At 41.2% G+C, this 60,948-nt stretch overlaps 1 long non-coding RNA gene across 1 annotated transcript; it reads left to right on the top strand.

Annotated features, from left to right (window-relative positions):
- Positions 1-21,086: 21,086 nt before the first annotated feature.
- On the top strand, positions 21,087-24,941 carry LOC120324153. Its single transcript, XR_005565215.1, has 2 exons — positions 21,087-21,161; positions 24,081-24,941. It is a non-coding gene; the product is annotated as an uncharacterized LOC120324153 (long non-coding RNA).
- The last annotated feature ends 36,007 nt before the right edge of the window (positions 24,942-60,948 follow it).

The following is a 60,948-nucleotide window of genomic DNA, read 5'->3' as shown; positions in this document are numbered from 1 at the left end:
AGGTGTATCCCCACGAACTGAGAGAACAGTGTTTACAGGTAGACTGCAAATAACTACCCTGACAAATGACATGGTGATCTATGGGTAGTCTTCACAAAATAACATTCAGATATTTGGCCTCAGTGACCCTCAGGCTGATGAGTAATTTTAATAAAACATTGTCCTTGGGGGGATGAAGAAAAAAAGGTACTTGTGGCACAGCCTAGAAGTTAGATTAAGAAAAATAATAATTTTACAGGTGCTTGTTTAAAAACTCCCTAAAAATCAGTCGAAAGTCCAGTGAATTTAGGTTATACTCAGTAAGCACAATGCCTCAGTTTCATTCCCTATGAGGTAGATCCTTCTCTTACAGATTACCTTCTGAGACACTGAAAGTTGTTACATTCAGCCTCCTTATTGACTCTCATCTGCATATTGTGTAGTAGTAATTTCTGAACCATTTATATTTTTCAGTTAGCAAAACCAGCAAGTGTCCCTTGTATGACACACATAACCATCCACACAAAATTTCCAGGAACCTGAATGCCAGCAAAGGCACAGCCGGCATCCTACTGCTAGTCAGGCTTGCCATGAATGACAGCTTTAACATCTGAAGGCTGCAGGCTTAGTTCACATGCTGAGATACTGACTTGCACCTCTTAGCTTTTTGACATGATCAAGTGGAAGCTCATTGGGTAGCTATAAAAGCAGGGCTTGCTTTCTGTTGATTTCCAATATTTGAGCCAAGTGGATGTTAAAGTGAGCAAATCGAAAAGCCTGGTCTGACAAACAGGTTTTACCAGTTCTGTTGTAATTGGGGTGTGTGCAGCAGTAATTGCAAGACATGGTTTTCCGTGGGTTACTAGTGCAGCAGATTTACAGACACTGCTCAGGAGGAGAGGTTGTGGTGATAGCTGCTGTGTTGCACAACAAAAGGGAATATGAAGCTCTGAGCAGCTGTGGAATTACAGCCCCGAAGCTACAAAGATGCATGTTTTGTAGAGGTCAGTGTCTCTTCAGAGGTAATGCCTGGTTTGTTAACGTAGACACCCTGCATCTTTTTTGAGAAATACGACTTTAATATTTCCCCTCCCCTATAAAAGTATCCCAGGGTAATAATAACAATAAAAACTCCTCCCCCCAGTGTTTTCTTTTTAAACACATCAAGCATCAGAAAAGCTGTCATTTCAGACCAACTTCTGCCCATCCCTATGGCAACTAATGGAAGCATTTAATACTATATATACAAAATGTAATTTGCTCCCCCGCCATCTCTACTTATACTCTTCTTTTTATGCTAAAATTGCTGCATGACGCCTACAATGTTTGGAAAATGCTTCAGTGACATGCATCAGAGGTTCAACGTCACTGAAAAAAGCTCAAGTGACCAATTAAAAAATATTGATTTTCAAAAAGCAATTGGGGAAATTAGCAAAGGCCAAAAATATCTTGTCTGAATGGTCATATTTGTAGTCTTGGAATACCCAGTGTTAAAATTGATAATGTCTTTGTAAAAGAAGGGGGAAGAGGAGAAATCAGTCACTGATTATCAAACCAGAAAAGGTGACAGTATTTAATATCTTTGCAGGCTGCAATCCCTGTTATAGAAATAACTTTAAAAGCTATGAAGCAGTCTCTGAAAATCCTTCCTCTGCCCAGCCCCATATAGCTTTAGAAGTTGCTTAAAGTCAGCTTGAATTTGGGGCTTAAAATATTAAAATAACAATAATGAAAAGATAAAAGTAATATGGATTCCTTTAATCCCCTTTTCAGGAGGGAGAGACATATCCATTGCTTACAGTTCTGTGTTATGAACCTTCTGTAACAGAGAACACAGAGGTATTATTTGGCTGTCCAGATCATCTGCCTTGCTGTTCTTTATTCCTTATAGCTTTTATCTATACTTGTTTCAGAGCTGAGCACCATACAGTAAAATCATTATTAAATACAAGAATACTAGATAATAACTTCTTCTTTCTGTTACCCCCTTTGAAGTGGTCAGACATACACAAAAAGCAACTCAGTTTCAAGTAGGCCAGATTTTAAGAAATATGTAAAGCTATTTTTATAATATGTAAACATAGATTCACATATATGTTTCTGTATATATATATATATGTATATATATATATATATATATAAAATGAGATAAGAAGAGAGCTATTGTGTGCTAATACAACACCTCTGTCATTGTTATAACAATAACAGAAACTCCAGGTTTTCAGAATGTCTCAAGTATCTCAAGTAGTGATTTGAAGTGTGGTCCACTTCATTAAACTGAAGAGTTTAATTGCCTGAGTTCTTATATTTTTTATTAGAGTATGGTGCTCCGCAAATAAGAGGTCTTGTAATATTTACCAGCTGGCAAGGACAGATATCACCTACAGACTAGGTTGAGTAGCTTTATGGTAGATTTGGAGAAAACATTGTTATGCAGACTTTTATGATACTTCAAGATACCCAGCATGGGAAAGAAAGGGAGAAATACCAATTCACTTAATGTTTTATACCCCCAAATCTTCGTTCGCGAAGCCTAGCCATGATAATGAATGTTTTATACAGTATTTCTTTTGGAATCACAGAATCATTAAGGTTGGAAAAGGCTTCCAAGATCATCCAGTCCTACCTTTGACTAAACACCACCGTGTCAACTAAACCATAGCACTAAGTACCACATCCAGTTGTTTCTGGAACACCTCCAGGGATGGTGACTCCACCACTTACCTCTACAGACCATTCCAATGCTTAACCACCCTTTCAGTGAAGAAATTCTTTCTCATGTCCAACCTGAACCTCCCCTGGTGAAGCTTGAGGCCATTTCCTCTTGTTCTGTCTCAGGTTGCCAGGGAGAAGAGACCAACCCCCACATTTCAGGTGGTTGTAGAGAGTGGTAAGGTCTACCCTAAGTCTCCTTTTCTGCAGGCTAAACAACCCCAACTCCCTCAGAAAGAGTGTATAAAGGAAACTAAGCTTCTGCAGAGGCGGTAAATGGGCACAACACCAATATGATTGTGACTGAAGCCAGAGAATGCCTGCTGCTTCCTCTAAATCATCTTTCTTTCACCTTCCTTCTGCTAGCCCTTTAGCAGGTATAGACCATTGAAAAATACCTATAGCCTTCTAATATGGTTCAATGAAATGAAGGTCTAATCGGGTACTTTTCCAGCAAAGGAGCCACTGAGAAAACTAAAGTTAAAAGGAATTGACCATGCTTTTGCCAGGTCCATCCTTGAATGATTGTATCTGGAACTACAGGTAATGGGTAGGTGGAAATAACAATGTACCAGAAAGAGTAGGACAGAGTCTAGAGAAAGGAGGAGACAATTACTGTATGAAATGAATATTGTGGCATGCTATTAAACAGCTTTCTGTAATCCTATGATATGGAGTTTTTTTCCGTGTATTTCTTATTTGGCTTTTGTTTTTCACTTGTGTAAGTACAGAAATATAAGCAGTTGAGTACAACCTATGTAACACACACAGATAAAACCAATCTCTGTTTTAAAACAGGTCCTAAATTGAAATTCACTGACTATGGCAAGGTTTTGGTATTCAAGATGTTTTAGTATTAGGATAAAAAGGGCTTCTGCCAGCAAACCATTCAAGAAACACACTTTGTCACAGAGTTCCATTAACAACTTCCCACACAATCACTGAACAACAAACTTCCTATCAGAACTGGACCAGGGAGACAAGTGGAGCTTGAATTGGGCCACCACACCTTCTGCTCCAGGTTCTCACACTTGAGGAGGTATTTCAGCTGGGAAGCTATTCTCCCTGAGCTTTGTATGAAGTCAGCAGCCAACAAAAAACTGTTACCCCAGAGGATACTTCAGAGTAATCCCACCTCTCATTCCTCGCTGCTTTTAGGAAGAGCCTGCAGAAATGAGCTCTTGGTGAGAATCTCCTTTTCCCACTGCAAGCCCAAAGGGGCTCAACATCTGCAACTCACAGGGAGGCTTCAGTGGCTGTCATAACAAATGAAACCAAGTTGTTTGGCTGTAGAAATAAGGGAGAATCAATCATAGAAAAATAGATTGGTTTGGGTTAGAAGGAACCTTAAAGATCATCTAGTTCCTACGCCCCTGCCATGGGCAGGAACACCTTCCAGTAGACCGGGGTGCTCCATCCAGCCTCATCCAGTCTGGCCTTGAACACTTCCAGGGATGTGGCATCCACAGCTTCTATGGACAACCTGTTCCAGTGCCTCACCACCCTCACAGTAAAGACTTTTTTTCTAACGTCTAATCTAAACCTCCCCTCTCTAAATTAAAAGCCGTTGCCCCTTATCCTATCATGCCCTTGTAAAAATGCTCTGTATGTGGTTTAGCATGAAAATGGGATATGGTATATAAAGGAATTAAAGCATCCTTATGAAAGGGGATAGTTAAACAGTATCTATAGCAGCTGTCTTTCTATATGACAGGTTTCTCTGGCCAAATTCTAGCACTATTGAAATCAATCTGTGTTTTACATCCATCTTCTGCAAGCCCTCTGTTTGACCCCATGTGAATAGTGCATACTGGGAGACATTAACATTTTTTTAGTCATGTGAACTTTCATTTCTAGGCTGTAATTTTCCTCCCAATGCCTGAAACCTATGAGAAAATATAATTTGCTGGAAAAAACTGTGAAAGTCTGAGGAGGTGAGGCCTGGGATACCCAAACAGTGTCTGTTTAATAAGACAGAGATGTAGTGTGCTCTCCAGGAAAAAGATTAGTGGAGAAGGAGAAAGTCTTTGAAGGAAGTACTTAATGCAGAGTTGCAGTCTAAATGGCGAACAGCATAGTGGGATAGATCAATAAATGGACAGCAAACAACAACAAAAGCACAGATTCACAGAAATACAAGGCAGAAGGCAACCTCGAGAAATTCTCTAATTGCTGCGCACCAAGGCAAAAATAACCTCGCCAGGCTCATTCTTCACTGATGTTTCTTTAACCTACAATTTAAATCCTCCCTTGAAAGACAGAAAAACCTCCATGGTAGGCCTTCCTAGTATTACAAGACCCTTAGGATTAGAATTTCTTTTCTTAAAATCTCTCAGTTGCGCTGCTGCAAATTGTAATTTTTTTCCCTCTTTTTTCCTCTGGTGCATATCATGAATAATTGAGCAAGATGGTGTAACTAGAATGTGTCATGTAGAAATAATGTATTCAGTTACTTTGCCGAAGGGAGAATAATAGTCCTCTCTGGGTGAGTAGAAAGCCACCCCGAGACTCTGATATGTGAGAACCTTTAAGAACACATTTGACCATTTTCTCCTTAATGAAGAAACACATTTGAGATGCTCAAAATAAATATTTGTCTAGCCTCTCAAGCATTCCGCTCTTCAAGCCCTGTCTGTCTTCTGCAAAGGTTTTTCACTAAGTAATAATCCACTGGACTCCCCAATCGTCTGGAGAATTGTGACAAAGCCAGATACTGCTATTATGGGTAAAAAAAAAGCCTACTTGTCTCACAGAATCACAGAATGGTTGGGGTTGGAAAGAACCTCTGGAAACCATCTAGTCCAACCTCCCTGCTAAAGCAGGTTTGCCTAGAGCAGTTGCACAGGATTGCGTCCAGGCAGGTTTTGAATATCTTCAGAGGAAGAGATTCCACAGACTGCATGGGCAGCCTGTTCCAGTGCTTTGTCACCTTTGTCACATTTTTCCTCATACTCAAGTGAAACTTCCCATGTTTCCAGTCATACCTGTTGCCCCTTGTCCTATCACTGCACATCACTGAAGAAAGTCTGACCCCATCCACTTGACACCTGTCCTTAAAATACTTGTATGCATTGATAAGATCTCCTCAGTCATCTGTTCTCCCAGATAAACAAGCCCATCTCTCTCAGCATTTCTTCATAGCAGAGCTGCTTCAGTCCCCTAATCATCTTCATAGCTATCCACTGGACTCAATCCATGAGTTCCATGTCTTTCTTGTCCTGGGGAACCCAGAACTGGGCACAGTACTCCAGACGTGGCCTCACTAAGTGCAGTAGATGGGTAGGATCACCTGTTGGCTATAATCTTCCTAATGCACCCCACGATACCGTTGGTCTTCGTGGCCTCAAGAGCACGCTGCTGGCTCATGGACTGTGTTTTCCACCAGGCCCCCCAGGTCTTTCTCTGCAGAGCTGCTTTTGAGCAGGTCAATCATTAATCCTTAACCTGTACTAGTGAATGGGATTATTCCCCCTGGGTGCAGGACAGCACTATTGTGATTACTATGCCAATAAAGTGTCCTACCATTTTCACATCCATGACTTCTTTACTCTTACTACTCATACATGTTTCTATTAAATTCCTGTCATCTAGTCATTCTTATCATCTTCTTTCTCTGATGGTGTCTGTCATCATCACTTGGATTTGTCTCTTTAAGTTATATTCACCAAGTGAAGCAATAGTGAGTCCAAGATTCAGCAGCTGACTCCAAAGGGATAAGACAGGAGGGCTCAGAGAGGACAGGCTATCACAGCAGAAAGATCCACCTTTGCCCCCTAGAAAAAGTTGATTTATTCAAGAGTAACCACAGAAATGTCTGTTAAGATTGGACTAGCTAATAAATACTCTGAGCAGGTTAAAAGCTAAAACTTGGCAAGTGAAAAAGAAAGTGGCTTGAGTTTCCTCCTTGCAAGGCAACAGCAAATGCTACTGCTCCCAGGAGTTGCAAGGGTCGTCTTCTGCCACCCATGTCTTCTGCTGGGTTTGTGTCACTGCTGCTATTGGGGGAATTAGAGGGACTGGGGTAGCAAGTGCTGCTTCTGGGAGGGACTGTAACTCTCTGGCAGTAACTGCTTGGCAAAGCAAACAACCAAAACAGCTCTGTGACCACTGCCATTATACAGTCTCACTTCCTCTCCAGCAGTCTGCCTCACTGTGAAACTCTGCCTTGCCTAAATCTAGAGCTGACTATGAGAAGGAGCCCAGTAATGACCTGAGGTCAAGAAAATCATATATCCTAGATGTCATTAACTGAATGGATTCCTTCTGCTGTGAATACAAGGGACAGCTCCATCCGATCTGCATTTTGTTCCTCTATTCCTTGCAGATCTGGATTTTGCTGAGAGATTTCACTAAGTACTTTGTACATCTGCTTTAAACAATCTTCAGGAAATAAATAATTTACAGTTTGTGCTATTCCACTACTATTCTTCGTCGTAATTTGCCTTTCTGAGTCCCTAATGGCTGTAGTCATAACTCAAAAGTCCCACTGTAGCAGGCAATGAAGAAATAATCCCTACCTGAAAGAATTTACCATCTAAATATTTTCTCATTGCAATCAGTAGCAAAAGGTGCTGGGAGAAGAGCCTCCTTGCTCTATGGAATAAAACAGAGGAATAACATAGAAAGCATGAGGAAAGGACAGACCACTACCATTAGTGGGACACCAGGGCAGACCTCCTGTGTCTTGCCATTGTTTCAACTCACTGGCACAATACACAAGTGATCCATACATTTCAGTAAGATAACCATACCATATTTCTTCCTTAGGTGATCATGTGTGTTAGAACAGCTGGGACCAGCTCATCACTGTGTGGGTGTAACCCAAAACTGTGTATTCTATAGCCTTCCATACCATGTCCCAGAAACTGTTAACAATAGACCATTTACAGCAGCTGCCCAGAGCACGCCTGACCTCTCAGGCTGGGTGTTAAGAGGCCTGTGAGATAGAAGGATGCTCCTGTCCTCACACCCATTGTGGAACTCCCTGCCCTGAGGGAGGTACTGGGCTTTCCTACCTGAACCTGAGGATATATAATCTTGTGGTCTTAGGACTTCTGTACCACTCGTGGGATCCAGAGAAGGACCGGAACTTGGACTGGACTGCGACCACCTCTCTCAACCAGACTGAGACCACCGCTCTGAGACCACCACTCTTGACCGGACTGCGACTACCACTCTCAGCCAGACTGCAACCACTACTCTCGACCAGACTGCAACAGCACTCCCAACCAGACTGTGATCACAACCCTCAACTGGACTGCAACCAGCACTCTCACCAACAAGTTTTCCCTTTCCTTTTACGTTTTGGACTCAGGGGGACCACGTGGGGCTCAGCACGGAGAGGGCGGCCCAACGAACACCGCTCTGTTCATGCCCCACGGTGCTGGGTTATACATCTGGGTTTTGTGGGTTAAAACCAACTGTTTGTCAGTTTAATTGTATTTATTGTATTATTTTTATTAAATTGTTATTCTGACTTATAATCTCTTTTGCATTGGGTTCATTTCCCTGCTGGTTTACCTTTAAACCAGCACAATGTGTCATTTCACCCCCTTCTCAAAACTTCCTTCAATTGCCACTGCTCTTCTGAGATTTATTTTTTTCACATTTCATCCTTTTTGCCATTTTTCAGTTTCTATTGCTCCTTCATGCACAAAGGCCCAACCAGATGAGATTCAGGATGCTAACTTGTGATGATGGTTAGGGGAAAAAACAAACAAACGAAAACCATCAAGCTAAAGGTAAGAGGCATAAACAGCACAGAGAGCTATTTCCTGCAGGACATAGCTGTTCTGGCTCCAGCACAGAGAATGGAATCCCAATTACAGGCAGGACAATGTCTTTGAAGTCTTGATCTCTGCCACACATCCACCTCTGCATTAGAGAAGGGATTGGCAGCTATAATGTGAGTGCAATGGCACTGAGAGAGGCATCATTAGGAGGCAGCCAACATCAGCTTCTGGCTCCCAAACCAGATGCTGTTGATGTTCTATACAGCATTTAAATTTCATGGATTTCCACTAGCACATACACAATCGAACTTGGAAAAGAAAACTAGGAACAAGATAGTCCTCTGTCTGATCTATGTCTTATAGGTCACTGAATAAGGTTAGGAAATATTAGGAGAGATCCTGAAATACAGAGAGCTTATACATGAAATAAAGTAGAACTGTTCCTATCTGAAATATTTGTAACAAAGAACTTCAGTAAGGAGAAAACACATACACAGAGGTGCACGCACATGTAGAAGAGTATGCAAAACAAATTTAGATGATAGGTTAAAAATGTTTATCCTGTCTGCACAGTTTGTTCATCAAATTTAGATCCCCTATGAAACAGTGAAATAGCTGCTCTGACACACATGGTCTTGCTAAAGCTGCAAAAGTGGGTTTTTACCCACCAGCTTAGGAAAAACATACTCTTTTTCTCTAGTCATTCTCTGGCAAAGTGAAGTATATCTAATTTTGTTAAATTCCAAAACGTACTGTACACCAAAGTACTTGTAGGTGTTAAAGGAGAATGTCAAGGATGAGTCAAAGATTAATAACTAAATTATAAAGTGTGAAATGGGAATCACAGTCTTAAATATCATGTTAAGAACTAGGAAGTATTTACCTAGTCTAAAGCACTATTGCATTGTAATAGGCAAAACGCTATTCCTTTTAGTTATAGGGGATTCTTTAATAGTTCCATACTTGAGCAGGAGGATGTATAGGATGGAGTGGTAATTTCATGAGACCTTTACAAATTTCAACAGAACTCTTATTCATTACAGCACTCACTTAAGTATAAGGCTATACTTCAGTCATACCTACTTCCACTCTTCTGCAGAACAAGGATGAATTTAGGTGCTTAGAATAATAGATGCTTGACTGTTTATTTCCTTCAAACATACAACTTCTTCCATTACTGCACTGTAAGATTTGTAAGAACAAATCAAAGAAGTTTTCCACTTTCACCAATCTGCCCCTTCAGTTAGCTCATTGTCGTGGTGTTTATCCATCTTCACACAGCTTTCTTTTGCTTTCTTATTAAAAAAAAAAAAAAAGGAAAGAAAAAAATAACATGCCTACCTTACCAGTGGTCTTAACAAATCAAAAAAAAAAAAAAAGAACCAATTCCTATGTGATGCTGTCATTGTTTCCTGCTTTCTCATTTTCACATTTTACCTCTTACATTTAATTGTCAGCTCTGTGGCAGGGCCACTTTTTTTCCTGTGTGCATACAGTCCTACAAACATACATGGAGCATTTAGGTGCTTTGTTGAAAAAGCCCAATAAATAGAGCATAAAAGATTAAAGTTTTAATTGGCTTATTATTTTCTCACTACCATAAAGCACAGTATCTGGTAAAGGTCCAAGGATATGTTTTTTTTAAAACACAGTTGAGGAGACGGTGATGATACCTCACCTGATTCATAGGCTAACACCTGGAAGCGATTCTAGCAACACTGAAACCCAAGTTTTAGCTGCTTCTTGAAGCTTTATGAACTAACTTCTGGTTTAGTAATTAGTGCCCAGTGAGTCCAGTGCTGCTCAAACCAGATACTTCAGCAACTGATACTTTGCACTGCTCATTAGTTGCGGACAAATAGGATACAAAAATAAAACTTTGAGAAGCAGACTTAAATAGACTTGTCAATTAGTTGTGGAGAACCCTGCCAAACAGTGATTTTATTTTTATTATAAATACAAGTAAGTTCATCAGTGAAATAGTTCCAGAGACCAGACTTCTGAAACCCCTGCTTTTTTACCAGTTAAAAATACTGAATAGCTATGCACAACTTATTTTTAGTAGAATCTACTAACCACCATTTCTTGACACCAGCCAGCTCACACTCACTGTAGTCCGAAGTAACCATTTCCTATTTTAACATTTTCAGCAATGTTAAAATGTTATACTTTACTGTTAGTCCTCTTTTTATCAGAACATAATTGCTAAACATGGTAACCAGAAATAACAGAGGAGAAAACTACAGGTAAGTTACTGTCATTGTGTTTTCCGTAAATCCGTGATAAAGTCAGGACTATGTTTATGGTAGAAGGCCCACAGTTTCCTTCAAACAGGTTTTCCTCTGTAGTCTGTCTTGTTTTCTTTCTAGCTATTTCTTATATTATGGAGACTCAGGCATTTATTTTAATGCAACTCGCTTCATCTAGTATGTGGATGGGTCAGATAAATAGTCCACTAGATAAAATTCTATGGCCCAGATCTCTGCTATAAAGACTGGAAAAGTGACTAAACAAATGGTACTCAGTGCACATAAATGAAATGCAAAAAAATAAAGTTAGTTTAATACCCGTAATGATGCAGACTGTTGCATAAAATACAGAATATTTACAAGAGTCCTGGCAAAGGAAGGTGTTGCAACTCTATAAACTTTGAGATATAAAAACTTACATCGTCAGTCCAAGTGAATTTTGCTATGATTTGATTAATCAGCCTAGCATATCTCTCCATCAGTGCACTTGTTGATGAGTATGATAATCAGTCCTAATAAAACCGGGTAGAACAAGCACTGTATTACAGAACAGAATCACTGTGGTTGAGTAATCTAATGGCAGCAGCAGAGATGGTCACTAATTTAATTGTTGTGATTCTGCATTAAGCCTGTACCATAGCCATCACTGAGCATCTCACAAAAAAGCCAATTCATGGTATAACATTCCTAGGAAATAATGAGGTAGCACCTATGTAATTACAAGAGCTTGAATATTTTTTTTGTGGTTGTGACAACTACAAGCTCATAAATGCTGTCAAAGGCTGTCAACATCTTACTGAGGGGGTAATCCATAGTGAGAACTAAAGAAAATCAAGTTTCTCAAGGTATATTCAGGTGTTGCACTAAATGGTGGCAAAATAGATTCACCAATATGAACAATCATGTTGAAAGGAGGATTTTTCAAAATCTCTACAGCTAATTTCAATTTTGTTGTTTTCAGATAAAGGAAGGAGGTTGAAATCCCAAGTAGCTAAAAAAGAACACAGACTGGAATTTAATGTTAGTAGTTATATTTCCACAGCAGTGTCAAGGGAACCTTTCATCTGTGAAAGAGGTCAAAGTCACTAAGATAAAAATTTCAACCTGTGAGAAATTCCTGCATAAAGAGTGACAGAAATTACTCCTGCTGAAATCTTCTGAATTAGAAAGTCACGCTGTGAAACAATTAGGTTGATTACCTTCATGTGAAGTGTGGCTTCTAGTAAGATTTGGAGACAACAAAATGTGCCTGTATCATAAAAAATGCCCATGATAAACAACCAGAGGGAAGACCTTTAGCCCAATTTTTGTGTCTGTAAGTAGAAAATGCAAGAGAGCTCCCAAGCTAGTAGAGCTGCAAGAGAATTCACAGGCCCTTTCAGATATAGGCTCTCAGAAATACATAATTATCTACGTGAATGTGTGCATCTTGTGAGCTGATCCTCCTCTTTAGGCAGACCCATAGTGAAGTAGGGGCAGACCTACTCTAATGAAGTAGCAGTTCACTTTACTTTTCAGCTTTAGCTATGTCATGTAGGGAAATTTGTTGTTCCTCTACAGCAAGCATATTTGTAAATGGGCCTACCATTTTTAGTAACAGGGGAAAAAAGAAACAGACTGGGATTTTATACCTGAGAATTTTGTATGACTGTATTTGCCTCCTTCTTTCCTAGCCTCAAAATACTAAGGCTGGCAAACTGAGACAAAACTTCAGACGAGTATTCACAGTGTCATATGAAAACCCATTTTGGCAATAAAAGAAGAATATACCTGACAACCATTAGTAAAAGGTTACCTCTGCTGGTAACTCAATATGTTTGGAGTAGTTAATTAACCCTTAGGACAGGACTTCTGGACCTGACTTTTTAAAGCACAAATCTTCAAGAATTGAGTATCTAATTTACCCTGCCTCTTCCTTTTGCCTTTCTGCTTCCTTTTTAGCATGCTCTCATTAAGTCACCCATTTTCTGTTGGCAATAAACAGATGAGCAAGGGTCTGTTTCAGATGATTTGACATGTTAAAAAGAAGAAGAAAGTGTTACTAGACTGCTTCTAGTAACAGAAAATTTGATTTTTTTGGTCACAAATCAAAAACAAAAACAAGTATTAAAAAAGGTGAAACAAAGTTTCCAGTATCTCATGCTCTGATGAAACAAAAACAAAGTTCAGAGAATGCTAGACATGGATGACCTGAAAGAAAACAGCAAAGAGAACATAAAAATAAAAGCGGATAGAGTTCATGTTAATCACAATAGAAATCTGAAAAAAAGATCTGTGGTTTAAGTGTGTCTCAGATTTTGTATTTAGTTATAGAAATGGATCTATTATTGGAGTAGCACTCCTGATGTGCTTTGGAATAACAGGGGAGGAACGGAACCAGAGAGAATTAAATGCATTTTGTTTCCCTGACTCTGAGTTTTGGCTACATACTGCATAAGTTCATTTTGGCCTGAAAAATATATTAGTACCTGGAAACATATTGCCATTTTTAAAGTCCTCTTTGCTTCTGTCATCAGCAAAGTAGATTATTGCTACTTTTTATATAACAAGTATTTTTTGATGCATAAAGAATGCTGAGACTTAATTTAAAACTTGTTTTCTTTTCCACTATATCATCCTGGGCTGCGACAGCTCTTTACTAAATGTCCCTGTTTCATAGGATTTATCTTGATAACACCAATATGCAAGGGAGATCTAGATAGCCAGATGGATTCCTTGAAACCTATTATTAAAACAGCCCATACCAACTGTTTGAAGTTTTAGGTAATTATTTCAATATTTGCTACATTATTGTTAAGATAATGACTAAGAACATATTCCATCACCACACTGTTTGACATATATACCATTTTAAATTGAATGTTACTTTTTTTTTTTAAATAAGATGTCATAAAATATGCATACAGTGTCTCTATTACCAGTATTACTGTAGCACAACTCTTCTGGTTCTCCCTTTCTTATTCTAAATCCTTGCTTGATATTGCTGAGAAACATCAATACTTCTGCAACGGCTGATTAGCATGCAGGGACTTGATAGACGTGTTGGAAGGCAGAACTAACTGAAATTTCTAACATACTACTAGATTATGCATTTCTCTGTGCATGCAGAGAGACATACTTGTTCACGTAACTCTGATTCTTCTGTTGATACTTCTGTCAACATCTGTTCACAGAAGTGGCTATTGGCACATACTTATCTGAGAATCACTATGCAAATATATGCAACTTCAGTGAAAGAAGTCCCTAGAAGATTTGAACAAACCCATTTACTTTTATCAGAGTAAAAATTTTGAGGTGTCTGACAGGTCCATTGTCACAGCCCTTGTGGAAGCTGGTTGCCTGCTTTTTCCATTGTTAAAACAGAACATTGTTTGAGTAGAAAGATGCATTACAATTAACATAGCAATTCCCAGTTCTGGTAACATTTTCTTGATCCTGTTTCACTGCAGAACAGTGATGCATGTCCTCAAGGGAATGAGGCCTGAACGATGAAGGTGATATCAAGTGGAAGTGATATTGCCATTCATCAGAAAGGACAGGCCCACTTGATAGACACTCTTTGGGACACCAGATCATAAAAGACACGCTTAAATAAAATCGACTCTCCATTTATACTCATGAAGGTATGCAAAAGACAAATTGGTGTGGTCCAACTGATATTTTCTTGGCTACTTGTTAATGGTGCTGGTCAGATGCTTGTGATGAAGGCTCAACCAGTATAGTCCTGACTGAGGTAGATATCATGCTGCTCCTTAAATGAAATGCAATACTCTCTGCTGTCTGATTGGTCTGAGCTAGACTGCTTAGAACAAGAGGCACTACCGGAGGTATTCTTTTCAACAGTGACCTTCTCATTTATTACCTTCTCCCTGTAGCTGTTTCAGGAGCCACACATGTTAGCATGTGACTTTGAGGATGGAGTGAAAGCTTTACTTTTTATTCTGTTCCCTCACTTTACATAGGAGGAGAAAGAACTGATGTTCTATATTCTGCAGCTGTCTACCTCCAAGGTTGTGGGAGCTCCTACAGGTACAGAGGCAAGAGGTCAACAGATGCATGGTTTTTACTATGTCTTCCTCCCCTTCACAGTGCATGCAAAGTAAAGCACGCTTTTTTTCCTAGCATTTAATCTTTACCGTGTTTGCAGCACACAAAGTGAAGAGGGAAATTCTATGATTTACTTTGAGAGATAGAGAGAGATGTACTGAGTCCAATGACATGCAGAATTCTATGCCCTAAAATGCTACATGGCAACTGAAGACCAAAGAGTGGGCAATTCCTTAATCCCCACCTCTGCTTTATCTTTAAAACTTTAATTATTTTTTCATTTAACACTCTCTGCATACCTCAAAGTAACCTTCTCCCCATCTCAAAACAAATAAACAGTTCTATTCCCTCTCTATTTTAGAAAAAAATATTATTCAATGTGAAGGGCTGCTAGCGTGGATCCTAGTTTTTCAGTTCTAACATTAAAAGCTTTAATCAACTGTTTAGAGATACTGTTTGATAATGAGTCAGCTGCTTCTACACTGCATGTTGTACAGTAGAGGCATAAGTAATCTTGCCCTCCACTCGTGCACTGTCAAACAACAGGGGCTAAAGCAGTAGCTTAAGACACAGGCTTAAGCAAAGTCAGCCCCCCACTTTAAAAAGCAGATTAAGCATGCGACAGATGCTTTGTGATAATTTATGAATAGTATATGCTGACCTGGTTTTTATTATGTTGATTGTATGATTATGTTGGTTTGATTTAATTAGAAGACACAGACAAAGCCCAAAATACTTGGTAAGTAGAAGCTACCCGCTGACAAACACACTCGGGTCAGTTTTCAATAAAACCCAAATTCTCAGTTGCAAAGAACCTATTTCTGGCTTCAGCCAAGCTGCTAGAATTTCTTTGGTGAGTTTGGAGACTGAGATTAAAACAACTATGCAAAGGATCCACAAGCAATATGCTGAAATGTCAAGTGGATTGCCATAGTTTAACTGTTGAAGGGAACTTGTATCACCCTGTCGCCATGGCACCTTGGGAAAAAAAATATTCTGGTAAGGTAAAACATGCAAAGTCAATTTTCTCTACTTGTTTTCCTCTTACTGCTCATAGTGTTTTAAGACCTTTGCATGCTCAGGATATATCTGTAGGTGCCCACAATCTGAGGAATGACAAGGTATCACTGCCCTTGTCTCTGAGGGTATGGAAATCATAATATTCTGCAGCAAGTAAAGACGTTACCCCTTGCATGAAGGGACTGAGCTCAGAGGCACCAGATGTAGCTAGCTCTAGTTGTTATAAATAGCAGCTTAAAGTTTCATGATTAAAATAATCTGCCCCTCACATATGGAAACTTTGAATGCATTCAGAAATGTGAAATAAGCAACAGGAGATGATTTCTTTGCTGTCGATCTGTTATTGTCGAAGATTTGCCAATACACCTCTCTGGGAAACATGCCTCGGGCAGGAAGGAGGGACTCGTGGTCCCTCCAGTTGCATCCACTTCTAACCACTGGAGAGGGGACATTCTGCTATAGTATGTCATAACATTTTAATCTCCTGGTCATCCAGACAGGGACCTGGTAGGATATAATGAGGTTTGAGATCCCTCATAGCTGAGCTGCTATGTGAAACAGCCTGTGCACGGGGCAAGGGAGTGAACAGAGGCAAAGAAGAAAATGGAATACATGCCCAGGTAAGTTCCTATTTGGTATGCAACTGGGAGGCACGCTTTGACACACAAACCCAGAAGTACCCTGGGTCCCCTAACAAAGAGAAAGGCAGTGGAGTACATCATATGGCAAAGTTCCCAGCCAGTTCAATGGGGTCAGTATTATCCCTGAGAACTCTTGATATTTCTGCTGTTGCTTCTTCTAGCTGACCTCATCATAAGATACTTTTGCCCGTGTAGTGATGTTCAATCTCCCACAGTCAGTGAACATGGACCCCTGGTACATACCAGAAAATTGACCTTCGGCCTTATCCAGACTTCTGTGTTCATCACCGTGTTAGTACATGACAAATAGCTCCAGTTAGACATTTTCTTGCTCCACCATCACAGACTGATACTGCTGACACTGACACTGCCTGTCTTGCTGCTCTGCTCACTCACAAGTTATCCATTTGCTGAGGATAACCTCTCTAAGCCAGTATATACCCTGACATTTGAAGGATTGCACAGGGCAGTAGGTTATAGAGGTAAAGTGTTATTAATGTTCTCTGCAGCATTAAGACCATAGCTGGACAAAATTTTTGTCCAAAACATCAAATGAGAAAGATTCTATACAGAGTTACAGTAATATTTTTTAGAATTTGGGTCAATTTTACCAAACTGTTTATTCTTAAAACCAGCTGTCATTGGGCTGGAGGTGCGTGGCAAACATGCAAAAAAGTGACATTTTTGATAGTGATGCTATTTTGTCCCTGAAGTAGCTCAGTTGGTTAGAGCATGGTGCTAATAGTGCCAAGGTTGTGGGTTTGATCATTATAGGGGCCATTCACTTAAGAGTTGGACTTAATGATCCTTGTGGGTCCCTTCCAACTCAGAATATTTTGTGATTCTGTGGTTTTGCTTTTCTAGCACAAAACAATTTTCCATCTGAAATGACTTTCAAAATGTATTTTAAAATTATTCAGAAACCTCAAATGGAAAACATCACTTCGTTTCAGAGCAATCAAGACAATTCTTTACCACAACTGACTCTTTTTCTTAATTCTGTGATTCTCTGTTTAAATATTCATCGACTCAAATCAAAATTACTTCTTTCTTTTCCTATGCCTGTCAGAAAACTATGACACCATTCTTCATATTCAGCTGTGATCCTTGACCCAATTTAAAAGAATATTTAAACATACTCTTAATTCTGAGACTAAGTTAAATACCTGTTCAGGTTCTCCAGTGAATAACTACAAATGCCAGGTATGCTGAACTGCTAAACACCCCCAAACCTTTATTTTCTTCATCTTTTCTACATAGGATTTTTCTTTATTGCTTAATGGAAAAAAGAATGACAGTGTGTTAGAAATTGAGGAGAAGTTTTATACATTCAGAGATGCTGTTGCTGAACTTTTGTTCAGCAGAGAGAGAAAATAATAAAGCAATATCTACCAAGCTTCAGTGTTTGGAAATAACATAAGTTCTCTTGGACACCTGAAAGGTTCTTCCTCTCCTGTCTTCCTAAGCAGGTATTACTTTTTGATCAAAAGACACAGAAACAAGGACTGAATAAAAAACAATAAAACAAACATTAAGAAAAGGAATATCATCCTTACCTGACCAATTAAATTATCATTATTCCCCCTCCAGCCTTACTGTATACAAATAGAACAAGCAATCAAATTCACATTGAAGTCCAGTTCTTCATTTTTCTCTAGTTCAAACATATTTCAGAACAGACTAGGCTCCCTCTGTATATACATATATTAAAAAAAGAACAGATTCCAATTAAAAAAAACACATTTCAAGCTGCTTATATTTCATACATACACATGTATACACGCATCAAGGGAACAAGCACACAGAACCAACCACAAGCAGTTAAGTTAACTCCTAGCACCCTTCCTTTGTTCAGCTCCCACAAATTTCTGCTGCTGGTGGGTGTAAGGCTTTTGAACTTCTTGAAAGCAACAAAGAGAAAACTGTAGATCAATGTGTTTAACCATGTGCTTTCCTGGGCTGCCTGCAGAACAGCTCTTGACTCGAGAAGGGGCAACATGCACATATGCTGAGCAGCTCACAGCATTCCCTGGGGCTTCTTTGTTTATTCTGTATTTGTTTATCAGTTTCAGCGGGACACACAACGGGATCCAGAGTAACTGTGTGCCTCAGACATCACTAAGCTGACTTTCCTCAGCAGAAGGAGGAAGAGAAGTACTGTGAGCTTTGCTCTCTGGATTGAAAGTTGAAATGAGTTGGTACGACCAGAAGGGTGCAGGATAATGTGCCCACCACTCTGCATGAGGGGAAATCCCCCCCTGTAGGAGGTGTCGCTTGTATTCCTCAAACCTATCCTAGCTTTTAAACACCATTAAATATACCCTTCCGGTTAACTTGGAAGGGCATACCTTCTACAGCTAGTGAAAAGCTGTTCTACTGCCTTGTAACAATATTGACAGATGCAGTCATAATGAAATATTTCCAAGCTGTTGCATGGCCAGAAAAAGAAACTACAGTATAGAAGTTTTCAAATATGTTGGATAGTTAGAAGGGGAAAAAAAGTAGTTTGGAGAACAAACTAAATTTGAGGGATGGAGTAGGAAAAGCTAAGCAGGCCACGGTCAAGAATGTGCAAATAGAAAAGGATCTGTAGAAGAGAAGACAATACAGAAACAGACAACTACCCAGCAAGGTGGAAAAGAGCTTTTAGTCATATTTGCTACTGTTTGTAGACTCACTCCCAGTTGTAGCAATAAAATAAACACCTGCCTCATTTAGTCAACTTCATGATGCACCCAAGAAATTCTGCTCCCAGTTGGTCAGAAAAGAATACATGAAATCTCTGTCACACATTTATTTGCTTAACCCCGGATCAAGCTGCTAAACTGATGAGCAAACAGAAGTAGCAAAATGTTCAGAAACCCTACCCACCCTGTTCCTGTAACAAACTAGCTAGGGGCAATTCACTCTGACCTGGTGCAGACCATAGCCTCTTCTCCTGGGAAATCATCACCTGGGCAGCATCATTTAGGCTGGGGTCACCCTGCTTCATGGCAGGTGAGAGCCTCTGAAAGGTTAGGGATTGCTGAGAGGTCAACTAAGGAAGAAAGAAAAAGCAGTGTGTGCAACAAGCATTTGCCCATTACATCCCAAGGCTGCACTTTCGGTTTTCTCAAGTTGGAAACAGAAGGGAGGTTTGGCCCTGCACTGCTCCCCGGGGAAAGGCTGCTCTGCCAGCCTACCTCTGACTCACTGTTTTGACATCTGGTATTAAAGCTTAGGTAGTTTGAAGATCAGTAGAATAGAGGCATTTAAAAAACCCATTCTTTCACCAGTACATTTGATTTTTAAATAACTGTGTTAATTCCAGAAGGTTCAACTTCATTTACCTCATCAGGCGCCTGACTATACCGAGTGTTATTCGAAGTTATTGTAACTCTCTTTTTTAAAGTGGATTTAAGCCATTATGGTCTATCACATAAATCCTTCTTAGTTTGTGGATTATTGACCTGATAGGCCCAAACAGCTCCATCTGTCCGTTTAAATGGGCACCAATTCTTTGAGTGTTTATTGCTTTCAATCCTATTATTTGCAAAATGCTTTCTTCCTCTGTCTGTGTGTGTGTGTATGTTTAGTATTCAGGGACAATTTATTGCTGAATTTTTGTCTAAACTCTTTCAAATATAAGGCTTTCCTGTGCTAACTGCCCACATACAGTAGCACAAGGAAGTATACTGCTTCTTGATTTGGGAAATGAAGCTGTTGACTTAGAGCCAGCCTTTAAGAGTGATTTAAAAGTTGATACACTGGAAGAACATTTAAGAGAAAAAGGGACTCCCTTTGAAATGCTGATGTGAATCCAACCTGAGGTAATGAAGCTTTTATAGTTATAGACAACATTACTTTTGGGTATCTACTCCAAGTACTTCTTTTGAAAGAGCTAAAATGATGCTCAAAGGGACATTTGTTGAAGAGAAAACAGGAGTAAAATAGTTTATCACCTGTTGATATGTGTAGGAGGTCAGAGTAAAAGTATACAGAGAAAACCAGACATTTTTCATTGATTCATGTTTGTGGGTCAAATTATTTACCAAGACTAAGTCAACCATCTTGATGTGTAGAGTCAAATAATTTGTGATGGAAATATTAAAGTGCTATGAAAAGGTTCCCTGTGCAAGGAAGCCTGTTCTTTCCTGCACCACAGGTATTCTACACACTATTAATTCTATTAATACACACTATTCTACACACAGGTATTACTACACACTAGTAATAACTAGAGTTATTACTATTAGACAATGTACTGAAAAGTCAGGAAATCAAATACAAAGACAAAAATCTTCAAAATGTGGCTGCCACCTCAGCCTGATGGATTTCATTGCTGCACTTTTGTCTTCTTCCTAAGGGTAAGCCACTCCACCTGGCACCGGCGGGCCAGACCACGCAGAACATGTGAATGTGTCTTCCCAGTATGCAGAATGCTTTGCCTCTGACATGGCTGGCTTCTCTTTGCAACAAAAATCAGTGGAAAAGAGACATTTTATCAAGTCAGTCCTGAATAATATTTAAAAATCTTACAGAAACTAAAAAAATACCTTGCAGGTGGTCTGTGATAGCTTTTGTATACATAAATAGAGATGTCTTAGGTCTGACACTTGGAAGAGAGTGGTTTGTATCGTACTCATACTCTTTTGCAACATATGTATGCACTGGACACATGGTTGTTTTTTTCAGGGATGGCAAAACTCAGGAAAGTGGGAAGATATTTTTGGCAAGCTATGTTTTGGGAGAAGAAATGCCTGGTTCCAAGACCTTTTCAAATCCAGAGCTAAGGCTAAACTGTGAGTGAAGCTGTGAAATACATTTGATCATACTTTTTTGTATATGATGGTGTTATTGTAAGTATACCTGTGCAAATACACAAATACACACAGTCCATTTTCTGTCTTTTTTTTTCCTTATCTAAGTGATTTCATGCATTTTTTTAAAGTCATCTGGATCCTCTGACCCAACCATTATTGGATCATTGACTCACTGTAGGGTTTACACGATAGCAGTTACTAATCTTGTCCTAAGCAGAAAGCTTGTGTGAAACACTTCTTCCCTGAAGTGGAAGTAATTGTGTCCTAGTGCTCGTGCTTTGTTTTGGCAGCAAGAAAAGTGGTGGCCTCTGAAGACAATCCACACAGCAGCTTTTAGGAGGGAGCATCAGCCTCGCTGGCTGAAGCAATTGAAAATTCTGCCCTGTTATACAAATTCAAAACAAAAGTTTGAAGTGTTTAGGAAACTTTCACTCCCCTTTTAGCATCAATCTCAACAGTTATTTTGGGGGATGAGCACATATAATCCTTCCATGTTGGATACTCAGTCTAATGGAAAAAGAGAGTGATCCAGATGTTCAGCTGCATCTTGGGTAACTGTTTTAGCAACACTTATGAAATGCTGATATGCTGAAAGATATGGAACACAGTGATAGGGAGCATTTTTGCAACATTAAAAATTAAAGCTTCGGCCTCTAAGATGTAAGCAGAACACTACCTAGCATTCTGCATATAGCATATCCGTAAGCTTTAGGATGGCGTCTAGAATTCCAGGTGAATATTGGTTTCCTTACTATGTAGTATTTACTAGCATTTTTATCCAACAGAAATGGCAGCTGAACCTCTGAGAGAGGAGCATCTAAGAGATAAAAGTGTGCATATGTGTTTTATTTTTGTATATATAGTATATACATATCAACACACTAAAACTCTGTGTAACTAGTTTTAGCTGCAGTCACCCTAGGTACCAATAGAATATGTTTAACGCTGAGACATTTCTATAAAAAATCAGTAAATTTGTGTTTATCCCAACTTAGTGTCATTGAGTTACTGAGATGAAATTACCCAAACCCCTTTTTCAAGTGGAAGGAAGTAACCTCTCTCCACCAAACACAAGCTTTCCATCAGGAGAACGGAACTGGGCCTGCTAGAGAAAGCTTAGCTCCAGCATGCTGAATGAATGTGGAGACAGAAATGAACCTCTCCAATGCTCACTGTTACTGCTTTAACATTTCAGTCACCAGAAGGGGGGAGATGATTTTGGTATACTACTGGAAGCTATCCATTTTATGAACTGTACCAATAATGTGGTTTATATTCCATTTGGCAACTAACTTGGTTTTTGAATTTATACTCACAGTAATCAGGTTTATCTAGTTAGTCTATAACATTGAATTTATTAAGTGGGGCCCTAGGAAGGATGGGATTTGAACAAGTTTTTTTGCTATTTTAATAGCTAAAACACTGTTTTAGGGGTGACTTTAATATGGTCTTAAAAATCTGATCTAATGAATTATGCAGGCTGAAGGAATACAATCACTGCTGTAGTATTTTATTAAAGCAGTTCACATTATATTGAAGTCATGTAAACTGTCCTATTTCTGTGAAAGCCATTCTCTGCTTCTTGATTTGCTAGGCTAATAAAAAAGAAGGGATGTATTGTAGACAATTGCAAGCTTTTGGACCAGAAGTGGAAATGCAAGGGGTAAGATAGTGCACATCGATTGATAGGAAACTTCAGTCCATACACAGATTCATGTATTCTTATGATAAAGAGTATGAAACAAAATAGATTGCTGTACATATGTCTTCCATCATGAAACAGAGCCATGAAAACTTAGCTGGTGGTTATAGTCTCAAAGCATACCACTGACTGGGAACATTACAGAGCACAAGTATCATGGCCACCTGGAGTTCTTTTAAGCTATACAGTTGTTATCTGACATCATTCAAAGGGGAAAGAATGATAAACGCTCAATTCATTTTAAAAACAAAAACACATAGAGGAAACATCTGACTATTTTATTTAATTATTTTATTTAATATGCTCACATGAATGATCTTCATGGCTGTATAATTCATTTTAACATGAAATAGCCAGCTGTACAATAAGCCAGTTCAGGATGGGCCAAGGATTCTGCTAAGACTTCATTAAAAACTTCATCCTGAGCCAGGTGAGAAGACTAAGGGCAGTCAAATCCATTGAAAGCTGTGGGATGTGGTCACAATGTTTGAATCTTAAAGCAAGTCAAAGTGGAAGTGACTGTGAATAAGCACTGGCGTGTTTGGGTAACCCTAAGCCAAACTGGTAGGTGGTTTCATATACTGGAATGAATTCTACAGCACCTAGCTTGAGTAAAACTTAACTTTAGTGACTGCTGATGGGCTGCAGGCTAAGCAGGTTTCACAGACTGGGATGCCTACACTTTCTCAGTTCAGGGCTCTCTGTCTTATTTTCTGTTGAATTTGGCTTCCAGCACAGAGGAAGACAACTTCTGGGGCAGCTGAAGGATGAAGCCCACCTCTGGTCCTCTGTGCACCACTGAAAAGGTGCAAAAACTCTGCAGGGTCCCAGCTGACCTCAAATCACAGACACAAAGCCATGCTCTGGCTCGATCACTGCTTGTAGCCTGTGGGCAGGATGTGATGGAGAACAAAGCATGCAGAGGAGTTTTAGCAGGAGGACTTCAGTTGTCCTTGTACCTTCTTCGTGCCAGGCAGTTACAGTGAGTTGTCCTAGGAAATAGTGTGTGGAAGCCAAAACAGGCCCTTTTTCTCCAAAGAACCCTGTTCTTTCAATTTTGTATATTTTTTTTAATTAGTTAAAATCTATACAAGAAAACTCAGCATGACTGATTAGAGCTTGCTCTTCAAGTAATGACAGTCAACACACTGTTCTGAAATCACAGCAAATATCTGACAATTCAATGGTGTCCACAGATGCTGAGATGAAATGATGCAGAGGACACAGATTATCTGATAAATATCTACACTGATCCCAAATGGCCCCAGAGGACGAAGGTGTTCTAGCTCATGAGGACTTTATCATGTTGCCTTCTTCTCCCTCAAGAGATGTGTCTGCCTATGAGCTCTGTGCAAACAAAAAGCACTGTTTACTGAAAGGATCATTTTGCTTTTAGCTATGCAGCAGCTGAAAATGCTGAGAGTGATTTTGTTCACCTCTTATGCTCCAGAAAAACCTGTGTGGCAGAATTGTCACAAAGATTTATGTTCATGTAGCACCTATAGGAGAGCTTTTCAGAAGAGTCCTATGTACATTCCCTAATAAAAATAAGTGAATAATCATTGGCAATATACATGCAAATTGGCTTTCCAAAGGATGGAGCCACAAGACAGAGTATATCGGTCAAGGGCACCAAAGCAATTGTGAGCAGTCACCAGAGAATAAGTCCTTTCAGAATGCATGAAATCAATCTGGTGCCCTCTGAAATATACGGTCCAGTTGCTTATGTCCATACAAATATTTGCCCTCTCGATGTGGAGGCACTAAGGAATGCAGATTAAAAGGACTGTTTCAGGACTGAGACAATCACTCCACAGTGAGAAGCCAAGTAAAGACTGATCATTATTTTATCTGTGCTGAACAACATTGTAAGCAAATTGCATATAATTATGACAAAATACCATCAACAACATGACAGTCTCCTGTCGTGTGCTGGGGCATTTGGCACACAGCGCTGCCTAGTCAAATGTTTGTTGCCTTTCTGATGCTTGGTGTTTGTGTTTTGCCTGTTGCTTTGACTCACACTCTTGCTTCAATAAAGACTTATTATACTGTCATTGTGTACAGTGTTCACTGATTTATGCCAGAGGATTGAACTTCAGTAGGCAGGGTTTCATCTTCATTCCTTACCGTAGGGACAGTTCCCCGCCAGAAGGTCTTTCCATTCCCTGGGGAGAACAAGGCGAGAAAAATGAGCCCAACCAGTGATATCACTGAAGGACAGGGATGTACACACTGTGATGAAAGACAGGTGGAGATCCCTCCTCATGGAAGGAGAAAGTCAGTTCCCTGCAAGGACTTGCTGGCAACCTTGTGCTATCAGACAGATTTGACATTCATGGCCTGGATTTGCTGAGGATTCCTGCATGACTGCTAAACCATGTGGCCTTTTGGGGGACTGATGGCTTGTCCCCATTTTAACCTTGTCAACAAGACCCTTTGCCTTTGGTGGCAGATGGCAAAAGTTGCAAGAATAAAGGCTGAAGTCTCCATGTAAGGAGGTGATGTAAAGCAAATGAGATATCTCATCATTTTGACTAGTCTAAACCTAATGCAGATGAACTCCAGAGGTTTTTGAAGCTTATAATATCTAGTCAGAATAAATGGCTTCAGATTTTAAGTTGCTTGCTTTGCAAAGCAATCCTGAATGGTTATCCTGCAGTAGGATAAAGCTAAAAAAATGGGCAACACAACTGCAGATGAAATCTAATACTGACAAATACAATATAGTTCACAGGGAAGGTCAGAAGAATGACTAGACAGTGCTAACAGCATTAAAACTGCATATTCACAATTTTCCTTGCAGGCATAACTACTGCCCACAAAAAAAAAAAAAAAAAGGTGCTTCAAAAATGTGCTGCACGTACTTGGCAACTGATCCTGGAGAAGTGAGCTAGTCTTTAACATCTTTCAAAGCTTTGCATGTGTTTGGAAATAGAGGTCCATCTACCTGATGAAGCCATGAGAAAGCACGGGATTAATCAGTACAAATTCTGTCTGGGTTTCCCCTTTTTCTGGTCAGAAATTTTGTTCAGATGCAAAACCTGGTTGTGGCACTGATTTTGGATTCCTATATTTTTGTGTCAGTCCATCTCAGGGAGAAGGACAAAGAGCCACAGCACGTATGTATGTCAGCTCTGTAACAGCAGTGCTGGTATGAGCAGATATTCGGCACGGTTTAAGTGCAATGGAGTGCAGCATTTAAGGCCTTAAACGGAGAGTTGAAGGATGAAAAGGGGCTATGATGGCGCAGGAGGTGGAGAGGCAGCAAATCCCCATTGTCTCCCTGATGAGCAGTGCATTCTGTACCCCAGTGAGGGTACAGGACATACGGAACCCTCGCACACCGCCCCTCTGCTTTTGAGGTCAAGCCACTGGAGATTTGAATGAAAATAAAGGAAGACTGAAAAACAATGCGACGCCTGAAGTGTTTTCCAGAGGCGAGAACAAAGGCTGCTCCCCCTCTGGCAAGGCGATGAGCCCTCTAGAGGCAGCTACAGACAGAGCAACCCCTACCATGATGGTATGCTATTTGAGGAAAAGCCAAGCCTGTTGTCCCATGCCTTTGCACCCTCTCCAAGTTCCCCTCCCTCTCCCACAGCCCTTCCCAGTATTCCAGTCCCCTGATGCCCACTCCTGGTCACCGGTAGCTACACCCGCATTAGCCTGTAGGTTGAAGAAGTCCTGGGGAAAGCAGTTGCAGCTGGGCACAGAGACAGGAGCGTTTTCTCTGTATCAAGCCACTTAAAAAAAGTTTGCACACTGTCTGCTAGTACATTACATATAGACCGTTGAGCAGTCCTCATCCTACATGGTATTTGTTTAGAGGTGTGGCAAGAATTGAGGAAAACGGCTTCTCAGCACCCAATAATCCTTTCACAGCCAATCTATGTGCAAGGTGAATCTAATCACAGTCCATCTCAGCCCTGGTAAGAGCCATTAAGCACAGCAAGCATAACTTCCTCTCTGTGCCTAGGGTAATGCCAGAGTATTGCCTTCACCACTGTGCTTTCCCCAGGGAAGCGAGGAGAGAGTGAAGAGCCACGGTAAACTACTTGGGAGCAGTGCAGGATGACAAGCAGGCTGCAGGGCAGCCTCAAATATAAAAGATGACTAATTCCTTACTATTAATGAATTAATTAAAATCATAGACTACAGCCCTTTCTAACCAGGGAAAGCAGTGGATACCATGGGAATGCCGTGATTTTTACCAGGCTGTTTTTCCAAAGGCTGTTGGAGCTGTGAAGCTGACCCGTCTCTGGCTCCTCTCTGCTGTGCGTGAAGCAGCAGGCAGAGAGACTCGATGTGCTGCAGCCTCACCGCAGCAGGGGCTGTGACTGGGGTCGTGACCATGTGCTGCTTGTGTTTTATCACTCTCACTTCATTTTCAAGGACTTGGAACTTGTCAAAAGCAGCGGTTTAGTACATAAGAGAAGTTATTTGGGCTCTGAAAAAAAACCCTCCAGGCACTTCTGTACACCTGTCTTTACAAGATAGCATAAAACCTTTCCGCAATCTCCCTCAGGAATGCATTATGTACCAGTTGAGAGGGTTCAGCTTGGTCCAGAAAAGTGCCCTGCATTTTTTCTTTGCTTTCTCCTCAAAGCTCTGAGTGATTCCTATCTACCTGCTATCAATCCACAATTTCTTCAAAAGGAAAACCTTTCCTTTTACTCCCTATTTCCTCAAAAAATTTACCCTGTAAGCTGAGCATTAAAGGGCTTAACACCTTAAACCTATCAAGTCAATGTCTGTGGTAGTAATTGCTGAATGATCTTGCTCCAGTGGTCCGCAAGATGCAACAGCAAAATGGTCCAGTGATTTCTCTGCTGAAATAGCTAAGTTTAGTACTAGCATTTCCTATGTCCTTACTTTTCTTGACTAGATCTTAATTAGAAACCTATAAAAATTCCATACTTTGATTAAGAGACAGTAATAATTGGAAACATGTAGTTAATTTCTTTACACCGCTGCCAGGTTCACCCATTCATCTCAGGTAAAGAAAAAACCAAAAAAGAAGCTACAATGTTACACAGAATTACTCCCCACCTTCCCCTCACCCCTCAAATTAAAAACCTTGTATAAGCCTCTCACAGGATATTTGTAGCATGATATGAAGAATATCGAGTATAAGTCTTTTATTTTCACTTTAATTTATTGTGCACATTATTTTTAAAAACATGATGGCTGTTTTAATTCAAGTAAGAATATATGTTAGCTAGCCCTCATCTGGTTGCTTTTGGAGAGTATTTCTTCAGGAGAGATATATTTTTTTCCCCCCTCCAAATGGAGGCAAGTCTCAGAAGCATATATTCTCAAACAGAATGCAAACATATAACTTTTTTAAATCTCTTTTTTAGTATTTGTTTTGGTAAACTAATATGACTTTTGGAATCAACATTTTTAAATGAGTTAAAACTACAGCTTGATGCTCAGGCTGATAAGTTAGCAAGGCAGGGGAGTAACTATTTATTCTTGGAAGTCAGTGGCAGAATTGATGTAAAGCCTAAAAAAGATACGTTTCTTTTATAAAGATGTTGGTGCTGTGTAAGCAACAGTCCACATATTTCATCTAGTTGTTTAGTTGTTGGTCTCTCACAAGCTACAAACCCCCACTGCTGTAAGCAGTAGTCACAGCAATCCCTTGCCCACTAGCATCAGTTCCCTAAAGACTTGTAATGCATCCTAGTCCTAGACTGGAAAACACAAAGTTGGCTAATTTTTTCACTTTGATTTTAAACTTTTAGCCAACAAAAACCTTGGTTTCCTGCATGCATTTTTGGGGGGGGGGTAGAAAGTTCCAATCTAGTTAATGCCATCTTGAAGGAACCAAAAATTTACTAATGACTCTTGACTTTGTCTTTAAGGCTACAGAACTCTGAAGATCAGCATCAATTTTTATCAGGACAAAGAGTAGAAAATAATAACTCATGTCTTGTCAAGCACTTCCCTTGCCTCCTTCGAGAACTCAGCCTTTGGTGGCTGCAGTGGGCTGGACATGTAGCTATAATCATAGAGGTTTTGGACCAGCCCACCAAGGAGGAAAAGTACACAGATTTGGAGGAGGCCACTGTCTTCCTCTGAAATCATCCTACCATTTTACAGTAGGATGAAGAGCTCTTGTCCTTCCTCTTTGTAATTAGAGAGAAATTACATTTCATGCCATTCTGGTGGCCCTTTAGGGCTCAGGGGAGAAATTTTGCCCTTGTCATGACTGTCTGGTCAGTGCTGAAGTTTTATTGTTTTTTCTGAATACAGATAGCTGGTAAGTAAATTTTACAGTTCGTGTTATTACAGCTGGCTGGTGCCTAGTAGAAGGGACTGGTTTCCCAGCAGATTGGCTGGGGAAAGAGGAAGAGTTGCACAGTCACAAAATATTTTCCTTACACTGAGTCAAAATTTCCCATGTTTTGCCTTATGTCTGTTGCCTCCTGCCCTTACAGCATGCAGTTACAAGAAGGGTCTTGTTCAGTATTTGCAGACAGCAGATCCCCTCACCTTTTCTCATTTTGGCTGAATATATCCATCTCTCAGCTTTTCCTCACGCTCCAGCCTCATGGTGACCCTCTACTAGACTGGTTCCAGAATGTCAGCTTCTTTCTTGTACTGCAGAGGCAAAAAATGGATATAGCACCACAGCTGTGGTCTCACAGTTGTGGAGGAGAGGGAAATAACCACATTGTCATTCTTGCTAATGCAGCCTGGAATGCTGCAAAGATGCATTGCTGGCTCCCATTCAACTTGATACTCACCAGGACCTCCAGGCCTTATCTACAAAGCTGCTTTCCTTTCAGACCTCAGCCTGTCCTGTGCATGGTGTTCTTTTTCACCAGGGCAAGGCTTGGTGCTTCACATCGTTGAACTTCATGAGGTTCACTTTAGCCCATTTCTCCAGCGTGCTCTCCAGCGTATTGACTGCTTTCCTGCTTTGACATCATCTGAAAACTTGCAGAGAGAACACTCATTCTGCTCATTCAGTCCCTTAGTAAAGACACTAAACAATACTGGCCCTGGTAGGGATCTCTGAGGGGCTTTACAAGTAAGTGGCTACCATTTGGACTTCATAATCACTACCTTTGGAGCCTGACAGTTCAGAGGATTTTCTACCCAGTTTCTTGTCCCCTCATTCAGTCCACCTCTCACTAATTTCTTTATAAATTTGATTTCCAGAAGAAGGTACAAAATAAATTAGGATTTAAAATAACCATTTGGATTTAGAACAAAATATTTTTATTGGCTTAAGCAATAAGGAAGCACAGAAATTGTGGCAGTGATTTATGCCAAAAATCATGTTTTGTGGCTCGTGAAATTACTGCCATTTTCCCCAGAAATCTGTCCAAAAAAATCATGGAAAAAAAATAATATTGGGAGATGGAGAGCACCTCGTATAGGCTGTCTGTTGGAAGAAAACTTATGTAACACCTCTGATCTATTAATTTTAAAAACATTAAGTGCATTCAAAAGATAATGAGTCTGTGAGCTAATCTCTAGATGTCAAACTATCACTATTATTTGAGATACACCTGCCAAATATGTATAAACAACCTTGTTATCGTCCTACAGCATATGTGGATTACTTCTCAATTTCTGGAAACATGAGATCTTTTTCTTTAAGTCTGATTTGTAGGAATTAGTTTAATTTTTCCTTTTCTGAGACTACCTGCTGTAATTATCTCTCCATGGTAAGCTGGGAGAAAGGATGACCACAGAAATCAAGTGATACTAAGGAAAGATTTAAAAATTAAAAATAACAAAACCATCAAGAAAAGTTCCTTATAAATAATTTCTTACAGAATACTTCAGAATTACTTTTAACTCCCTTGGATGTTACTCTTCCTGATGTCAAGGTATTATATATAGATATATATAGAATATGTATATCGATGTAGATATATAGATATATATAGAATCAACACCTTCAGAAAAAGGACTTGTGATTTTAGATGCCACTGTTTTGGGAGCTCAAACTGAAGACAGTTGGAGGCTGCTCATGACAAGGTGATCCCTATCACTGTCTAGCAACTATCTGCACTCACAGATTTCATGGACATTTTCAAAATAGTAGTTACAAATCCCCTCTGGTTCGTGGAGTCCAAGCTACCAAGATCATAGCTGGGCCTGTTCAATGCAATAAACACCTACAGTGGTGCTGGGGATGTTCAGTAAACACTCAACTGACTTTACTCTTTGGCTTGAAGTGTTTCCAGACACTGAAGAAGCCAGGCTCCAAACCTCAGAGACATTTAGGATCATTTAATGGGAATCAGGAGGTAGCCTTTGCGTGCTTGGGCTCTATGGATTATGAAGAGAATAAACAGTTCCAGGTTCTCTAAGGCTTACTGTGCCCTGGAAGGGCCCCATGGTGGAAGTCTCCAAACTGCTCAGTTTGGGAAGACCAGTGTGGCACACTGCATCTTCAAGGCCAGGTTGAATGGGGCTTTGAGCAACCTGGTCTAGTGGAAGGTCTCCCTGCCCATGGCATGGGGAGTGGAACAAGATGATCTTGAAGATTCCAAACCATTCTGTGATTCTGTGATCTCTGCTTGCCCACTTGCATTTCAGGCAGACAGCATCTGCTGCCCAGTGCAGACGCAGCTGGAAAAAAAAATTAAGTCTAGAGTAGGCTAAGAAATTTATGAAGAACTGGAAATGCACTAAAACCCAAATATAAAAAGGGAAGGAGCATGAGGTTAGTCAGACAGTTTCAAATGTCAAAGACATCATTTCTACCTCACCAGCAGTGGATGGGTGGATTTCCCCCAAACTAGATGCACAGATACGTGATAATTTTTTGCATTGAAAAAGATAGGTCAATAACAAACCCAGAACCTAAATATAGATGCTTCTACACTTAGTTACTATGTAATGCAGCTTGATGATGGTTGCCAGAGAAACCCATTTATGCTGTTGAATAAGGCTGTGCTGTCCCTGCTTTTATCGTCTCCCACATAATGAACTTTTTAAAAAGTGAAGGTTTAGTTCAGAATGGAACTATGGTGAATGCACTGCATGCAGAGGCAGTAAGTGTTTAGATGTCAGCTGTGTATATGTATTTTTCCATTTTGGGACACAGTGAAATAGCTCGAGGTATCTCTCTATAGTGCTAGAGAATGGCGGCGTTGCTGGCTCAGTCTGAGCTCTTCTGTCTCAGATGTGGGGGTGGGTGAGGAGAGACACTTTCACAATACACTCTACAAAACTTTTGCCTGACTCTTGGGTTCAGCCTTTTTTACTGCTATGAGGTGTTGGATTCCTTCATGACTGCATAGCTTTTCACAGACATGGGTTCTTCGCTGCCAAGAACTAAAATCAGACAAGCCAGTGAACCACATGAACTGAAAGCACCACCTATGTCCTTGGACTGTCCCTCCTTCTTGGAGCTGCAACCCAAGCTGACTAGGCTGAGAGCAGGACAGCAATATTTGTATTAAACAGTGAGACCTGTGCATTAAGATTCAGTAAGCTTGCCAAGGGCACAAGGGAAGTGGACTAGAGCTAGGCTATGGATGGGCAGGATTTCTGCAGCCTGTCAGGCATGTCATTTTGCTAAGACAAAAAAATCATGAGTCTAGGAGAGCAGACATATAGGGGTTGAATAACTGTTGAGTCTTCTCTTGTATGAGAAAAAGTGACCATGAATAATTCTGTTTTCCAGGTCTCGGGTAGGTCTCCTCCCTTTGTACCATATCTTGTCCAAAGGAACATAGCACCACTCAACTGAATCTTCACCTTTTCCCAGGCTTGATTTCTGTGAATCTTGTGCTTCACCTGAGCAGTTGGTCACTGGAACCAACCTCCTCTCTCTCATAGCCTTGTCTGCAAGGGATGGATTTTCATATTGTGCTGTGAACTGAGTAACATCTGTTACTCATGGTCAAGATGAAGAGCATTCCTCTGACACTTGCTTTCTGTAAAGTCCTTTAATTAACCCTGTGTAGTTTTATGAGACTGGAGGCTTTGCAGGCTTTTAAAAGGAATGACGTGGTTTCAGCTCCCAGCAGAACGTTCTTTTGGTAAGATGGGAAAAATAAGTCAGAGGGGGGAGTGACGGTGAACCACTGAGAGCACAGGGAAAAAAAAAAGAAATTAGGAAATATCCCACACAGCTGAAGCCAGCTACTCAGTGTAAAGTCCCCTAGATCATTTTATGCTGTGCTTAGGAAACACAGCTGGGCAAAAGACCAACAGTACCGTGACCATTAGATATTAAGTAGAAGGAAAAGGGTATGGAAGCACCACCACCAGATTGTTAGAAATATTTGAATATGAGGAATGGAGGTGAAAATAATATTTTGAGAGCTCAATACTAGAATTTTTCCCCCCAGTAAAACTGGCCTTATTTCTTCTGAAAGGTGTCTTCAAGGATTTTTAAAATATCCTCGGACTTTTCCCTTGCTGCTGGTCTAATGTTTCCTCTCATTCTTTCTCCTTGTTTAGGATCTCCTCATGACTCTTTTTATTAGTTAAATATATGAAAGGAGACCTTTGGTTTTCACATATTTTATTTCTCACAGCACTGTATTTTAAAACTTCCTGACATAGTGCCAATCTGAGTGCTTGTTTCATACTCTTTTCTGCATGAAATGCCTAGGACAGTTACTTCTATTTTTTTATTCTTCCTTCACACAACTACTTCTTCGATAAGACCCTGATACTTCAGTAGAGTTGCTAGGCACTGCTGTAGCAGTAATTATAACAAATTATAACAAAGAAAAATGCACAATCCCAGAATATGTTTCAAAGCCCTTCTCACTTCACCAAATACACACAGACATGCAGAAATACATTGAGAGGTTGATCGCTGCCCAGTGCAGTTCCCCAGCCTAGGAAAATCATACCTTCAGCCTCCTTCATTACCATGGCTTTCATTATCCAATTTCATTCTTCAAGGTTTCAGAAGTCGGTGGTTAATAGTACTTTTCTCATAACTTTCTGGCTCTCATCTTTCTGAGTGTTGTTTCCTTTCAATTTACTAAAGGACAAAAGGTTTCCACAGGTTTGCTGCTCTACCTACACACTTGGGAAACAGCAGGGAGAGAGATGCTGCTGAAGCACGAGATCCATTAGCAATTGTTTCCCTTTCAAGGGCACAAGAAAATGTGATTCTCTACAGGATGTTGATCACAAATTCCCAAGTCTTCCTTTGTCAAAGAGAAGAGAAATTGTTTGACTCTCAGCTTTGCAGCCATACTTTCTCTTGCTATCACCGTAAGTAGATTTAACTACTGCCAGGTTTTAGACAAATCTTCAGCAAGTGCCAGCAAAGCCAGCTTGGTTTTAACAAGGACTCTAATTCTGTTTTCACAACCGTGGAACAAAATAGGAACACGTCTCATCCTGAGAAGCCTCTAAGAGGCTTTGCCCTAAGCTCCATGACAGAGGGGTCATGGTCACTGGCTCCTCTAGAAAATAAATGGGGGACCCATCCTGTACCAGTCAAATAAAAAGCAAAGTTTGCTTCCCCTCCGTGCCAGCACAACCCCATTGACTGTCTTTTATAGGCAGGGAAACATTGGAGTAAATCTGTACGATCAGCTGGAATCAGTCCAGGAGGGCTGGCAGTGGCACTGCTGGGGATGTTGCTTGGACTCCACCCAGCGCTCAGGTAGCCACAGGGCACACACAGTGAGCCATGTGCTCCCAGTGCAGGAACAGCTCAACTTCCTCTGTCCTGTCCTGAGGTGGAGCAGGCACATGACCTTTCACACTGGCTGAGGTCAATGCAGTTGTAAATTTTCTGTCCAAAATGTGGGTATACGCTTGTGATAGCATAAAGGGCCGGTCGATGCAACCCTTCTGCCATCGGTATGTGATTGCTTCAAGTTAGTCTTCAAACGTTAGTGACTGAAGTGGAGAAATAAGAGAAAGGGAAAAAGGTAATAGGCTGTGCCACAGGAGCAGCCATGTTCCTGCAATTCTTCGGGTTCAAACAATAGAGGAGACAGAAGAAAGAAAGCGTGATGCCAATCACTGTTTTCAATATCCTCCCACATAGCAACTGCTTCTATTGAGCCTTTCTATCGTGAAAGCCCCGCTTTCACTGCAAACAGAGTGGGAGCTCTCAGTAAGCTTTGGATTCCAGGAGAGAAAAATACTGTGCATTGGTCAATATCAGTGAAACCTTGTTTATGCCTTGGATTTGCTGGAGTGCTGCACCTAATTGGGGGCTTGGCTTAGTGGGGCTTTGCTCTGCAGAGAGAGAGAGGAAGAACTGGGGAAGGCTCCCTTGCTTGCAAATTGGCTCTCTGACATAAGAGAGACCACATTCTTCCTTTGAACTTAACCAGCGGGTCCTTACCAGCCCTTCAGCCTTATTGCCTGCAGGGCTCCAGCTCTCAGAACAGAGAAGTGGGCCGTAGACCACAAAGACCAAACACTCTTCCCTGTCGCCTCAGCGTTGGTTAAATCCCGACTGTCTGGTTGCAGCTGCCTTGCAGTTCCCAAGCAGCATCCGCTCAGTATAATGTCTCTGCCACCAAAGCTATTGTAATGAGCCTCCACCACTCCTAGCTGCACCAGACCTGGACTATGACAAAGTCTGTACCTGGATCTGAACTTTGCTCTTGAACTAACTTCTAGTTTTTAAATGAATTTTTGTTGGCTTCCAAGTAGACCGAAAGGGAATTTACATTCTCTGGGAAACGTGACAAGAATGTCAGTAGAGAAACCTGAATTTAACTTGAAAAATATGATGACAGTGTATGAGCAATTAGCAAGGGAATCCCTGTATAAAACAGGTTGTTAATACTGATTCTTTTTTTAAAGAATTCATTAAAAGTAGAGCTTAGCAGATCAAGAAAATAACTATCGCAGACCATTAATGGAACTTTCCAGTTTTTCGTAACACTTTTGAAAGATGATCGTTGCAAGAGAGAAGAGAGAAGCAAAAGATGTGCTAATGCTCGAGAAAAAAACTTTGCTGGTAAATTGCTACACATCTTTTCAACTCAGAAATAAAATACCAGAACAAATATTAGTAGCAGTAAAGCCACTGGAGTACCAGAGACTAAAGAAATGCTCAAAGGTACCCTTCCTCCAGCTAAATGCTTTGACAAATTATTTTAAAAGACTTGATATATAGATCAACAGTACAACTGTATTGTAATATCATTACTATGTTATTTCTGTGTGAGAATATTGATTATAAAGCAAAATTACAAAAAAAAAAAAGTAATGCCCCTGCAAATTGGATTGCTTCTGCAGTTTTCATCATTGGTCAGGAAGCTGGTAATTGTAGGATCATTAAGAAGTGAAAATGTGTCTTAAAATAACTTGTTCAGCAAAGAGGCCCTTTTATTGGATTTCTTTCTCTGAAGACCAGCTCCAATATTTCTCAGAGCTGCAAAATGCTGAGATGTGCAAGTTCTTTCTGCTCTGCTACAATTTACTGAGTGAGCAAAACAGCTTCTTGATAGATTGAATTTAATGAAACTTGCTTGGAATGACCTAATCACAGGACAGATGACCTAAAAACAGAGCCCTCTGTGGCCCAAACCACCTCTGTACAGCTGCTGGAAGGATGACAGCTTGGTGGAGATGCTGCAGAAAATAGGATTCCCAGGCTTTCGGAGGAATGAAACGCTGCAAATAACTAGCTTAAGGATTTAAAGGAAGGACTGTAAGAGCTACCCTTCAAACTTAGTGGTAGATCCAACCAAAACCCCCTAAAAAAGAAATGCTAGAAATTTGCACCTGTCTTTATTCAAGATGAACCTTCCAGCTCTCTCTGCTCCCTTGACATGAAGCATGCCTTGAGCATAAATAAATTCTAGGTGTTGAGGCCTCACTGTAGCGTTTTTTGGTTTTACCCTACACTTCAGCAGCTTCAGAGCTGGGAGACATCCATGATCTCCTCACCCGATTTGCCTGACCCCATTGCATGAGAGTCACAGGGGCAACTCCTCAGACAGGACAATTTGGGGCCCTATTGGGGGAGCACAACAGGGCACAGAGCAGCCAGACAGTGACTTGCTGCTTCCCTACTGGATAGATGCTGTACCCTCCTTCAAGGCCAAAACACCCAGAGACCTTTATATGTGTGGTGTAATGGCCCTGACCGCTCATGGTCTTTGGATAAACAGCATGGTGTTGTTGGGCTGATACATTATGGCTGTAATGATATTTCAGAAATCCCTTGTGCTGCATGTTACATACCTCTGTGTGCAGGAGAGCAGATGAAGAGGGAGTTCTGCTCTCTATAGACCTTCATGTCAGCAACGTGAGCTCAAATCTTTCCTATCCTCAGTGCAGGTAATTATGCCCTCCCACTGCTTTAAACAAAAATACATTTTGTCTTTCAAACAGTCAGACTTTGATAACTTTTTTTCTGCCCACCTTAGCTCATATCAATCAGGCTTTACGTAACAGTGGTATTTTAAGAAGTAACACCTACTCTGTTGAAGAGCTATTAGCAAAGGCCAACTTGAAAGGAAAAAGGTAACATGGAATGTTATGTTCTGTCTAAGGAAAATATTTTCACAAGTAAAAATCAGAAGGAAAAGCTGACCCAGAGAGAAAAAATGCTGTAGAAGGATCCTTAGTACTAAATAGGATTTAGTTTCTTGATTTCTGGCCTTCATTCTGTTTTCACTTTCAAGGCACTACAGAAGAGGGCAGTATAAACCCAGTGTTTTGCATGTAGTAACAAGAATGCTTCTGTGGTCACATCAACAACATTGAACATTAAATGAATATTTCTGTTAATACACTAGGGAAGAATTCATTCAAGAGCATATCCAGCCTGTTAAATCTCCAGTGGTCCACATTCTGGAGGATTTTCTAGCCTGAGTCTTTGGAAACAGAACAGGGAGTCTTCTTTCACTCTGCATTTTCTGTACATACAATCTATAAATCTAGCATCTACACTGCATATGAAGTATATACATCATAAAAACCAAACAGGCAAAAGCAGGGTCAGAGTTCAGCAGTGACTAAGGTAGGCTTTTGCAGCATAGTGCTTTTACTTACTCCCATGGAGATAGATAAGAAGGCTATGTCACAGGAACAGAATGGTTCTCCAAGAGTTCTGCTTCTGCTGGTTTTGACTAAGTGGAACATCCAGTTCCGGGGGGGACGGAGCAGCTGGAGGACTCCTGGTTGAAAGACTCTTAGACAATGCTTTCAGATTGTAAAAGGGTTTTTGTAAGTTACCACACTCACATACACTGGAAAGGACTGTGTGAACAGAGAGGAATAGAGGCAGGTATCGATCTGGCTTGTTGTTTAAAAATATGAGGATGCATAATCTTGTCTGCTCAGATTGACTTCACCATCACAGCACCACAGAGCTATAACACCTTCCAGTCATAATACGAGTCATGGCTGCAGTGGCAGCATCACTGTATCTCACCAGGGTCTGAGTAAACAAATGCAGGAAGGTTTCCAGGCAGAGATGATACTCTTAATCAAGCTGATACTATTATAACAAGCAGACAAGCTCTCAAAGATATAATGGTTTGTCAGGCCTTTGAGGCGTTAAGTTTGCAGAACACTTTGCACTCCTCCCTTTCCATAGCACTCTTTCCCTTATGTAATAGTTTGGTTTCCCTTATATAATAGTAACTTTCTGAAGTCTCCTTTTATTGCTGGTTTTTAAAAAGGTTTGCATCTCTCAGAAGACAAATTTCCCTGTGAACTATGACAGGAAACATCAGACAGCTTGTGGAGGTTGTGTGTGCAAAAGGAAGGAAAAATTTCCTCCAGAAGCTGGAAGGAAGGGGATGAAATTACTATTTATACTATCACAGGCTTAAAGTTATAATTTGACATTTAAGATGTACTAAGTGAGAAACTTGTATAAAATCAACTTTGAAAATCTAACAGGATAGCACAGGGACTGTAGGTGGTTACAGTCTAATAGAGAATTTTATAGAAGTGTTTAACAGGGATAATGCTCTAATAAAGAGAGTCTATAAAAAGAAATTTCTGTTAAAATCTATAGGATTTAACATCAGAAGTGTGGAGAAAGGGGGAGAGGTAGGGGAGCAGGGAAAGAGAAGATGTGACTTAAGTAATGTCTGCTGAAAATTACATGTTTTACGATCTTGTGTAGGTGGACTCTAAACATTTTAATGATGCAAACGTCAGACTTGGATTTCAAGAACCCCAAAGCATGAAATGTTGAAATGAAGGGCTGGAGTTTCTGCCCATCTGTAGCAGATTTGTACTGCTATTTATAGGCTTGCTTTTTTCAAATATCTAAAATGCTTTCATTGCTTCTCACAAACAAGCATGCGTATAGCTGAATGTAACTGAATATACTGCACTTTTTCTCAAATTAACAGGGGTCCAAAATCCTACCTTTTCCCTGTGAAAGAACCTGCGTAGGTAGATAGCCTCCAAGCACTGCCTTTTGAAAAACATTGCAACTGCTGCATGAAAGGTGATTTTGTAATTCTCAGACTTGGAGATTTTGCACTGATCCTAGTGTTGGGTTTGAAATTTTTTCCAGGCTCTGCCAAAATTCTCTTCCTCCACTCGCAGTCTCTGCTTGCTTTCCCCTGTGTTTTGACAGGGAGGATCATGACTGAATTTGCTGGGGAGGTCCATATTCATGGAAGGCAGTTTTTAACCCAACCACACAGTTAACCTGAATGCATCCTAGAAAACATGCTAGTTAAATGCATTATATACATTTACTTTGTCAGCTGTTTTTCATGGATGTCACTTTAGCAGTCACCGCTTAAGAACTCTCTGGTTGATTTAGGTTTGCTGTAGTTTGAAATCCCTGTCAAATCCAAACAGTGTCTGTAAGGAAACATGACCATCAGCCAAGCTCAGTGTAGAAAAACATCCTGGCATTGCAGTAATTACAGTACAGAGATAACATAATTATCCGGAATAGATGGAATTGTGTATTAGCCCCATTTTCTTAGACAAATAGGTCATGCACTTATTCAGAAGGCTGATTTATATTATGTTTGTTACTTCTGTCATCCCAGGAATCTTTTCAGGGTGTTTAAGAATAAGAGTTGTATATTGTCACGAAATTGAGTCTGACGTGTTTAGGCACTAGAAAGTGACAAATATAAACAGACAAGAAACACAGGAGCAAATCTCTGCCTCTCTAATGCCACTTTCTTCATGGGCTACAGTCTGTCACTAGGAGGCAGTTATGCCATGGACTATGTGGCCCTTCTCATTTCTCCAGCACTTTTTCACAAACCCCACATTTTCGAGGGTCTGGGAGCTGCGCTACCAGCTTTACCAGTCTCAGAGTGACCTGGAAACATGACTTGTCCAGATGATAGAGGAGATGTTTAGTGATAACCTTATCCAATAACAATATCCAATAGCCAATTTGATGTTGAACAGCTTCGGTCCCTTGTCCAACGTCTCACTCAAACGGAGCAGCAATCCTCTGGGGAACCTAACTGTGCCATGCACAGGATCCACAGCACCACTCTTCAGCCAAGACTGCAGCAAGCTGCTTCTCTAACCTACTGCTATCAGTGTTTCCCTGCCTGTGTTTGGCAGGACAGTGAAGCTCTTGGCATGTTTTAGGCTTTCCACTGTATGATGCAGCATGAGGGCCAAATTCCTCAAAATCCTTCTAGGCCCTGGCCACAATAACCTCAGTTAGAGAAAAAGCAGTCAGCTTTTTCCTAGATAAATGCTCATAGTGCATACTATTAATTTGAATGAATTTAAATATAAGCGCCTTAAATTCTCCAGGAAGAACTTCAGGAAAATGAAGCAGACATCCAGTCCTTAGCAGGTAGATTTCTCATAGAGGCTTAAAATTGTGATGTACTGATCATAAAGGTGTCATTCTTCTAAAAAGTAAATGGAAAAAACATTACACCATGACTTGGTTGACCATTCACCATTAACCAGCTGGTCCAGTTATAAATACCAAGTATCACAGTGCTCCTTCCTGTCACTCTCCGCATCACGGTGGAGAGTATGAACGATCAAAGCCTGACTGGCTGTGCATATCCAGACCTCAATGTACTTAAAAGTCTTGATGGATAAGAAGAGTGGACAGGCTGGGAAAGGGGTGATGCTGCTGGAAGAGGAAGCACAGGCATGTTGTCTAAGTTTGCACACACAGTGAGACAGGGTAGGGAAAGAGTATCTGGGGGGCAATAGGTGAGCATATGGAACAAGGTGACAGTACAAATACAAGTAATATATAGCAGCTTGCTTTTAGGTAAAGCAAACTTAGAATATGCACCCAGTTATCTCTCCTAAATTACACACCTTGAGTTATTAGCTCTGCTTCAATGACAGCGGTCCTTCGGATTGCAGAGGTGCAGGCTCCTGTTTCTTAATATTTCAAACTTGATAAAAATGTAAAAAGGGATTGCAAGCTCGAGAGGACGATGGTCAGAGCAGCAATGAACTGCTGAAACGCACTTTTTTCTTGACATTCGGCGTCCCTCACTAGAGGGCACCAGCACTTCAGCTTAGTGCCAAACTTTGTTCAGAAAAGTAAGAGTTCCTGGGAAAAAATCCCCCTATTCACGGCTAGGGATTAGTATGCAAGAAAATAAAAACTGTAAATAATAACAGTAAGCAAAGTTGCTATGCTGAGAAGAAAGGACATTCAGGTCAAAGATTAGGTTTCCAAGTTTGTGCTCAACAAGAAAAAGTGGACACCTTGCTAGCTCCAACAGCAAAGGCTCACTCCTGGCAAAATAAATTGAAGCATATAAAATAAACAAACTCAAATAAATTAAAACAAAAGATAAAATTACCTAATTATAATTCAGTATACACATCTTGATGCATCAGAAAAAGGGAAGTCAGTACTGATCAATTAGTTAACAAAATACTGCTGTTGTTTGGGGCACTTTAGAAGTGAATGGAATCAGCTCAGATCAACCAGCTTGAATGTAGAAGGATAATGCAGCTTTGTGATCCTCAAACTTATGAAACTTGCTTCCCTCAATGTCTAGAAAAAAAATGACTTTCACACTTTTCATCTGTGGTGGGCAAGTCCACTCCACAACCCCATCCCTGTGACTGTGGAGTTGCACACCATGGTATGACTGGCACCTGTTCTTTGGCTCACACAGGTACCCTGGTACCTCCTGGTTTGATATTTAGCAGTGTGGGAATATGGATTGTGGCTACCACCGTGATATCCCCTTCACAGCATATTCCAGTGAGCTCTGCCATGCCCCAAGCCAACCTGGCCCGGTCAATCTAGGACTCGCTGCTGGTCCAGCCTCCTGGCATTCATTTTGACTCTAAGCCATAAAAAGTCAGCACTACCCTAAAACACCACTCAAAACAGAGTGCCTAAGAACAGACTTTCCTGAAGCCAGCAAGATAAGGAGGGCATTTAATCATCCAAAAGTATGTGGCCTCAGCTTTGTCCCTCAAGGACATAAACATCTCTTTTTAACCAGACTTGGCAGCAACAGTCCTTCTCCTGGATTTCAGCTTTCTAAAACATGCATAGAAAAGCTGATCCTCGCATGACTTGACTGAAGAGGCTGGTGCCTGTGAGAGACTGAACAAGCTGGTGGTTAAAATATCGGTTGGCATGTAGGGAAACCAGTACTGCGCAGGGACAGAACTTGAACCTGCGTCTGGGGCAGTGTGTTTGAGTACCCTTTACACTGCTTTGTCCTCCTTTTTGTCTAAAAGGTACTTTCGGGAGAGAGGAATCTGACTATGCCTGCATGTCTGGACAATATAAGGATTGAAAAATAGAAGGAAAAAGACCAAAAATATAGAAAAAAGATACAACTGAGGGGACACCTGAAAACAGCCTTTCAACATGTAAAATGAGACAGGGCAGTGCTTGTTCTGCAAGTCTTGGCAAGGCTGAGGTGCAAGATCTACTTGGAGGAGACCTATGTTGTCAGTCCCAGGTGGATGTGAACAAAAACCAGACTTCCCCAATGGAAACTCAGGCATAAAAAATCCCGAACCAACTAGATGCTTATGAGGTTAGTTGGCATTTTATGAGTACTAGTGATTGGTCACAGTCTTACAGGCAAGTATCCTGATGCCTAAGTCTCTGCATGTTTAGTAAGCCTGGAAGACTCATCTCCACAGCATCAGTACCAAGGGGGGAAGGGGCAGTAAGAGCCTCCCAGGGAATTCCTCAGATCCAGTTTCTCATGGCACTCATATTATTCCCCTCAAACCTAACCCCCACCCAATGCTGCTGAGACATCAGCTTGGACATTGGGTCTGGTCCTGGAGGCTGTGCTATAGGGGGGAGATAGATGAGGTGGGCTGGGAGCAGAGCTGATCAAGAAGAATGACAAAAGGCTGGGAAATACAGTCTGTGAGGAGCAACCTCAGTGCTGCTTGTTGAATAACAAACACTGAGGAGTACTGAAAATAGACCCAGAAACTCTGCGAAATGTGTAGAAAAATAGCCATTTCAAAGGGATGCTGTAGAAGATTGCCTAGCTCCCCTTTCCAAGGTAATGTAGTATACTTCTCTGAAATCTCAGGTTTAGAAATTAGTCTAGAGAAACAGTGAGGAAAATAGTTTGATAGTTTTGTATGTTTTTTACAGTCAAGGAAATGGGAAGGTATTGCAGTTTTCAGATGGAAAATTCTGACACAAACTCCTAAACCAAAACAACACAGAATTCCACAGAACAAAGGCACGTTGTGTTTTAACCTGAGTACCAGTAAACACACTTGAGTTGCCACTCTCAGGTTTCTCAATGTACGGGATGCAATTTCCTCTTCCCACCTCTAGTGCCATCCCTGTGTCATCCAACTACAGCCCCTGATCTGTTTGCACAGTGCAAACCCAGGCTCTAACAGCAGGACACTTCAACAAGTAACATGAGCAAATATGTCAAAGCAAGACCAAAGGCCCAGGGTAAGAGTAATCATCAGCCTGATCTTTAGCTTGCCTTGCTACCCTTAAAAGGCATTACCAAAATTAACCTGAGCATCAAGACGCACAGACTGGCCCACAGGTTATCAGGATCCTTTCTGTTTGTAGTAGTCCTATTACAGTGATAGTTGAGTCATGCTGGGATGTTAAAAAGAAAGAATTCAGTCAGTAAACTTTAGGAAAGAGGGAAGGCATCTCACCAAAGGTCAAGAAGGAAAGTTGAGACTCCGTACTCCAGTACGACAAGCAAACCTAAACTATGAAGGGAACAACTGCTCTAGTTCTGCTCAGTGGTCAGGAGAACACTTGAGTAGCAATGCCTAGAAGGAAGGAAAACATTGGCAAAGCCAAGGAAAATAGGTACGCTGTGAGTAGACAATGCTAAAGCACCAAGTCACTCCCTTTCTCTGTGTGCCTGTTTGTTTCTGTTGTGTAATTAATTCTCCACCTGACCTTCTAAGGACAGACACATTAGGGAATTTCAGATGGTGCTGTAATGTCTTGGCCATTGAAAACTCTTCCTTATTTTGTCTGAAATGTTTTGTAGGTACTTTCTTTAGTAGCTTTATTGGCTCTATTAGAGATTGTTATTGAGCTGGCTTGCAGGAACATCAGGTAATTTTGTGGGGTGAGGATTATTTTTATTATTTTTTTATAATCACTAATTTGATAACAGTAACTAATTTGTCAGTGAGTTGTTACAGTCCTAGTGATCCCCATTCTCTAATTTTCTTACTCCCACTGTTTGTACCATCATGGTGAGTACTATATAACTGTGGAGGGAGAACACAGGCTGAAAAATAGGCAGGGTGAGGCTTTTCTTATTCCTAAACCCATGCCCAGATACTGAAAAAAAAAAGGAAAATAACCTTCCATGATGTTGCAGTATTCTCCAAAGGGTCCCTGTGGTGCTGGTGAGAAACTTGAGGGATTGCGTGTGACCCCAGCTCCAAGGGTGAACAGCTACCAGAGCTCCCAGTCCTGTCCTTCCTCCTTGCTCTGAGAGGTTTTGTAGTATTGCTGTCCTTCCTGTGGCTTCCTTTCCCTAACTCAAAGTTGCCATGACTAGCCTAGGCACCTCTAATGCTCATCTCTCAGCCTTGTGTGCAAATCAAAATGGCAATTTTGCATGCAGGCGAAGGAGACCGGGGAGCATCCTAAGGTCACTCTAATCCATGAGAACAATGTGCATTAGCCATGACTACTACCTCTTCAGATTCTCCCTTTCCAGTTAAATGAGTGTGCTGCTCCGGTACCTAGCTCAGGCTTAGCCACATCCAGAGGAAATTTTGTGTTTTGTGTCAAGTGGGAGCTCGTTAGCCCTCCTGATGCATCTCCTGTTCTCTGTCATAGTTTGCCAACCCTTTGTCCATGAGGCTTTGCCTTCCAAGGAACACCGAACCCTGCTGTGCTGGAGTTGCTTGCTGCTGCCTGCCCTCTGAGCCTCTGCTTTTTACACTTCATATGTTAGTTAACGTGACCTCATCACCTCCAGCTTTCAGGAATATTGGGAGTGCTCTGCCAATTGCACCGCATTTTGGTCTTAAAAGTGGCCATTTAAGACCAGGCCCGTCCTCCTTGAAAAGCAGCCAGAGTCCGTACTGTTCTTGCCTGCCAGCATTCCCCAAATCTGCTGCTTATTCTTCCACCCAGACCTCATTTTTATTCTCTTCCGTTTTAAAACTTTGTGAAACTTAAAAATAGCTCCCTGCAAGTTCAGAGAAAAAACCCCAAACAAAAAATAATATTGCAACAAAAAATCAGATAAGACGAAAACAGAAAGGGAAAGGGGGAAGGGCATGCCACAAATTATATCACTGTCAACATGGAAATGCTTAAAGAATGCATATTGAGAAACAACAGGAATTAAGAGGCCACAGCTGTGTGATGAGCAGTGATAAGAAACTGCCATCCTTTAATAAGGCGTCCTAGGAGACATGCTTCAAATGCTCCTTTTCCCCAGGCCCCCCTAATCTCCAAACAAACAGTACCTGGAAAAAAAAAAAAAGAGTCATCATAATAAAAAAGAAACCCTGGCTTCATTTACTCTTGTTGTTCTGGATTAAACAAGAGCTGAGCTGAATCAATGAGCAAATAAAATACATATGGTCAAACCTTCTGAGCCCATCAAGGGGAAAAGAAGGAAGAAAAGAAAAGGGGAGAGGGTACTGGTGGTAAATAACAGTGTAAACTCTGCAATTGTTACTAGTCTGTCAACAAACATACTTTAGGGATTTTCTTGTTAAGCCAGAAGGATATATAGTGATGGCAGAGGATTTCAACCTTTCATGTTTATTTAAAGCTGTCCACACACTTTGACTAAAAATGCACACAAAAAACTTTCCATGGGTTTCTTTCAAATTGCAGGAGTCTTAAGTAAATGCCTGTTTTAGCAGCCATTTGTTTGCTTGATTATGTTTTTCTTCAGGTGTTTGTTTTTGTTTTTTTTTTTTTTCCTTTTTGGCTGCTGTGCAAACTTTTCACATAAAAGACTGAGAAAAGCACTTTCACTCGTGCTGAATTTTAAAAATACTGTTCTTCTGGTTATTTATTTATTTTAAGCATTGTGCTGAGGACCCAGGAACTTTGCAGAGTAGTCTAAGTGCAAAAATATCTCAACTCTACAGAATGTTCTTTCAAGTATACTTTGATTTGATCTTGTCTGGATTGTCTGTAATGTTGCCAGCTTTAACAGTGAGTTGGGAAATAGTTCATGGCCTAATTAAAAGCCCAGCTTCTGGGCTCTTAGGACTGTGCACTATTTAGTTTCCTTTTAGAGAAAGGATGCCTGCACAGATAGAGGGAAAAGCTTGGAAGCACCACATGAATGCACCCGAGAGGCCAGAAAGCTGGAACGTAAGTAAAGAGTATCTCAAATTTTTAAAAATATTTAAAATAAGGGCAACACCACTGAAGATTTGTGAAATTCCAATGTTGGCGAGAATGAGATTGCATAACACCCTAGAGGTTTAATGTGTTGATTGAAATCACACAATTAACAATAAGAAATTATAATAAAATCTAAAAGCAATAGAAAAGAAAGTTTTGCCAAGAAACTGAAACTATAAACATACTACTCTGAATTTTGAATTTTTAAATTGAAATTGTGTGAATTACTCTAAATACTGTAAGAAAAGAAACCCAGAACTTCGAAAGAGTGAAGCTCTTGAATTAGATAAGTGTTTCATAAGCACAGACTGGTTTTCAGAGGCAATCAATTCTATCTATGACAGCAATAAAGTGCTTTACCCTGGAAAACTGAACCTTGTAGTTAAGTGTCTGTATAGGCTCTGGTACCAGTGTTAGCTGCTAGTTATAAACAAACAAACAAACAAAAGTCTTTTGGTGGAAGTTAACTTTCTTCCTCAGTCACACAAGCTGTGCTGAGGTTATGAAGGGAAATATTTATTGTTTGATAAAGGATTATGATCTGCTGACCTTGGAATTAGTCTTGATTGCCAGTAAAGCAGAGTTCTTAAAAGCTGTTGTTATAAGCAGGGAGCCAAACTGGTCAAAAGTTTCCTGTGTAATTTGTGTCAGGTTGCTCTGAGGTTGGGTTTGGTTTTTTTTACTTTACGTTCTCCAGAGGGCCATGCTCTGGTGGTTAGTAGGAAGTACAGATGATCTGGCAAGATCTACTCAACAGCTACATCTTCAGATGTAGCTTCCCCACAGTGAATACCGGGGATGGTGATGGGTAAGTGTGATGATGAGTATGTCCTGAAATTTTCTCACCTTGTGAACAGGACAAAGGGGATGAATGGAGCAAAAGATCAGATCTGTGTATGAATAGACAATCAGATAGGCAACCATGATGCCTATCATGATTGTTTGCCCCTAGTCTGCATCCACAACTATGTCCCTGAATTTGAGACATTAGATTTATTATACAAGCACTGTCTTCACCTGTTGTCACAGTTTGCAAACACCTGTACAGAATGAAGGCATTTTTTAAACCCTGGCTGCAGAATGCTGGGACAGATTATTTTATTGTACACTCTACAAAATATGTTTCTTTTAATCATGAGAATAACATTTACTGTCTCCACTCCCTTTCTGCTCCCTTTTCATGGGTACTTCAGAAAGTCTTGTAGAAGCTCCCCATGCAACCTGGTCTCTACTCCTTTATGATCTGTACAGGCTCTGTCCTACACCCTGTTACTCCTTTTCTCCCTTCCTTGCCAGCTTTATCACCTCTGTCTCCTGGCTGATGAAAGTATTTTTCCCTATAGAGATGTTGAATTTTGGTCGGAAGCTAGAAGTCCCAGTTTTTCCATGTCTTCCACAAACAAGTGGTTTTTAGTACTTAGTTGTTTTTCATCATTTTCTCATTTACTCATTACTAGTCTTTAAGTGTATTTCTCCCTTAAGATGCAAATTCCTAGTTTATTGGATTACATATCTATGCTCTTGAGTCAGCTCTCCTCAACTGACACAGTAGTCTTTTCCCTGATAGGCTCCAGTTATTTTAGAAGCTACCCCTGTATGAGAAGTTTAGGTTGTTCCTTTGGTTGACTATGACTTTGGATCTTTCTCCTCAGTATTTCTCATTCAAAATCTGAGACAGACAACCAACTTGTCATTTGGCTAAAAAAAAGGGGGGGAGGGGGCAGAACTCTGCCCTTGGGATGGGAGTGTTCCATGTTTTAGCATATGTGTGTCCTATGTGCCTGTGTGACCTAAAACACATGCAAAAGCAACCAAATGAAAAAAAGAGAGAACACTTGAGAACAAAGTCTCAGATAAAGGCAGCTGCTCTGCTGCTTTCTGGAGGTCATTCTCCCTGTTACCAGCATATTCAGCATGCTCAATAACATTTCTCAGCCTCAGAAGTTTCATGTATTCGCTCTAGGAATGCGGTCATCATCTTCCTGGGTACATGCTTCCAGTTTTCCAGGAAGAAAACCCATAGGAAATGGAGCAAGTGATCGTATCTGATAAACCCGAGAGCTGCTGTAATGAACAATGCCAGGGTGTCAAAACTCTTCAGTGCCTGCCAAAAGATGGCCAGTGGGTTAGTATGAATGGGGCTCTACCAGCACAGAGCTGAGCATTTGTCCTTCATACAGCAAAGTCCAGTCATTACTAATCTTAGACATATGATGAACTCAGAAAAGTTAATGTTTTTCATTTTATCTTTGGGGTTTTTTTTAATATTTGCTTTGTCCACCTCTTCATTTTCTGCTTTACATACCCTAGAATGTGTGGTGTACTGTGTCCAAACAGCATCTAACACTTTAACCACAACTAGCTGTTAAACAACAAAAATAACCTCAGATCCTCATGCTTGCTCACACTGGATATAAGTGTGCCAAGATTTTTTAAAAGTGACTAATATTTAGAAGAATCTTTGGTTTCCAGGTTTTTTTAATCTGAGCCATCTCTCTTTAATCTCCTTCCCAAACTTTTTGTGTCCATTTCTAGACCTCTTAGAAGCTCCCACCTCTCAGCACTTGGGGATTATCACAGTCCACCAGTGTCCAGATCTGTGGCGCTTTCTTCTCAATGTATATGGACTGCTGCTGAGGGTCCTTAAAAGTTTCGTGCCACAAAGTACTAGAATTGGGATAAAGACAGAGGGGAAAGAACCAGCTAAATTTTCCTGGACATGAAGGCCAATACAAGAACATCTTGGAGAGGGTGAATGGAAGGACGTGTGCAAAGTGAGCAGCAGAGGCCAAGGGCTTTCTCTGCTGAGGGAATACTGCCCACATCAAAGGATTTTGCCAAACTGGTATCTGAACTGGTGGTACCTGGGACAGGTGCCTTCCTCTGACTAATCTTTCTCAGTGGCAGGAGCTATTAGTGGTCTTACAATAACAGTGAGGCCCAGTTGCAGTCCTACAAACATACTTCTGTGCAAGTACTCTGTCCAAACCAAGTTTCTACTCTGGACTCAAAGTTTTGCTTCATGTCAAGATTCAACAGGTGGATAAAATGAGCAAGCGAGAGTGCTCATAGGAGCAATAGGAGGGGATGTGAAAGATGTCTATCAAAGACAAGCATTTCATCCCTAAGCATCTGATTCAAATGTTAATTATATGTTCCCTTGACTCCTCTTCTTGAGCTTTATTATTAGAAAACAACACTGTACTCCAGACTGCCTGGTTGACTCCTCTCTGCTTGGAGAGAGGAGATTTTGCCTACCTAAGCAAAGTATTTCCCCTGTTCTGAGGCCAGGAAATCTTCCTCTGTGAGGGAGAAAAATCAAAATTAACAAGACCAAGAGCAGACTGCTTAGTTTAGGACACAAAACAGTTCAAGCAATTTACCTACTCCAGGGCCCAGCTGTATCTTGGAAAGGGGGTAGATTCCTTCCCCTGACCATGACTGGGGGAAGGAGGGGGTAAACCAGGGTGACAGCATGCTGAGACTTTTCATCAGCTGCTGCAGGGGTTGGTTTAATGCCCTGCCACAGGGAATGCTGCTGGAGTCTGTACACCCACACCCCAGGCTCCTGCCAGCAAAACGTCAACACCAAATGATTCTTTGAAGGATTTCAGTCATGTTCCCCATCTTCCTCTTGCAACACCTGCTGTATGTTCCTTCCCTCCCTCTCAAGAACACGACCAATTCGGATTCAGAGACCTCTCCACATTGATGAAGTTAAATCTGAATTTAAGGCATAGCATACTGTCAGCTGTCACAGGTCCCAGCAAGTCCTCTAGGCTTCTGTCCTGCATTTATCCACCTGTGATTTGGTGTGATGGCTAACCGATGTCTGAAGGAGGATAGTTTTCAGCCTTCAAACTCTACTGTGGCCTCCGCAAGTCTCTAATTACCTACGAGGTTTTCAAATGTCCACCTTTTCACTGGTGGCCACACAGAAAGCCCCTGAACCTGTTATGCACCTTAGAACAGGAGTGCAGCTGATCACACAGGCTGGTCCTCTTCACTTCCAAGATGTAAGCACCACTAATTTATCTTAAACACAGCTTTTCTGGAGGACTGGCAAGTTGCACAAGCAATTTTTATTTTTTTTTTGAATAAAAAGCTCTGTTCTTGCCCAAAAGCAGGCTAGCAGCTAAGTTTTTAGTTTGAAGCCTTCAACGTAAAAAAAACTAAGAGATCTGCTGCAAACCTCCCCCTTTTTTTGGGCAAGTCTGAGCCAAGCAAATTTGATTGCTTATTAACCCTGATATTGTTAAACTCTAGCCACAGCACCAGAAATAGCACATGAGCACCTGTAATCCAGTCACGCTTTGCAGAAACACATTGTTCACAGACCTGTTGCACGGACCTGCCTCAGCACCAGCTACTACTTGTGCAACTTAAAGGAACAGGTAATTAGCAGAGAATGGACCCTGAATTTATGGGTGCTTCCCAGAACTTTCCTACTTAGCTGGCAGGGGCCATGACTGACCTATATCACTGCTCTGTCCTTCCCTCTGGGTTGAGGACATCCATTGCATGGCTTGTGCCTCTGCCTGCTTCAAGGGCTGCTGTGGGAAGTGCCCAGAGCAACGCCCCAGGACCCTGACAGGCCCTCCTGATTTCCCCCCAGCTCTTTTGTTGGCTTTGCATAGCGGCAGGCAGCCGTGCGTGCTGCGTGACTTTCTGCATGCTGGGGGATACTTCAGATGACATGATGGACATTCTTCCTTTGAACCCAGCCCAAGCCCATGCCAGAAAGGCCCATGATAGATTCCCTGTGCCATCCTGCAAAACAGGCTGAAATATAGCACCTTTTAACCACATCCCAGGGTAAACAATACAGCCTGTACCACGGTTCATAAACAGTCCTCATTATACAAAGGGCATTTCAAACATGGTGTGCTACGGCTTGACCTTAAAAGCTATAGACAATCTAGTGGAGCACAGACGGTTTCATAAAGTACAATCACTTCCTGCAATTCTTGGGGCAGTGCAGCCGGAGCCGTGCAAATCCTGTTTTCCCTGCATTGTTTCCTTTATGTGAATATCATCAGTCTAGTGGTGCTCGTAACCATGGCACTTGTTAAACAGGAGTGGGGAGACTTCTGATAAAGCCATCCAAGACTCCGAGGATTTGCATGGGGCCAGCAGCCTTGGCTGGACAAGGCAGAATTGCCAGCCATCACTTCAAAAGATCCAACAAGTAACATATGCAAAAAAGAAGTGCTTTAAGAATAGCTACTTGGTAAAACTGCTGTTGGTCCCAGACTTAAGCCAGCAAAGATGGTGGGAGCACAGTGAGCGCCTGCCCACTCGATGGGAGCGCTATTTGTCTTTGGGGACAGCCTCTGCCTGAGGTTCCACATGCCTTTGAGAACATGGAGATGCTCACAGCAGCATCTGTGCAATGCAAGAGCAGGTTTGCAGGAGGTGCAGAGATCGGGGAGGATCACCCCCCCCTCCACCTTAGTTGCCTCTTCATTTCCTTGCATATAGGAAAAGAAAAAACATTGAACATAATACTATACCACAGACAATGCAACTGAAAGTAGACCCTTGGCGATATAATCGGTTCATGCCCTGGATGAGATTATTAATGACTCCCTGATTTACTTAATGTCTCTCTAGGGGTGTCAGGTTTCCAGACATCACAAAGACAGTACCTGCCTGGTGTATTCAGGAGTGCCAAGTGTTCCAAGCATTATATTTTTACAGAAAAATCCACGTAAGTGCATGTAATTACACATTTAACAAACAAAAAACTGTAATGGGTTGACCATCAGGCATCTGGCCATCACCAGACGCCTGAATGCTTTACAGTCTTTGCCAGATTTGGGAACTAAAGCATGGGCAATACCCTGTTTCATTAGAAGGTACCTGATCAACAAAATGTTGCAGAGGTAATTGCTCCATAAAAGGTTTAATTTACAGACTCCTGCATCCCGTAATGAAACCAATAGCGCCGAGTCTGACCTCGGCATACAAGGCAGCACCTGCAGAGACAGAACCAGGCAGAGGTTACTGCAAATCTCAAAGCAAGTAAAGGCTTGATGATAGGGAAATTTTAGATGAGTAATTAATCGAAGGGGGCTGGACATAGTTCACTATGTTTTTCAAATACTATAGAAAACAAGTGGGTTTCCAAGAAAGAAGGGTGCTTGTCTGGGGTAGGAGCACATACTTTAGTCCTGGTGCCACTGAGCAGGCAGGAATTGAATGCAAGCTTTAAAATATAAGGCAAGGGGGATGATGATGGCCACAAAATGGTCACATTCTTGGAAAGAGTAAAAACCACAAAACAAACACAAACTTCAGGAAAGCAAACTTCAACAGCACCATAGAAATGGTAAGTCAAGTCTCACAGGAAGAAATTCTGGACGAAAGAAGTACAGAATAGTAACTGTGCAAGCCTATTTTTGCACAGCTACAGAGCAGTCCGAATTGCAGAGGAAAAAAGCAAGTACAGCTGAAATGCAACAGAACAGCACTAGTACCTTTTGGAATATTATCATGATCATACAATTAATGTAGAAGTGGAAGCGTGGAATTGTATTGATGAGTGAACATAGAGGAATAGCACAAGCATGTATATGCAAAATGAACAGGAACTAGCAAGGGGTATGAAAGGCTTCCCAGATGCCCAGGAGCAGCTGGACAACACAGGAAAACCAGTTACTTATTGAATGAAGTGGAGAAATAATGGCTGAAAAAGAGAAAGCTGTTCAAGTCTTTCTAAAAAAGTTAACTGTGAAATTGATTTAGCCAATGATAAATATAAATGCCAAAGAAAAAAAAAAAAAAAAGAATTGCCTGAACAATTTTTAGGTAAGATAAATGTTTTCCAGTCCATGAGGCCTGATGAAATTTACACTAGTGTAATTAAAGGACTAATAAGAGCAAACTGAGCTATTAGCAATTATCTACAAGAATTCAAGGTTTAAAGGGTATGTCCCAGAGGGCTGGAAGATGGCAGAGAGAGGACCTATCTGCATAGAAAGGAAAAAGGAGGAGCCAGGGAATTCAAAACTAATCTTCCTAACTTTGATAAATGGAAAGATAATAGAACGAATAATTAAATAACCAAGTTATAACCCCAAGAGAGTAATATATTAACAAATCTCAGCCAGAGCAGAGTTTTTGGATTTTTTTTTTATTTTTAACAACATGGCATGTCAGACCAATTTACTTGGTAAGTGACCTAGCAATTAAGAAAGAGGTAGGATGCCACTTTCCTTTACAATATTTTGAGAAGTAAAATAGGAAAATATGAGGTTGGTGAAATCACATTCACTTGAACATGCTACTAAGTGAAAATCTGCACTTGGAGACCAGTTATCAGTCATCCGCTGTCAGGTCAGGATGACATTGAAGGAAGTCCTTCGTGCATTTATCCTGGTCTCTGCTTTATTCACATGATTCATTAGAGGCTGGGGCTCACAATGAGCTCAGTATTTACAGCACAAGCTCTAAAGCTAGAGAATGATCTGAAGTGAGGAGAGGTTTCAAATCTGCAGCTTGAAATCCAGCAAAAGTGAGGTGTTTTTGAATGCCAAATAAAGCAGACTGAATAAGCAGAACAGTGAGAGCACACCAACAAGTGACCTTGGGGATACAGAGGTCCAGAAGCTCAATGTGCATATAGAAAAGAGGATGAATCTGTTTTTCAAAGTGTATCAATAAGAGGACCGGATGTGAAACATGAGGCAAACAGTTTGCTCTGTGTGTATAAAAAAAGTAAGAGGAAAAAATAAAGACACTGGTGGGGCATCACTTGAAATGAGATCAATGCCTTAGTGATTTCAGAAAGAAGCAGTGGGGATGACACGTGATGTAAAAAACACATTATCCCAGCAAAGGTTGGAGAAACTCTCTTTGTTCAGTACAGAAACAGGGTCAGGGGGAGAATAAGAGAGAAGGGAAGATGCTGTCAGTCCTGCAGCATGCAAGGGACAGGAATAAGAGAGCTTAGTTGTTCTCTGTGTTAAGGAGAGTTTTTTTATTCTGCACAAAGATGTTTTGAGCTAGCAGCCTGGGGGGAAAAAAAAAGGAAGAAAAACAAAACTCAAACCCCAAAATAAAACCCAAAACTTTCTCATTTGAAGGATAACTGGAACAAGCTACCCGAGGAGGTTGTACAAACCCTATCATTGGAGGACTGTTAGTGAAACAGCTGTCAGAGCTGCTCTAGGTCATCTCTTGAGGTCCTTTCTAGCTCTGCTTTTGTATGATCTTGCAGAGTAATTAAGCCTCTGTTTAACATTATGCACATAAGTGACTTGTAAAATAGGCAGTGTTCCAACCTGAGCACATGCTTAATTGCTTTGCTGGTCTGAGGCCCAAGGTATTTCTGGTAGGTGTTAATTTATTCCAAAAATTCTTGCTAGCAACTATTCCCATATGCACATTGGCACATGCAAAAAAATAAAAACCATATTCTTCTGTTTCCAAGCCGCTGCATTCCTTTCAAACTATCCTGCTTTCCTCTGATAATATTAAGAAAATAAAAGATTCTCTGTTTGAAACCTTCTTACTAAACAAAATTATTTCCTCATGTGCTGTAGCTACAAGAGAAACATCAAGTCACTGAAACAATGAGATAAATTATATCAATAAAGTATTAGGGATGCAAAATATACATAAGAATGTATTTATAATTCACTCAAAAACATATATAATACATGCAGCCATCCCACACACTCCCCTAAGCCTTGAATGGCTGGAAAATCTCTTGTCTTACAGCAGCAGGACCATTACATTTACTTCCTGGTATCTCTCTGGGTTTAACCTCCCTGCACCCTGTCTCTGAGGCCTCCACCACCATGAACGGCAAAAGAGTACATAAAGGACAATTATAAGATCTTTGAAGAGCTGAGACATACTAAGTGTTAATTGACTTTCCCAAAGCTAAATAACATCTTCCCCATATGTGGGACTGAACTCATCAGCACACAGCTGGTGACTGCGTGGGAAGGTTGGGGATGCCGAGTACAGCTCAAGTACCAGCAAATCCTCATCTTTCTGTTGCTGGCTTGTGTGTGTGTGTGCGTGTGCGTGTGTGTACATAATGCAGTGTTGTCCAGGAATACTGGGCATGATTCAGGTGTTTCCACTCTCTGCTAGGTGTGCAAAAATACAACAAAGGAAGGAGTTCTGCCTAGAGTTTTCCAATCTGAGTGCAAGATGAAATACTAGAGTTGGATTAAAGGAAGGCAGGGAGGAACAAAAGGAAACCCTGAGTCTGGTTGCACTATTCTGTGAGAAATGCTGCTGCTTATGGAGGTGAATTTTAGCTCTTCAGAGGCTGCTTGTGGAATGGGTTGAGAAATGGTCATCTTTGTCTTAACATTTTGATGGGAAGAGAATTGCCAAGAGAAGCTCAGAAAGTCAAGCAATTGGGTGCTTGTGTTGCCAGCAGAAGCCTTGCTTCAACCCCTCACTGCAAAGCTGACAGTGGAAGGACTTGAATATGGTGCTACAACAGAATACAAGGTTCAGCTGGGTCTGGCTGAATCCCAGAAAACCCCAACAAATAAGGTGGAGGTGGTGGATTGGGATGGATTTTCAATTCAGCCACACTCATTGCTCCTAAGTATCTTCCAGACCCAGATCTATCAGAGGCTTCTGCCCTGCATTATTGTGGCTGGAGATGATGGTGGATGCCACCAGCCCCTTCATGGGCAAGGCAGTGGGTTCTCCTTCTTTCGGTGGGAAACTGGTGAAAGGGAAGGGAAAGATTTATGGTAAAGAGGGTTCCCTTTCCAAGTGCAAAAGATTTGATGGCCATGAGTGGGGGACTCTTCACTTTCTTTCCTTGATAGAACCAAAAATTACCAGTTTCCTTGAGAACATTTTAACAATAACACTAAAATATTGGGTTTGAGTTAATTTTCTAAGAAACTTCAAACTGATTTTAAAAGATACTTCAGTTTTTCTGGCTTCCTGCTGATATGCTGAAATATAAGATTTTCTTTTTAGCAGTTGCCCTTTCACAATGAACTTTCAGATATGCAGCTTCACTAATGAGATTTCTTTCTTTGAAGCGGCAGTGTTTTAATTCTGATAAAGTCCCATCATTAATTTTAAAAGTGCAGAGCATATGAATTACTGTTTTCTTAAAATACACATTTCTGTCAAGTAATTCATTTTTTATTTCAAAGATACTTATATTTTCCAGCTTTCCTACTGACACATGAATTGATATTTTCCCAGCAGTTCCCCTCTGAACAAAATTTCTTATGTACCATTCAGTCAGGCAGTTTCAGTTTGTAAGGTCTAATCCTTTAATTGTTTCACTGATGAAAATTCCAATAACATGTGATTAAATCTCTGGCACATATTAGTTATTATTTCCTTATCAGTAATATTTACTATTTATTCTAGAGTAAATACACTCCCAGAGCACCCAGACTACAATACATGAGCTCATTAAAGGTTGTCTTCTAGACCACTTGCTAACTTTGTGTCTCAGAGAGGCCCCCCAAAACCTTGGGAAAACCTTGAAATTATCACCCTGATGAACCCTGCTTGTCCATACTGAGGGCCAGAAAATCGCCAGGATGTCAGGTGAAGTCTCTTGGCCAATTTCAGTCATGTCAGTGAGCAGCATTTGCCAGTCCCAACATGGAGAACAATTGCATGCCATAGCTCTGCAGATGGGTCTCAGGACTCATCTTGCCCTGACTCATGCAGCCTGGAGCACAAACACAAGTGGACCAAAGCTGGACATGGATATGGGGCAACATTGCGAGTTCACTTTTTTATGCCTAAAAATCAAGAGGGCAGGAGGTGGTAAGTTTGAGATAGCTGGTCTAGTCTCATAAACCGAAACACTTGGGCAGGGCAATGAAGAGAACTGCTGACAACATCTGGGGCTTTCTCCCAAAGGGAGCCCTTCTGCACTTGCCTATGGAGGCAGGGCAGGACCTACAGGGCAGAAACCTGCTCTTCCACATGCAGTCACTTGCCCCTCCTAGCTGGCCCATCCAGCTGAATGTGAGGCCATTCTTCTCACACTGCCTCTCCTTCTTCTTAGTAAATCATCTTCTCTCCCCTCATTCCTCTTTTTGCCTGAGAACATCAGTTTTCCGGAAAAGTAAGGACATTTGCTGGGAGCTCATTACTAATCGACTGAAGAATTAGCAGAAATTTAACATTCACAGAGGCAACAGTGCACACAGAGAAGCTGAACACCAAAATAGCCTTATCATACCTTTGAAATTCTGATTATTTTTCCCCCATTGGAAAAAGTTAAGCAATTCCAAGTGCACCAGATCTACTGTGATTCTTTCCATGGTGGAGAACAAGCGAAAAGAATGTTATAACTGGAGATGGCAAGGGAGATTAAGAAAAGAAGGGGGTGTTTTCTTGGAAAAGGCCGTAGATTAAAACCAAAGCTTTCCTTAGGGACCTATTGTTTTTCGTTTGCTTTTGATGAAGAACACAGAAAGCATATTTTTTTCTTGGGTGCAGAAAAAGACCTCTAGCCTAGGGAGGCACACCCCAGGGTGGTGAGTGGGCTGGTGGAAGGAGTGATCTTCCTCTTCCAGATTACAGACCACTTCTCAAGTAAAGTCTAAGCTGTGTACTATTTTTTCCCCTTTCTTTCCCCATATTATTATTTTTGTTTCATTTTTGGCAAAAACAATGGAGAGTCTTGGTTTTATTGCACTTTGACACAAGTGTCAACAACTTGAAATACTTTGCAAAATGGAATTCTTGCTGCCAGCCCAGCCCTATAATCAACACCCCAAGGTTTCCTCAGACACTTATCTTACCAGAAAGTCTGGAAATCCTTAGCTAAATGATGAGCTAAGATACATATGCTTGCATAGCACCTTAAACCCCAGTTTTGTGGGGAAGCAATCCTTCAGGTGGGGAAGCTATGAATCCCTGGTGAATTCCTGGTCCTAGAGGCCTTGTTCCTGGTTGACTCCCTTTGAATTCAGTCCAGTAACTAAGTAAACTGCTACCCTGCACCACAGAGCATATGGGAGAGGTAACTGGGTAAGTGTGATAAGTAAGTGATAGTGAGAACAGGGAAATCCTATGTACGGTTATAAAGTCATAGAATCATTCAGATTGAAGAAGACCTCATTGAGTCCAATCATTAACCTAGCACTGCCAAGTCCACCACTAAACTATGTTCCCAAATGCAACATCCACATATCTTTTAAATATCTCCAGAGATGGTGACTCTACCACTTCCCTGGGCAGCCTGTTCCAATGCTGGACAATCTTTTCTGTGAAGTAATTTTTCCTAATATCTAATCTAAACCTCTCCAGATGCAACTTGAAGCCATTTCCTGTCCTGTCACTTGTTAGCTCGGAGAAGAGATGAACCTCCACTTTGCTACACCCTCCTTTCAGGTAGTTGTAGAGAGAAATAAGGTCCCCCGTGAGCCTCCTTTTCTCCAGGCTAAACAACCTCGGCTCTCTCAGCTGCTCCTCATGACATTTGTGCTCCAGACCCTTCACCAGCTCTGTTGCCCTTCTCTGGACATACTCCAGCACTTCAGTATCTTTCTTGTAGTGAGGGGCCCAAAACTGAACACAGGATTCGAGGTGCCCAAATGCTGAGTCCGGGGGATGATCACTGCCCTGGTCCTGCTGGCAACAGTATTGCTGATATAGACCAGGATGCCACTGGCCTTCTTGGCTACCCAGACCCACTGCTGGCTCATGTTCAGCCACTGTTGACCAGAACCCTCAGGTCCTTTTCCTCTGGGCAGCTTTCCAGTCGCTCTGCCCCAAGAGTTGAGTGCTGCAGGGGGTTGTTGTGACCTTATTGAGTCTCATACCACTGGCCTTGGCCCATTGATCCAGCCTGTCCAGGTCCCTCTGTAGAACTTTTCTGCCCTGCAGCAGATCAATGCTCCCACCCAACTTGATGTTGTCTGGGAACAGACTGAGGATGCACTCAATCCGCTTGTCCAGATCATTGTTAAAGATATTAAACAGGACCGACTGGCCCCAGTACTGAGACCTGAGGAACCCCACTTGTGACTAGCTGCTAACTGGATGTGGCACCATCCATGTGGGTCTCTGAGTTTTACCATCCATTTAGTTTTTTTACCCTGCAAACACTACATCCATCTGAGCCATGAGCATCCAGTTTCTCCAGGATAATGTTGTGAGAAACTGTGTCAAAGACTAAATTCCAGGTAAACAAACTCCACAGCTTTTCGCTCATCCACTAAGGTTAATTTTTGTTCTCCAGCAAAAACCATGACGAGCTGCAACCCACCTGTTTGCAGATACTCGCCTTCTGCCTTGCCTTCAGGAAAAATTTAGGGAGAGGAACTCTTCATCAAAAGCTACATCTATTCAACTTTTTAGGTTCTGAATGCCTGAATGGGAGCCCTCTCCTCTGCCCCTTGCTGTGATGATGGGCTTTCATTCCTAGTATTGGCATGCAGCCCCATCCAGCGAGGCTGATGGGGGACACATGCACTCTCCTCTGAAGGATTTCTTTTATTGTTCTTCTCCTTTTTTTTTCTTGTTTTGTTATTCTCACCACATAAATGAGAAGTCCTTCAGAAAGAGCCTGCCGGAAAAGCCAAGACACATTCAAATGCTCTCTTTTCATTGTTCCCAGAAGATTAATGACACGTAGGCCAATGGGCCCACAGCGCTGTTCCTGTAACCTGCATGCCAAGGGGGAACAAATGAAAGCATGTAACTGGAATTTCCACTCAGCTTGTCTCAACAGAACACGAAAAGCTAGGACAAATCAAATTACAGCTACAGACTACAACAAAGAAGTTGCCCTCTCAAAATAAACAAACAATCAAATGAATAGGAGAATGGCCCCAGTTTAATTGGTGAAGTCAGGCAATGATAGCTGTTTTACATCTGGGCTGTGCTTGCATTTGGCTGGAGGTTACCTTTTCATGCCTAGGCTAAACTCCAGCCACTGGTGAGGATCTGGTGGACTTTGCATGTTTTTCAAGCTAGGCAGCCTGCTGCTGGCTTCCCGTGGCTGGCTTCCACGGCTGATCACTGCTTTCATAACCCAGCCACACGAGACCCCCACCGCTCCATCCCTGCTAAAAGCAGGTGTCTATGTGCTTGTCCCAAATTCCAGTGCAGCTGTCGAAGCTGGCTGGCAGATAAATTGCTATGTGGAGGCCTGTCAGTCAGAGCCATGGGTGTTCCCCCAGGCAAGGCGACTTCTTCATTCCCAGCTTCCAGCGTGGGGGATAGACAGTCACTCACTTTGAAGGATGTCAGCAGGTTGCATCCCTCAAAAGCAAGTGTTAAATAAATATGCTGGTCTGGGGTCAATGTTTTGTTGCCTAACTCTTTCTCCCAAAACTCTCACTGCGGTTGTCAAGTTACTGGTTTGAGGAGTTTGGAAAAAGAAGGACTGACAGAGC

The sequence above is a fragment of the Pipra filicauda genome, unplaced genomic scaffold (assembly GCF_003945595.2).
Source record: "Pipra filicauda isolate LSUMZ 115617 unplaced genomic scaffold, ASM394559v2 scaffold101_size5749837_pilon, whole genome shotgun sequence".
Classification (NCBI taxonomy): Eukaryota; Metazoa; Chordata; class Aves; order Passeriformes; family Pipridae; genus Pipra; species Pipra filicauda.
The sequence above is the reverse complement of the archived record's forward strand: the minus strand, read 5'-3'. Positions and strand labels throughout refer to the sequence as shown.